At 32.7% G+C, this 72,089-nt stretch overlaps 5 protein-coding genes across 5 annotated transcripts in view; all 5 read right to left on the bottom strand.

Moving 5' to 3' along the window:
* LOC134681886 (sodium- and chloride-dependent glycine transporter 1-like) overlaps positions 1-7,702 on the bottom strand; it is a 17,932-nt gene extending 10,230 nt beyond the window's left edge. Inside the window, exons 1-7 of the mRNA XM_063541530.1 lie at positions 7,540-7,702; positions 7,089-7,220; positions 4,478-4,790; positions 3,469-3,601; positions 3,023-3,157; positions 2,136-2,239; positions 1,078-1,202 (exon numbers count right to left, since the gene is read on the bottom strand). Coding sequence (XP_063397600.1) covers positions 1,078-1,202; positions 2,136-2,239; positions 3,023-3,157; positions 3,469-3,601; positions 4,478-4,790; positions 7,089-7,220; positions 7,540-7,696 — 1,099 coding nt within the window. The 5' untranslated portion in view covers positions 7,697-7,702. The remainder of the gene's footprint in view (positions 1-1,077; positions 1,203-2,135; positions 2,240-3,022; positions 3,158-3,468; positions 3,602-4,477; positions 4,791-7,088; positions 7,221-7,539) is intronic.
* An 8,814-nt stretch (positions 7,703-16,516) lies between these two features.
* LOC134681885 (uncharacterized) lies at positions 16,517-20,658 on the bottom strand. The gene is made up of 4 exons (XM_063541529.1): positions 20,567-20,658; positions 19,328-19,426; positions 17,681-17,739; positions 16,517-16,958 (listed from the first exon to the last, which is right to left on the bottom strand). Exons 2-4 carry the CDS (start codon positions 19,412-19,414, stop codon positions 16,532-16,534), a joined length of 573 nt encoding a protein of 190 aa, XP_063397599.1. The 5' UTR covers positions 19,415-19,426; positions 20,567-20,658; the 3' UTR covers positions 16,517-16,531.
* A 2,051-nt stretch (positions 20,659-22,709) lies between these two features.
* LOC134681884 (uncharacterized) lies at positions 22,710-41,062 on the bottom strand. Its single transcript, XM_063541528.1, has 6 exons — positions 40,999-41,062; positions 27,737-27,837; positions 26,631-26,762; positions 25,889-26,024; positions 23,871-23,963; positions 22,710-22,911 (listed from the first exon to the last, which is right to left on the bottom strand). The coding sequence occupies exons 1-6, from the start codon at positions 41,003-41,005 to the stop codon at positions 22,730-22,732; spliced, it is 651 nt and encodes a 216-aa protein (XP_063397598.1). The 5' UTR covers positions 41,006-41,062; the 3' UTR covers positions 22,710-22,729.
* Positions 41,063-52,217: 11,155 nt separating this feature from the next.
* On the bottom strand, positions 52,218-65,004 carry LOC134681883 (alpha-N-acetylgalactosamine-specific lectin-like). Its single transcript, XM_063541526.1, has 7 exons — positions 64,842-65,004; positions 62,178-62,426; positions 61,503-61,523; positions 60,380-60,468; positions 54,404-54,506; positions 53,003-53,228; positions 52,218-52,253 (listed from the first exon to the last, which is right to left on the bottom strand). The coding sequence occupies exons 1-7, from the start codon at positions 64,873-64,875 to the stop codon at positions 52,226-52,228; spliced, it is 750 nt and encodes a 249-aa protein (XP_063397596.1). The 5' UTR covers positions 64,876-65,004; the 3' UTR covers positions 52,218-52,225.
* A 5,089-nt stretch (positions 65,005-70,093) lies between these two features.
* LOC134680906 (perlucin-like) overlaps positions 70,094-72,089 on the bottom strand; it is a 16,233-nt gene continuing 14,237 nt past the window's right edge. Inside the window, exons 7-8 of the mRNA XM_063540200.1 lie at positions 71,556-71,775; positions 70,094-70,172 (exon numbers count right to left, since the gene is read on the bottom strand). Coding sequence (XP_063396270.1) covers positions 70,145-70,172; positions 71,556-71,775 — 248 coding nt within the window. The 3' untranslated portion in view covers positions 70,094-70,144. The remainder of the gene's footprint in view (positions 70,173-71,555; positions 71,776-72,089) is intronic.

Below are 72,089 nucleotides of genomic sequence, written 5' to 3'. Positions count from 1 at the left end.
TTTTGTAGACAAAATTCAATTTTGTCATGACAAAAGTCAAAAAGGTATGCAAATATAAACTTATTTGCATACAAAATTGACTTTTGTTACCTGACATGGAAATTAAAACACAAAAGTCAATTGTGTGAGCCAAAATTGACTTTTGTGAGACAAAATTGACTTATGTGGGACAAAATTCAATTTTGTCAATTTTGTCTCACAAAAAACGATTTTGTGACGACAAAATTAATTTTTGTGACGACAAAATTAATTTTTGTGACAACAAAATTATTTTTTGTGACGACAAAATTCAATTTTGTGAGAGAGACAAAATTGACAAAATTGAAGTTTATCTCAATTTTTTTAGACAAAATTTGTCTCACAAAAGTCAATTCTGTGACGACAAAATTCACTTGTGTGACGACAAAATTCAATTTTGAGACGACAAAATTGACTTTTGTGAGACAAATTTCACTTTTGTGAGACAAAATTGACTTTTGTGAGACAAAATTGACTTTTGTGGGACAAAATTGACTTTTGTGAGACAAAATTGACTTTTGTGGGACAAAATTGACTTTTGTGAGACAAAATTGACTTTTGTCAGAAAAAATTGAATTTTGTCTCAATTTTGTGAGACTGTGTAACTAAAATGAATTTTGTCATGACGGTAGTGACTTTTGTTCACTGAAAGATAATTTTGTTTGACAAAATTTTAAGTTTAAGTATGTAGCAAATTTTGTTACACTGAACTAATTTTTGTTGACCAAAAGTCACTTTTGTCCGTACAAAATTGAATTTCGAGTACAAAACCACAAGAGTCCCATTCGGCGCCCCGTAAACTGCAAAATAAACGTCAGTTTGTGAATATTTTAAATGATGACCACTTTAATATTAGAATATGTAGTTTAATGTATTATGTACAATGCTCATTACAAGAAACGCAGTGCCGATATAATATAAAAAAGAAGATATGATTGTCAATGAGACAGCTCATCACATGAGACCAAATGACATAGAAATCAACAACTATAGCAGGTTTTAACGTTGAGCAAAGACCATATAGTCAGATAGTTTCTTTTCATTACAGTTATGTCATACCTGACTTTACGACATCTTCGATAGGTATAGAATATTTCTTTGCCAAATATCCTAATACAGAAAATATAACTGCACCGGCTAAGATGCTTGACCCTTCACATACAAAGGTTAGAATACATGTATCTCTGTAATATACAAATGTAAGTATACATGTATCTCTGTAATATACAAATGTAAGTATACATGTATCTCTGTTATATTCAAATGTAAGTATACATGTATCTCTGTAATATACAAATGTAAGTATACATGTATCTCTGTAATATACAAATATAAGTATACATGTATCTCTGTAATATACAAATGTAAGAATACATGTATCTCTGTAATATACAAATGTAAGTATACATGTATCTCTGTAATATACAAATGTAAGTATACATGTATCTCTGTAATATATAAATGTAAGTATACTTGTATCTCTGTTATATACAAAGTTAAAGATACATTTCCAAGTGAATAGATTTGTTTCAAAGAATAATGATTTAGAAAAATGACATAGTTTTAAAAATGCATAAAGTACTACACACATATTTTTAGGAAATTTGGTCCTCAATGCTCTTCAACTTCGTAATTTATTTGGCCTTTTTAACTTTTTTGGATTCGTGCGTCACTGGTGAGTCTTTTGTAGACGAAACGTGCGTCTGGCGTAAATACAAAATTTAGTCCTGGTAACTATGATGAGTTTATCCCCATTTGATTTGTTGGTTGTTGTTAACTGTTAATGAGCACTCCTACGTCAGTAACCCCCTCAGTTATTTTTACTGTATTTGTATTTTTATGTAATATCTGATATTAAAGGTTCTAAAGAGAATTTTAACAATTTAGAATTGCTCCTGTTGTATAGAGATTTGTCTATGAGTGACGACCATCATTTTGTTCAGCGCTTTTTCGTTGGTGTAGACCCAAACTATCCTTATTTTCACAAGGATTATGTAATGTAAAATGGTAAAATTTGAATGTAATTGCATTTGAAGAAACAAGGCAAGAATTATAATCTTCTAATTATGAACGTTTACTAAATAAAAGAACTATTTATGTGAACCAAACGTACTTACCGTAGAGTGTTATTGTGAAATTTATTAAAACTGGAAAATGCATACAGTGCACCATTACTTATGCCCAAGGAATAAAATACTTGAATTGCAGCTGCCACCCATACCTGCAAAAGAGAGGCAACAGATACCAAAGGAAGATTCAAATTCATAAGTCAAAAAAAAAAACAGACAACGCCATAGCTAAAAGATAAAAATACCAACAGAGAAACAAGTTCACACAACATAGAAAAATAAGGACTCAGCAACACGAGCCTTACCACAAAAAAAATGGGGATTATTTTCGGTGTTCCGGAGGGATATATAGGTAGATGCTGCTGCAATTAAAGTAATTAAATATAGAAAGGTAACACGTGAGCTTGATCATTATATGTTATTTGTGCGTGCTGGTATAGCATTTCGTTATTATATGATAATTTTATTGGTTGAATAAAACATCAACAACAATTTATAACTATTTTATAGTATTCACATGTTGTCGAACTTGTTAGGTCCGTATATGGCCTGTTGCAAGGCAATATTTATGTGCCTATCCAATATAAATGCACCCTCATTCTCCAGAAACAGTCCAAATTTCCTCGACCTTTGTTCCGGGCGGATTCTATTACATTCATAACATACCTACTGTGTGTATTGTTAATTTTTTTTCGTCCTTAACATGCGTGTAATGTTTGCCACTGGACGATCAACAACAATCAATCACTCATCGAACTTGGTATGCATTTGCAAGAACCCCAAACTTGTGCATGGCAATTGACAACCCTAGTCAAGTAAGATTGGAGTCGAGCGCAGGTGCGGAGTTCGAATCCAAAACAGCAGACTGACAGGCTAGGGATACAGTTGTTTGACTACTCAGACCACTCAGCCCCCTTTTAGTTAATAATACTTACTTCAAATGTGAAGGCTTTTGCAAAATTTGGTTTAAAAAAGAATATTATGCCATCTACTGAACCGTCAAGAGTAAGTCCATGAACCAAAAATATAAATAGAAGTATATATGGAAGTATTGCTGTCACGTAGACTATCTGCAAGTAGAAAAAATAAATTAAGATCATAATAAGATTAAATCCAATCAGCTCAATATCGTGGTCAGGATATTTTCGTGGTTACCTACAAAGTTAAACAATCTTAACGAACAAAATAATTTACAAAGCTTTGCTTTTTTATGCTTGTTTCTTGATCAAATATTGAATATTAAAAAAAACATTTACGATAAAGACAAAAATATATTTAGTGATTATTTGATTTTTAAACATTCTTTTGATTAAGACAGTATACATGCAATAACAACTATTCTGTAAGTTAAAAGACCAATGACATTTTTGTTTTTACAAACCTTGCCAATGCTTTTAACGCCTTTGATAACACACAGCCCGACAACTAACCAGATAAAAAAGAAACACAACATCAACTTCCAGTTCATAGTACCGAGTTCACCGATCCCAGAAGACATCTGGAGCACATTCTCCCTGCAAAATATGTAAAATGTTAATAACATAATTACTGAACAAGTAGTACGTATTTGAATAGGGGCTAGCTGAAGGACGCCTCCGGGTGCGGGAGTTTCTCGCTGCATTGAAGACCCATTGGTGGCCTTCGGCTGTTGTCTGCTCTATGGTCGGGTTATTGTCTCTTTAATTGACACATTCCTAATTTTTATTCTTAATTGTATGATAACATTTCAAAGATAATAGTAGATATTCTCCTAATGTAGCAACGCAAATCCCATCCACTTTTCTCCAATGTAACTTACATCATCAGACTTGTTACCGGGTTTGTACTTACATGAGCAACACGACAGGTGCAATTTGTGGAGCAGGATCAGGTTTTTATCGACCTTTGAGTTTGAATGTCCCCCTTGTATCATTCGCTTCCCTTCTACAATCCTAGATTACTTATGTTGATTTCAATTCAGTAGTCATGATTAACACGCTTCTAATTTCCCAATTGCATTTCAACTATATTTTACTATGGAGTTGATTTTCTGTTGGTTTTTTTCTTTAAAAAATATGCCTTTTCTATATTATATATAATATTACCGCTCAAACGCTACTTTGTCGGGAATAATTTAAGTTGATTTCAATCACTGGTAAAGTTCTATGACAAAAATATAGACCTAGTAGAAATTACTACTTTTTACTCGTTTGATTGACTGATTGTTGGTTGCTGAACGTCAAGTGATGTACTTGTTTGAAGCAGGATTAATATAAAACCGCTTTCATTCATAACGTCATCGTTACTTACAAAAAATAGGGGGTACCCAGGTTTGAACAAAACATTGAATACGTTAACAAGGTTTTACCCTGTCAACATTTATCATACAAGGTAAATGTCAGGTATTTTACCTCCAAAATTCTTCCGGTGCTGTAATCCAAGATCCATTTGTGGTACAAACAACAGTCGTGTTCACTGAACTTGTATTGTACTGCTTATAACTTAATACAGCATCAGTCTCATTTCTGGTCATGTTTTGGTATTTAGACTGGCATTTATACCCTTGATGCGAAATGCAATTGGGACTGTTCCATTCGTTATCACAGGTTGTCCAGGGAAGGGGACTAACGAATGAGTGTCCAATATAATACAATATCCAGGCGTTGATGATAGTATAAATGACACCATAAAGAAAGATAACTGTTGTCATGGAATATCCTACTCCTAAAATGAAAGATGAGGAATCTTTATCTATCAGTACAGAAGGGGGAGAATCTATCTCCGGACGTCGGGATTTGGCTTTTCAAGTTGCAGGAATATTCGATATATTTAATATTTATCCCCTCGATACACCCTTTCAATATAAACCAAAAAAATCATTTTGCTGAGAAGTTCTATGTTAAGGTGTTGCTGAAATAAAAGAGAGAAAAAAACACATTTGAACGATTGTGTTTTTGTTTCGAAGTTGTTTTGTTGTTGTACAAAGTAACATCCTTTAAATGCATTCGTATTGTTGTTGTACAAAGTAACATCCTTTAAATGCATTCGTATACCCATCGGTTAAGGATCTGCTATCCCTTTCGGGGCACCTGCATCAGGCCAGTTCCCCGTTCTTTTATGTGTTCGTGTTGGTCATGCAGTATTGTTGTCTTTGTTGTATTTTTTCATTGTTTTTGTTTTTGTTGTTGGTCTTTTATATAAATATTTTTGTCATGACGTTGTCAGTTTATTTTCGACTAATGAATATGAAGGCCGTATATTGACCAATAATGCTTTACTTTTATAAATTGTTATTTGGATGGAAAGTTGTCTCAAACCACACCATATCTTCCTATCTATGAATTTCCGTTAGATATTTTGTTACTTTCAGTAAGTGGCGCTAATAAGAAATATCAATATTTGTCATAAATAACGACATAAAGCAGTCGCCATTTTACATAATGTAGCAATTTTACCTGACCATATCGGGAAAAAGGTATTTATAGTCGGATCTTAACACGTACGTGTGATTTGTTTAAACCGGTTTTCGATCAAAATATACGAAGAAATGTCAAAATGTTTAGGACTAAATTAAATCCGTATTTCGGTAAGATTGTGCAAGCATACGGTTTTTATTGCGTCTTACACTTTGAGAAGCGAATAATCTGTAACTACTTTGTTCAAATATTCTGTAAAAACGTTAATTTTGAGCTATGAAAGTCAAGTGGCCAGAGAATTTGTCCTGAGGAAGTTTTAAAAAAGTGCAAAAAAATATTTTTACAGTGGGTTATCTTTCATTAGTCTTCACTATCTATAGATTAACAACTTTTGGTTATATTTATAATTCAGAATCATCATTGAAGGTGGAGCGCGATTGCGCAGTTAATTAATTATATGGATGTGCCATTTGTATGATGAGTGACATTCCGTGGTATTATGTGCCAATTCGAAAGAGTTATACGAGAATTGTCTCCCCTTAACATGTTCATTTTTTTATAATTATGTTAAGGTTTCTGATATAATTTTGAATAATTACAAAATGAATCAATGCAATATATTTCAGTTTTTGTTATTGATGTATCAAAACAATTGATGTACGAATATAATTTCATAAATTTGAAACGTTTAAAACTTTTACATACCAATATTAAGAACTTTTTATCATTTTTATAATAGACTATATGAATTAAAATTGCATGAAAATACAAACCTTCATGATTGATTGATTGAAATTAATGATAAAAAAGATTGATTGGGAAATGGGATAATAAAGATAAAAAAAAAACAAATTGGGAAATGAGCCAGAGTTATCTATTTGTTATCTATGTGTGATCACAGAGAGGGACTAGCAAGCAAATTTTGATTGCAGCTAATTAATTGTTAAAGCAATGTTCCACTATAAACGAATGTTATGTTATACAAATATAAGGACTTAGTTAGCTAAATCTACAAATTTTATTTGAAATTATGAATTTTTATTGCAATAGATTAATATGCTACATGATAATGATCAATATTTATTATACCCAATCGGCAATCCTCGGGTGGATCCGCTACTCTCCTTCTAAGTTAGATAAAATGAAGGTACATTTTACGGAATCGACCGAGTTGTTATGAATGGGTCGAAACCGTTAACATTGAAACAATTGTGAAATATGTTTTTGACACTCTGATTGGTCCCAATGTCACGAGAAGCCAGAGATGCTGCAACAAACGTAAGTATCCAAAACGGACATTAGATTTCACAATTAGTCGGTTAATGTTGTTCAGTCATCTATGCTTACCTTTCTGTAAGGGACAGACATTCTGAATTGGTCAATAAATGTGTGTTCGTAACATCTATGTGCTTACCTCATAGTAATGGACAAACAGTCTGAATTTGTCGATTAATGTTGTTCGTATCATCTATGCTTACCTTTCAGTAAGGGACACACATTCTGAATTGGTCAATTAATGTTGTTCGGAACATCTGAGCTTAGCTTTAAGTAATGTGCAAACTTTCTAAATTTGTCGACTAATTTAGTTCGGAACATATATGTTTACCTTTCAGTAATGGACAAACATTAAATACATTTGTACATCCTTTCCCTAAAAACTGCCCAACAGATGCTTCAAGAAAGAAAATCGGCAATGAAAATGTCACTAGACACACGATGTACGGTATTAGAAAGGCACCTGAAATTATATATTTTCAAATATCATGTAACAAATAATATATTGTACTGTTGAAAACGATAAAAACAAGTCGATATTGACCAAACATGATTCGACGAAGAAGAACAGACAAATGAAGATGACTTTATCAAAAGAGGAAAAGACAATGTATTGTTCAAAATGTTCCTCATAAACACTGTTTTTTTTAATCTTACATCTACCACGCTTTATTTTTATAACAAATTTCGTACTAACACTAATGAGTTCAGTTTTCATAATAAAGGAAGACGCTTATCACTTATTGTTTGATTGCAGGTTTGACAATGTGCTATACTCTAACCTCCTCCATTCTTCATGCACACATATGGAAATCGCCACAAGTTACCAAGTCCAACACTCCAACCCATGACTGATAAAATGTAATCCATCTTATGTGTCCATTGCCCTCGATCAATTCCTTCATCAGCAGTAACTGTTGTTGTCTTACTTAACGGCATCTTTACCATCTGTAATATGAATACAAAACAGATGTGTTCTTAAATACATTAAAACAATCAACCCAAATAACCGGAACATGCTTAGAATGAATAAGTATGTAAAAATATACATAATACTATTATACATGCGTACTAAAGTCAGGGTTAACTTTTCCCCCGCAATCAGCCTACTATTGTACAAATAACAGGTATACAAAATATATTTTTACTTAATTCGTAATTGGCCGTTTCAGAATCGAAAGGACTATGGGTAATCGCATTGTTCGTACCCCAAAATGAAAATAACGTTACTACATTGGTTGAATTTCCATTGTTTTGGACGTTTTCAACCAATCACGACGTTTCGGTGTACATTTTTGAAAATATTACCAAGAATGCATTAGATTCTGAAACGGCAAATTGAGCAAATTAGACCTGATGTTACTCCGTTTCAAAGTTAACGGCAATGTGAATATTTCTTTTTGTGTGACACTGCCTTTTGGGTCCCCATCGCGGTCTGCAGTCTTCATGTATGTCGGTTTCTTAAAATACAATCAGTATAGATCTGTTTGAAATAAAAAAAACTAAAACTTAACGTGCATGCTGTTAATTGGAGAATACAAAAATATAAAAATGACCATTGTCGAAAATATAAAATTTGGTAGTTCTTGATGCGAAACAAGAGCTACAATGTACTTTTAGTTCTTAATTATTTATGTTAATGAAATCATCATAGATACAAGAATTGAAATTTTGATTTTTTGCCAGACGCGCGTTTTGTTTAAAAAAAAAAGACTCATCAGTGACGCTCGAATAAAAAAAAAGTTATGAGGCCAAATCTATTTGTATTCTATTCATAATGTATTTTAAAAAGTAATTCCACCGGACGTTCTGGACAAACTTATCATAGATTCCAGGATTGAAATTTTGTATTTGCACCGGATGAAAGTTTCGTCTACAAAAGAGTAAAAAAGGCCGGAAAAAGTACAACAGCATCAATTAAGTCAAGGGCGAAGTAAATATAAATATATATATATAAATACTTACAAAAAATGTACCTGCTTTTAAGCCTCGTGTATGTCAAAGACTGATAAAACGAAGTCATTGAGCATAGCGAAATTGTCGTAATTAAAAAAAAATGAATAAATTTACACTTCAGTTACAGTATTTAAAAACACGACGTCAAGCATTAGTGATACTAAAAAGAAATACATTACAAAAATGTTGTCGACTAAACTTGTCTGTCATTCAATTGATTCATTCAAATTATAATAATTACCAAAAATTAAAAAATATAAAGATTTTAACTAAAAAACGTTAACTTGAACAAGTAAACATGTTTTTTCTTGTTTATTCCAGCCTTACTGACAAATATGGCATTCATATTTATAACATACTTCATAAATATTTAGATAAGACCCTAACAATACATTTTCAAAGTGGATTTATTTACCAGAACGAAAAACGATTATTTGGTAGGTTAAACAAGTGTACTGATTATTCTAACTTTAAACAGTTTGTCATGGTTAATCTTGTTTTTGTGTAAAAACGTCTATAAATTTTTTTTATTATTATTTTTCTTTACAATTTTTAAATTTAGAGTGTACAATACGTGTAGCTAATTACAAAAGCACATACACGTTTTTCACTGTAGGTGAGAGTAGACGAAAAATCAATCAACTGACCTTGTAAATAAAAGTACTGAAGTACTGAACATCGGAAGTCCGCAATTTATAATTGTAGATGGTCACTAGCACTTGTTTCAAAAGACCAAATCACATCTTTTTCCCGGAGGAAAAAATCACATGTCCATATCTGAAAGTGAGGTTTATGTACAGATATATATATTTTTTACTGAGACAAGTTCGTGTGTTGATGAATAATAAATGACAGGAAATTCAACCTCATCGTGATAACCATTAAATTGTAGTGATACAAATCAGTATAGTCTGGTTAGTTGTTATGTATTATATTATTATTTGTATATGATAACAGTTACATGTATATTATTTTCATCCATTTGTACAGTGTATTATTTTATTCTACTAGTCTAATAGTGTAGTGCAAGTGCATGGTGGACTCTGTTGTAATAATTCGTCATCTCACAGCTTTAAATTTCGAATCAGGACAACTATAAAATGTAGGACCAAAGCCTATTCTGACCACTCGGGCCAATTTAAAGACAACTCGGACCTCTGTTATAGAGAGTTCAGACTAGTTTGCAACGCTTGTCAAACAAGTGGCTCTTCGCTGTTCTTACGTTTACTGATTTGTTTGTTTGTTTGTTTGACAATGTTGTTTAATTTCGTCTTAATATTTATTGATGCGGTCCCTTTAGTTGTAGTAAATGATCATAAAATCTTTAAAATGATTGAAATGTCTTTTACCGCCAGCACCAAAGGGTAATTTTCTACTACATTTGTATTCCTAGCGTCGATCAACTTGATTAAATTTGATATTGTGGTTTGTAAAATCCCTACTTGTCAGATATCTCAACAATTTTAAATATTACCGTTATAATAAAAAAATATATATACCATGATTCGGCAAAATAAGTTGAATTTTTGTTATCGTCATGGAGAAATTAATTCTTCGTTTTTTTGTGGATTTTTTTAATGTAATTTATGTTTGTAATTTTGTCCAGTTTTTATCATGATAGTGGAATCTTTCTCTTCGACTAATGGGGTCAAATGCCTTTTTATCTCATCTGGCCCGAAAGGCCGAGTGAGCTTTTCTCATTACTTGACGAAAAATTCTTCTTTTCAGAAACTACTGGGCCAAATTTAACCCTTACTTGGCCACAATCATCATTGAGGTATCTTGTTTTAAAAATGTGTTCGGTGACCCGACCATGCCGCCTAGATGACCAACATGGCTAAAAATAGAGTATAGGGGGTACAATGTAGATTTCGGCCTATATCTCAAACCAAAGCACTTAGAGAAAATCGTACGTGAATAAAATTATTTATCAAATCAATATCTATTGGCCCTGAAATTTTCAGATGCATCGGACAACCCGTTGTTAGTTTGCTACCCCTAAATTAGTTATTTGAAGGAAATTTTGCCGTGTTTGGATATTATTTGGAAAATTATTGTAAATAGAGATAAATTGTTTACAGCAGTAATGTTCAGCAAAGTATGACCTACAAAGAAGTGAACATGACCAAAATGGTCAATTGACCCTTTAAGGAGTTATTGCCCTTTAAAAAAAGTTCAACGGGAGATACCAAGAACTTGTTGGTAAATATTCCGTATCAACTTCACAAATGATATTAGATGGTCTTGAGGTATAGATTTTGCATACCGACGTTGGTTATCATCTTAATAACGTGTTATAGTATTCTTTTATTTGTCTTTATTAATATTACTTTTACTGTTAAGTCATTTTTTTTTAGATATTCATTTGACTTGACTCTGTGCGTATTTAAAACATCATACGTTGAACGACAAAATTATTTCATTTATTAATATTACTTTTACCTATGGATCTGACATACTTTGAATGACAAAACAATTTTATTCAATAATACTACTTTTTCTGTTTAGTCTGATTTTTATTATATACATTTGACGTGAAACTGTACTTATGTATCCTGTCATACTTTAAACCACACAATTATTTTATTTATTATTAATTTATTACTTTTACTGTTAAGTCTGTTTTTTGTTATATCTACTTTACGTGACTCTGCATTTATGTATGCCGTCATACTTTGAACGACAAAAATATTTTATGTCTACCTGTGCGAATTTCAAACCAGTACTGAAAACCTTCCATCCTTTACGGGTAGACTTTACATAGATAAATAAAGTCGTATAAGATAAACAAAATATGTATTTTAAATTTGATGTATCCCTGTTTGTGCTTTTTCGTTACATTTGTTGTTTTTATAGTGATTAAGATGATAACTCAATATTGACTGCTGTCCCCCTATTTTTGACATTTTTACTCTTTGGATATGTTTGTTTTGTTCATGCATCGTTGACAATGTAATGGAATCTGATGCGACTGTCATAAAAGTGAGAGATTTAGCTAGATATACAACCAGGTTCAATCCACCATTTTCTACATTAGAAAATGCCTGTACCAAGTCAGGAATATGACAGTTGTTATCCATTTGTTTGATGTGTTTGGACTTTTGATTTTGCCTTTTGGTTTTGGCCTTTGCTTTTTGAATTTTCCTCGGAGTTCAGTATTTTTGTGTTTTTACTTTTTAAAGTCAATTTTTAACAATTTTTCGTAAATGTTTGTAATCTTTTACAAAAATCTTCTCCTCTGAAACTACTAACTTAAAGTAAACTTAAGACGACAAATTTAGCCAAACTTGTCCACAATCATCATTATGGTATATTAGTTTAAAAATTGTGTCCGATGGCCCCGACCCGTGAATCAAGATGGCATACATGGTTAAAGATAGTACATAGGGATAAATTCAGTTTTGGGCTCATATCTCTGAAAACGAGATGAAATTATATTAGGTCAAGACCTATCTGCCCTGAAATGTTCAGACCATTCAGGCAATCCGTGGTTGGGTTGCTGCCCCTGAATTTGTGATTTTTAGAAAATTTTGGAATTTTTCATTATGTTGAATATTATTATAGATAGAGATAAACTGTAACACATTAATAATGTTCAATTTGTCTAACATCTGGTCAACATCATTCTATAGGTCAACCTTATCAGAATATGCTTGATTGACATAATGGCTGTATCAAATATCATTATGTATATAATTGCTAATTATGTTTCACAAATTAAAGTTGAATGAAAAAAGTTATAATAAATAATGAGAATAATGAATTTTAACTTTTAATCGAGTAATCTATATGTTTAAGGAATAAACAGTTATTTTGTTCTGAATACAGTGTCGGTTTTCTAGTTTTTAAAACTATCAGCATTCACTTTCTGAAACAAAATAAAGGTTTGATTAACATGCAAGACGGCAAACATCTTCATGATCTTACTTGCATTTTTTGCTATTAATTTGCTATTTTTTTTTTTTTTTTGGAAAGATTATTTTTTCAAAAAAAATGAGGAACATTATTCACACGTTTTAATAATGTTGGTAGAGTAACGTAAAAAAGTAACTAATATTAAACGTTTCTACAACGTATTATTTGTAACATAACCAAACTGAAACTTCCACACAACGTTAAAACAAAACGTTCCTAGAACGTTGAATTGTAACGTTTCATTTTAACGTTCTCACAACGTTCGTGTAACGTTAAGGTCCGAAATAACCTTACAGGAACCAATCCACAACGTTCTTTGAACGTTATGTGTTTAGTGGGTATTAGGTCAAGATCTATCTGCCCTGAAATGTTCAGACCATTCAGGCAATCCGTGGTTGGGGTTGCTGCCCCTGAATTTGTGATTTTTAGAACATTTTGGAATTTTTGATTATGTTGAATATTATTATAGATAGAGATAAACTGTAACACATTAATAATGTTCAGCAAAGTAAGACCTGAAAAAAGTTGATCCCTTAAGGAGTTATTGCCCTTTAAAGTAAAGTTTTAAAAATCTTCATAATTTTTTGTAAATTTATGCAAAAACATGCAGTATTTTCCACCGTAACAACTTGGCCAAGTTAATTATAGATGGAGATAATTGTGAGGAGCAAGAATGTTCAGTAAAGTAGGATCTACAAACACAATAACAGAAACTTAAGTTTAGTTGCCTTCAACATGTTCAACGTAATAAACATGCACTACATTTTATAATAACGTAAGCATTTAAATGTATGGATCCTAAGAAATTTGTTTAAATATTCTCACAGCTTTTTTTTTAAGTACATGGTTGATGATGTCTGTGAACTCTATTTTAGATTGAATTTCAACTTTTTTGTGAAAAAATGATTTTTCTTATTTTTTAAGAAATAAGTTTGATATCATATTACATGTATCATGTAAAACTATTTTACATCATTTATACTTATCCGCTTTGCTAGTATAATCTATAATAATAATTGGTTCATGACACAACATTTATAACGAAATATCTTCATATTTTTTTAGAATAAATTATATAATGAATATTCTAAAAAAAAAATCGACAACGCGAAATTTATAAGATGTACATGTATCATTCACGTCACAAACATTTGTAAAATACCGTTTTAAATTATATAATTTGACAAGATTTAAACGCTATTGATAAAAAGACCACAAAATCTAAGTCGGTGAAGCATAAGATTCGAATACAAAAGTATAATCATAATAAAATGAAAGACTCCCAATTACCATATACCTCCCGTGTTTGTTAAGTGTGGAACTATTGATACGGAAAAAATCAAGGACGTATTACTAATATACGTCCTTGAAAAAAATAAATAAATGCTAAGTGTATTTCGTGCATTTAACCTATTTCTCCCCGTTATGGACGAAGAACATATATTCACCATAGCAGCATTGCCTTCCCTAATACAGACTCTATCAGTTCTTTTGGAATACATTTCATTCGTCATCCGATTCTTACTCTTAGTCTGACTTGACCACCGACAAACCAATCTTTTAATTCATATTCAGGGAAATATCCTAGTCACATTGTAATAACTGACGTTGTGAGTCTTTTTAGACAGAGTTCCGGTCAGGATGGTTAGCTTTCCCAGGGAAATAAAACCCTTCTTTTTGCAATGGTTTCAATCGTACCAGTTTCATCATATGATATCAAAAATAGTTGAAGTTAGTGTTTCGACTACTTAAGATGAAACCCATACATGTTTACCTACTACAAGAAGCATATGTAACCGTCTAATTTATTGGCCTTCTTTGAATGATTGGCAGAAATTACAAGATGGGTGGCCAAAACTTCTGTTTGCAATAAGCCTAGACTTTAGACGAACAGTTTGTACATGGCCAATAACGGACTAACAAGAACAGTAGTTTTCAGGAAACAGACAAAGTAACATCAAAAATGTGGTACACCCCTTTTAAAAACGGGTTATTTGAGTGTCCGTTATTACAAGATGGGTGGCCAAAACTTCTGTTTGCAGTAAGCTTAAGGCGTTGGACGAACAGTTTGTGCATGGCCAATAACGGACTAACAAGAACAGTAGGTTTTCAGGAAACAGACAAAGTAACATAAAAAATGTGGTACACACCTTTTAAACACGGGTTATTTGAGGGTCCGTGTAACACTTATCAATTCAAAATATTAAAAAGTTTTCAAATTTTACATTTTTCGATTTTTAAACAAAATTTCAATTTTTTTTTTTTTAGAATTTTGATATTTTGAAATTTTGATTAAAAAATCAAAAAATGTAAAATTTGAAAACTTTTTAATGTTTTGAATTGATAAGTGTTACACGGACCATTTGAGTGTGTATCACATTTGTTATGACATTTCTTCACAGACAGAAAAACTACAAAATGTATTCTTTAAATATTATTTTTAAATCTATTTTTGCGAGGAAATAGTCATCATGGTCATTGTTGAACATGTTTCAATTGTTTATCTGTCTTAGTGCCTCAAAATATTATGGATATGAAAAATATTATCGCCTACATGAATCATTATATTACATTTTAATATGTTTTTACAAAATCAACAATCAGATTAGACCTAAAACTACATGTAGATGTGTCAAAGCGACACGAATGGTCCCGTCCCAAAAAGTTGAAAAATCTGCAATTTCAATAACACATGTGGACACAAACATAATGGTAGTTTCACATATCAAAAATAAGGTCAAAATCTAGAGGTGTATAGAAATAAATTTGTATAACTGATTTTCAATAATTCATCTAAGTCCAAAGTCTATAGTTTTAGCAAAAATTAGCGGAGCGGAACGATACTTAAACTTGATCTGTAAATCGTCATGGTAATTAGTTATCAAAATTACCAGGATTATAATTTTATACGCCAGACGCGCGTTTCGTCTACATAAGACTCATCAGTGACGCTCAGATCAAAATAGTTAAAAAGCCAAATAAATACAAAGTCGAAGAGCATTGAGGATCCAAAATTCCAAAAAGTTGTGCCAAATACGGCTAAGGTAATCTACTCCTGGGGTAAGAAAATCCTTAGTTTTCGAAAAATTCAAAGTGTAGTAAACAGAAAATTTACAAAAAATGACCATATAATTGATATTCATGTCAACACCGAAGTGCTGACTACTGGGCTGGTGATACCCTCGGGGACGAAACGTCCACCAGCAGTGGCATCGACCCAGTGGTGTAAATAGTTATCAAAATTACCAGGATTCACATACCAAAAATCAGCCCAATATCTGAAGGCGTTTGGAAAAAAAGTCAGTATAACTGTGATTTTTAACATTTTCTCAAAGTCCAAAGCTGGTAATTTCGGCAAAAATTAGTGGAGCGGAACGAAACTTCAACTTGATCTGTAACTTATCATGGTGAACGTATAAACCAAAAATCAGCCCAATATGAGAAGACGTTTAGAAAAAAAAATCCATATAACTGTGATTTTCAACAATTTCTCAAAGTCCAAAGCCAGTCATTTCGGCAAAAATTAGTGGAGCGTAATGAAACTTAAACTTGATCTGTAACTCATCATGGTGAGCCCACAAACCAAAAATCAGCCCAATATCTGAAGGAGTTTAGAAAAATAATGGCTTGTTGCGGAATGACGGAATTTTGGAATTTCGGACAAAGGTAAAACTGATTGGCACCGACAACTTCGTTGCGGAGCCATAACAATAATGACCCGAGGTATTTTATAGGTGTGTGTTTCCTAGTTGTTTGAAAACATGTGTGAGAAAGGCTGCATTTTTGAATTTCTAAGATTCAATATAATTTGTTGGTATTATTGATAGAGTAAGCTTAAGGGAAACGAATATATTGTATAAAGTTGTTGAATACAAATCATTTCCGACTTAAAATTTCAAATGTTCAATGAATCACTTTTAAGTCATCGTCAGTGATTTGTGTCAATCTAGAATTTCTTGATGGTTCTTGTTGATTCCGTCGGTTGTTGACTAAATCCCGGAAATTGCCGAACATGTCTGCCATAGAATCGGCTACTCTCGAAAAATGCTTATGACTGTTTTCTAGAAAATCTCTATTGTTTTCGATAGTTTCCATTGCTTTTTTCAATGCGTGTTCTGCTACTCTGGAAAGTCCATTTTGACCATTCTCAATTATGTCCTGTCCTCTCTGAACCACCTGACTTGTTATATTATTTATTCTTTCGCCTGTCTCATCAATTCGTTCACGTGGGACGCCTAGGTCTTCTAAATGGTCTGCAGCGAGATTTAGGTGTTCCCGTGCATGAACCCCTATGGTATCAGCCACATCTCCAGCGGTATCAACGGCATCACTAAAACACAATATTAAATACAATATCTAGTACAAGGTTTGTGCATGCAAGACCTTATATATAGTAAATGTCAACATGGTCAAATAAATACAAAAAGATGTGGTATGAGTTCCAATGAGACAACTCTCCATCCAAGTCACAATTTTTAATAGTAAACCATTATAGGTCAAAGTACGGTCTTCAACATGGAGCTTACTACAAATCTATATTAGAGTTATTTCCCTTTTATGTCTTTAATTTTTTGTATCGTTGTGCTGCTGTCTAATTTACGTATACTCACAAGGTGACGTTTCAAATATTAAATACAGACATCCTTTAACCAGACAAACAGGCCTGTACTGTCTATTTGTCGGAGGGAAAAGTTCCTACGATAATATACTAACACATACTTTCAGTTACTTGAAATACCAACAAATACTAAACTTTAGATAAATTACGATAAAAAGTAGACATCGAGTTACAAAGTATCGCTCTATAAAATCCAAAAGTAATCTTTTTATTATACTTTTTAAAATTGTATATCTTTTCTCTATTTTATGGATGAAACATACATTTTTATTTATATTCATTGTTTTTTTTATGGTTTTGTTTACCCTTAAAGAGGTCAACGTTTATTCAAGTGAGGATCGCAAGGGTGAATGGCCATTATAAAAAGTACGATATTTTCGCATTTAACCTAGTAGACGATTGTATGTTTAGGAAAATAATTGTATATGTCTTACCTAATGTGATCTCTGGCATTGTTATACAATTCTCTTGCCCTCGAAAACCAATCCCATCTCTAAAATAACATAAATAAAAACATAAGGATATATTTCCTCACTGTGATTTTGAGATCAAACACAGCATTAAGGTAGCACAATACAAAGATTTTTTTTTACTTCCAATCACTAACCTTTGAAATGCTGTAATTTTCTTATGAATGCATAGAAAATAATAAAAGAGGTACATTGTATATATAGATAGATAAAAGATTAATCTTTTAAATGGATGCAATATTTTTATGATGTAATCATTTAATTTATGTAATCAATTATTATGTTATAAGTTGCAAAATATGGGTAAGTTCACTTAAATGAATTTAGCTCTATCATCTCTTTAACAATACTCAAAATTTTAACGAACTCTTAATCAACACATCATGGGCTTCAAAAGGGTGTCTCAGATTGTCTCTACAGGATTCCATTCTCTCGTAAATCTCTAATTAGTTTGAAACATCCGAACCACATAAAAGAAGATAATGTTTAATTAGGTGTAAAATTTGTTCTATACATTCTATCTGAAATCTGAGACACCCTTTTGTAGATAACGGCCATAGGAACAATATGTTGTAAAATCAGCCCTCTATGGATACCTATGCAGAAGCTAATTTCATTTGAAAATGGAAATTTGCTGATTTTTTGTAAGACACAGTTAGCATTATAATTGGTTACATAATTGTTGCATAATACTAACATTGCATTAATTTGAAAGAGTTATCTGTTAGCTATCCAAAACTACCACTTTTGCAAATTTTCAAGCATTAATAAGAAAGTTACAGCATTTTAAAACTTGGGACTTGGAGTTATAAAACCTTTGTATTGTGCTACCTTAAAAGCTGCGTTTTGAGTTATTAATAAGCATGTTTTAGTTTTGTGTCACAAATGCATATCTCTTATCTTTTCTTTTATAGTATCGTCTTCCGCATCGATAAAGTTTTCATTTTGTAACCTTGCAGAATTTGCGTAGTTTTATTTATTTAGGCACATATATGTTATAGTTACTGAATGTATTGACCAATAGAAGAGTTCCGAAAGTTTCCGTACCTGGAAAAGTGAAATAACACCACACTATATATGAACAAACTTAACAAAATACAGGTTAAAAGGTCCCAGTTACTGAATATAAACGTGATAAAAAAGATGATGTGGTAAGATTGATAATGAGACAACTGCTCACAAGAGACCAAAATGACACAGTCAGTAACAACTATAGGTCACCGTACGGCCTTCATCAATGAACAAAGCCCATACCGCATTGAAAGCTTGCTCAAACGAATCATAAATCCTAGACTAAAATATCAGTCAATGCACTTCCAATATCAAATGGATTCATTGTAAAAACGTCAATAACAGTCTAGTGAAAAATGTGATTTGCCACCAATAGATATATGTTAAACACTCATACACACCACGTCAATAAAATCGCCTAAATGTGGAAATAAATGGGGAACAGAATGATGGATGTCTTCTTCCTGATATTATAAACTTTCCCATTTATTTCCGAAAATCATCTGGTAATGTGGTTAACATAATTTGATTTTCTAAAGATAAAACAACTGCGTGTACAAATGTATGCATAAAAAAGACATGTTTATACACATATCTTACTTTTTGTCTGTGGGCAGTTGGTACTGCAAATGTAAGATCCAGAGCTATAACTAGACAGATGATACTTGATACTATTGATATCTTCATGATTGTGGTTCCCTGAATAAATATAATTTAAATATTTTTATAACTATATATTCTTGTATAAGCTGTATTTTACGATTAGGAACTCGCCAGAAATATCATCATAATAGGGTTTTTTGTGTAACTGTTCATTTCTTCCTAACAAAAGCCCACCACAAACAATCAAAAACAAGTCTAAGGAGGGTTGGCCGGTTTTCTACTGCATGTAAAAAGATCTGACCCTATCCTATATTATATTTGTTTTTGCGACTGTCTATTTGTACCGCCCTCAACCCGTTCGACACCCTGAAAGAACCTATATTTTGGATTTCAAAATTACTTTTTTTGTCCTGAAGTACCTGAAATATTTTAAACTGGACGTTACAAACAATGTATTGACTTAACGGGAAAATCTTTAAGCATTTCAAAGAATTCGAAGTATTGTATATTGGTTATAGTAGTTGACAAAATCAAATCTAGTCTAGTTCTCTGCAACATACGGATATCTGAGTCATATCGTACCTAACCAGATCAATAACAAGGGACCAGACTGAAGTCAATTTATGTATAAAACTGTGCTCAAAGTCATCTTTTTGAGTTACATGTATGAGGATGACTGATTGTGCAAGCATTCTGCTTGTATCGTCGCTCGTACATACTTTTCTTAGCTTCCAAAATATTTCATACTTTAAATATAAAGCAATTATTGAATGATCTAGCCAACAGTAGCTTCTTGATATGCGTCTTACACATAGTAACGTATATCCTTTGCTTTTGTAAGCGGAAATATGGCTGGAATCCCCTTTTTGTATGACTTGCATGTGTTTGAAACCCCCTTTCCCACTTTTGCGCCTGATATGTACCAACATAATTATAATATCCAACACTTTTACCAAAATAAATTAAATGCAAGAAATATGAAATATAATAAAATACTATTAATGATATAAATATTAATGATACATGTGATACCGGGCTAATAATTGTGTACACACGACACTTGTTTTACAGACGTTCCAATTACAGTAAACTGTTACAAAGTCAAATTATCTCGATGATGAAATACATTACAAGAACATTATTCATTTGCATTAAATGTATTCTTTATAATTGAAACAAAACTTTCCTAAATTTTTTACTTACATATCGTAATTGTAATTTCAATATCACACTTACCAGCACAATTTAACGCTTAATGATGTAGATATTTGGAAGATCACTAATCATACACGATGCTTTGTCAAATGCCCCATGGTATGTATTTACTTTAATACTTGTGATTCAACGCCTTCATCATAAAGTGAAGATTTCCGTTTAAGAACGACAAAACCTCTTCACACAAGATGTTCTGAAATTTCACTTCATTTCATTTCACCTTAAATATTTTAAGCGTCTCCGGAAATTCAGTGTCATGTAGAGTAAATAAGACATGACTTGTGTCTGTTATAGATAGAGTTGGCGGAATGGACAGAGTCAAATAATTATCAGAAATCACTAGTAGATGTACATGTACATGTAATGGTAGACTTTGAGAGACACTTGGTATTATTTTCCTTTTGAAAGGGGATTACCGTAAAATCCACCAAGATTCTTAAAACTGTATACAACTTGTTGGAAAGTTTACTACAACTTTCGTCTAATTCAGTCTTAAAATAATTGTTTTCGTTCATGATCGGATCGTTGGTTGTCTTGATTTATATATTTTACATTTTTCATGTCAGTTACGTTAACTTTCTATATCTCACTATACGCGATAAGTTTGCTTTGTAATAGATATCTTACCAGTGACCTATTATTGCTTACATTGTCAGTTGGTCACTTGTGGATAGTTTTCCCTTTAGACATCATACCACATATTCTTATTTTTAACAAATTATAGCCGTTTAGCTTAAAATATTTCATAAATTCATATCAAGTCTTGGGAATATTGGCGTGATAGTAAATGTTCATGCTATTATTCAAATATTGAACTATAACAATGCTTGATTTTATGAAGAAAATACATGACATATATGGAATGAAAGGGCATTCCTAAGAAGGCATTAACCAAATATGCACACACCGTTGATGTTGCTGTAATACTAAAGTCTAAAGCAATGAGTAATGAATTAAAATTAGATTTTGTTTATATGTGTCCTTGGTTTTTCTATTGTTTAAGACTTTTTGTTTACCTGTTTTTAGTTATTTGTGTTTGGTTTGCTGTCTATTATTGAAGACTATTATGTTGACCTTGTTTGGTTATTGGGTTGTCATTGGTTTGCAGATGTTTATTCATGAAGACTTAATGTTGACCTTGTTTGGTTATTGGTTTGTTATTGGTTTGCAGCTGTCAATTCATGAAGACTTTATGTTGACATGGTTTGGTTATTTGTTTCATTGGTTTAACTTTGCTGTTTGATTGTGATATTGTTTTTCATCTTTTATTATTCATAGCTAACAACAAGATTGAAACGAGTCTAATTATTGACTGTTAAGGTTCCCAATATCTTCTATTAATAACCGCAACAAGGGAAATACAAACATATGAAAAATGAAGATGTGGTATGATTGCCAATGAGACAACTATCCACAAAAGACCTAAATGACACAGACATTAACAACTTTAGGTCAACGTACGGCCTTCAACAATGAGCAAAGCCCATACCGCATAGTCAGCTATAAAAGGCCCCGATAAGAAAATGTAAAACAATTCAAACGAGAAAACTAACGGCCTTATTTATGTAAAAAAAATGAACGAAAAACAAATATGTAACACATAAACAAACGGCAACCACTAAATTACAGGCTCCTGACATGCACATACATAAATAATGTGACGGGATTAAACATGTTAGCGGGATCCCAACCCTCCCCCTAACCTGGGACAGTGGTATAACAGTACAACACAAGAACGAACTATAAAAATCAGTTAAAAAGGCTAAACTCATCAGATGGACAAAAATACAAGTGGACGTGGCCGAGTACTTATACATCCCGGCACAAAAAGACACAATGAACAGATCTGAGAGTACTCCCAGTTATCGGACAGCTAGTTCAAAGCCACTAACAATTAATAAAAAAAGCATGCATCTAAGACTATAAATTGGATAGAGAGTTGTCTCATTGGCACTCATACCTACATCTTCCTATATCTATATATTATGTGTGTCTTTGGCGAAACTTGCGATTAGCCTTGTAGTCAATTTATTTCTTGTATATCTCTGATCTCTGTCCGCCAACAACTACATATACAGTACCTGTAATTGGTGACCCATCAAGGTTTATTATTGAGAAGAAAGTATGTATGCCGAATAATGAATGAATGTGGAGTTTATATGAAAAAGACAGTATATTTATTATTTATAGAAGTTTGAAGACGTATGTGACACCTATTGCATCTTCAAAATAATTTGGGAATTGTGACTCCAATTTCTTTTCCCATTTCCCACTGTTTTCGAAATCTTTTATCAAAGACTGCATTGATTCGGAATATCCTGGCACATCATGATAGAGTTGTTTCATTGTCAAAACAATATTTCCACCTGCAAAACAAAAAATATTTAAAACAAACTTTTAAAGTATAAAACTACACCAAATTAACATCTTTTTTTCTTTTTTTCGCAAGTTAAGAAAATTTTGATCTGCAGGAACAAAAGGATGAATTGAAATGGAAATTTTGCTATATTTATTGATGATCTAAATTAATATATAATAATTAAGAGGCACAAGTTACCAAAGGGAGAAACAAACCTCATCGGTTGACGTGAGACTTAGAATCATTAAAAAAACCACGAAAAACGACGAAAAGACACGCAACAGTCTATACAGCCTTACATAAAAACTAAAAATGGACAGTATTAACCTCTAAAAATACCGTGATTGGTTTAAGATGTTTATGAATGTTAAGCTGTCCTGATTTATTGATGGTCTAAATATCATTACTTTCGAACAGATCAATGTGCTATTTCCGAGTTCTTCGTTGTTAATGAAAATATGATTCATATTGACGGTATCAACTGATACAAATAGATCCCTTGTTACAAAGTCAATAACGACATTAACAAGAGAGTCGAAAGATATCAAACTCATAGATAAAAAATAAACTGACAACGCAATATCTGAAAAACAATTACCAGGTTTTTGTTTAACAGCCAACGAAACACAACATAGAAAAAAAATAAAACTAAGTAAAACGAACCGAAACAAAAACGGGAGTTGATCTCATGTTTTCCAGAACGGGTTATAGATCCTTTCCACATGTGTCATCCGTCATGTTTGTCAAATTATTAAAAACCCGGTAAATAGTCTTATTCGGTAAATATAGCGCTAAAGACTATTGCGGTTTGCAATTATATGATTGTTCGCGAATGTGTGCTTTGTACGCAAACGAACATGAACATTGCACACTCGTCATTAACAAGCCTAAAATATTTCAAACTAGATGTTATTATGAAACAAACTATCAATATTGCATACAATATTCTATAATATAACTGTTTACCTTTTTTCGTGAAACGCAGAAAATCATGAAGCGAGTCAACCGGAATGTGGCCGGGAGCCATACATCCACATGTGCAAACACAATCATATAAACCTGCAAATATTAAAAATTGTATGAGTATCATTATTGCTGGTGATTTGTAAAAGATTAAACAGTAATGCACATAAACTGGACAACGTTAACATTAATGTCACAAAATCCCCTTTTTTTTTATCGCGAAATCAAAAGTATTGAAGTAAACTAAAAGTTAATACTTAAGTTCCTATAGCTTTGGCAATAATGATATTATATTGAAACGTTTAAAGTCTAAAATTGATGCCATACAGCTTGTCGCTTAAAAAAATAAATATAGGGTCTTGATGGTGGAGGGTGGGTCATTTGTTTCTATATTGCCTTTTTAGCTCACCTGACCTGAAAGGTCAAGTGAGCTTTTCTCATCAAACCAAACTTGGCCACAATCATCATTGAGGTATCTATCTTTAAAAATGTGTCCAGTGACCCGGCCAATTAACCAAGATGGCTGTCATGGCAAAACATATAACATAGGGGTAAAATGTAGATTTTGGCTTATATCTCTGAAACAAAACCATTTAGAGCAAATCAGACATGGGGTAAAATTGTAAATCAGGTCAAGATATATCTGCCTTGAAATTTTCAGATTAATCGGACAACCCGTCATTGGGTTGCTGCCCAAGAATTGGTAATTTTAAGTAAAATTTGACATTATTGGTTATTATCTTGAATTCTATTATAGATAGAGATAAACTGTAAACATGGTACACAGCAATAATGTTCAGCAAAGTAAGATCTCCAAATAAGTCAACATTACAAAATTGTTAGTCGACCCCGTAAGGAGTTATTGCCCTTTGAAGTAAATTTTAACTAAACTTGGCCACAATCATCATTGGGATATGTAGTTTAAAAACTGTGTTCGATGACCCCGCCTGTCAACCAAGATGGCCGACATGGCTAAAAATAGAACATAGGGTAAAATGCAGTTTTTGGCTTATATCTATCTCTGAAACTAAAGCATTTAGAGCAAATATGGTAGTAGTTAAACTGTTAATTAAAATAAGATCTATCAGCCCACAAATTTTCAGACAAATCCAAAAATCCGTTGTTGGGTTGCTGCCCCTGTATTGGTTATTTTAAAGAAATTTTGCCGTTTTTGGTTATCTTAAATATTATAATATATAGAGATAAACTGTAAACAAAAATAATGTTCAGCAAAGTAAGATCTACAAATAATTCAACATGACCAAAATTGACAGTCGACCCCGTACGGATGTATTGCCCTTTATAGTCAATTTTAACACTTTTTATACAATTTTGTAATCTTTTACAAAATCTTCTCCTCTGATACTACTGGGCCAAAGTTAACCAAACTTGGCCGAAATCATCACTGGGGTATTTGAATTTTGAAAATGTGTCAGGTGACTTGGCCAACCAAGCAAGATGGCCGCCATGGCTAAATTGAACATAGGGGTTAAATGTAGATTGTGGCGTGTATCTCTGAAACCAAAGCATTTAGAGCAAATTTGACAGGGGTAAAAACGTTCAACACAAGCTCTGAAGAGCCTCTAGTTATTAGGTACAAATTCTCTATTCTATAAAGTTTTTTACACAATATCATTTTGAAAAGTTTATGTTAAGTCCCACCACCACCATTATACTCTTTTTCTTTTTGTAGTATTGCCTTATTATGTCCTACTCCGTTAACCTCACCCAGACCCTCTTAAAGGAGAAAACACTATACGTCTATGATCGCGTTTGGTTACGATGACGTATGTCTGGCAATAACGACACTCTACTGTTATGATCCATGAGGGTGGCGATGGGGTTAAAAAAAACCATAATAATGAACCAATACTTCAGAAAATAGGCACCAAAACAGAGAAAAATAGACCAAAAAAATTGACAATAATGGGATGCAAGAATATAAAGAACAAAGAAAATAACCAATAACTATGAAGAATACAAAAAATGAACGGCCCCATCCAAACCATTATACATCATACCATTTGCATCGATCAATGTATCTTTCTTAAGATAGTGATTGTGGTAGTTTCTGTAAAGGTTCTTATTCCTTGCGCATGCTAACATTCCATCTGCTGGTTCAAGTGCATCAATTTTGCTGAATCCAAATTTACGGAGCTAAAGATGAAACAAATTTCAATATTTATTGAAAATTATGTTGTGTTATAAGGTACTTAATTAATGATCAAGAACTTTTAAAATCAAAAGTTTTGTTGGAATAAATTTTATTTAATTCTGCACAAAAATAGTGTTTAACCGACTACTGTCTTTGTTTAAAGTATTCTTTTATAAGAGTCAGTTGTAATAATCACTTACTTTTAATTCGTTTTTATTATAATATAATAGAAAAAAACGGAGATGTAGTATGATAGTCAACTATCTGAGTCCAAAGAATATCATTGATTGTTGGTGTTTTAAGAGCCATTTTGGATTATTTCGTGGCGGTCAGTTTTTATTGGTGGATAAAACTGGAGTGCCCGAAGAAAACTACCGACCTTCTATAAGAAAACTGAAAATCCTAGTCATTTAAGATTGAAGTCGAGTGCACCCGCACGGTCGGTTTTCACTAACTCAGTGTTGACTGGCTAGTGCTTACACTAGTAGAACTATTGAGACCACATGGCCACCGAGTCCAAAGGAAGAAGATGATAACTTTTCGTTGCAATACATTGTAGTTTAATAAGTATTTTGTTTTTGTTTATCTTTATCTTATCACAAAATTACCTGTTCTCCAACCAACCCTGTTCCAGCACCTATATCCAACAATTGAATCGTGTCCCTCTCAGATTTGTCATATAAAGAGGCTATAGTCTTTGCTGTAACTTCTGGTCCAATGTACGCTTGTGCTGAAACCGACTGTTCATCGGAAAAACATATTCAAGTACTTTGTTACAAAAGTATTTTTTTTTCCAAATATAAATACTCTAACGTTTATTATAATTAAAATATACACAGTGTCAGATAATCTATTGCCATATATATAACTGTATGCATTGTTGTTACAGCTGATTCAGAACACACATTTTACTTAATAATGAAACTTTCCTATAGAATTTAGTAACACATTATTCTGTTAGCACCAAATGCACCGGACTGACGCAGAAACTTTTTGAATTCGTCCAAATGAAGTTTCAAAGAGCTTAACATATTATAAAGAGATTATGATTTTCCCCTAATTTGTGAAGACCTAACGATGACCTATAGTAATGTAAATTGACTACGGACTGAAATGTAGCCTTGTAACGGGTCAACTACGTCCCCGGAAAGAGTTGTTGCATGCCTTCGTAACGTGCATAGAGCCTCATGCTTCCTCTAAATGAGGTTTATGGTTAGCGTCAACATTCTGACCGAATGTGGCTGCGTACTTTTACATCCCGCACATAGTTTTACTGCCGAACGGAAGACTAAGAGTAAAACTTGTATCCCCACGTCAATTGAACTTTGTTTGATAGTTGTTTAATTGACATCGTAACTTGTAAAGAAGGGACATTATAAAACAATGCTGAAGCATTGAGGTTTGGAGTTACTAGTTATTAATGTAATGACCTTGGTTGCTGTAGCAATTCCGGTAATCATTTAAGGGATCACTTAATATTGACCTCAGAATAACGAATTCTAAGAATTTCCTTGTCCAATTTGGCATATAGATAAACAGTTCCTATTTAAATGAACGTGTGAGAAAAGTTGCAAGCTGATGCCTCAAGTTTAACTACTTTGAACAAAAGAACGGACGTACAACCTCCTTCTCCCTACTATCGTAGACAGAATACAATACTGACTCGAGTTTGATGTTATTTTTATCTATACATATATTTATATACATACACTACCTGATCATATCCGTTCTGTCCCCATTCATCATAGATTTTGACTGCTGTGTCTGATGTCACTTTTCCTACCAAAATTTCCTTCAATCTCTCATTAAAATGATCTAAAACAAAAGAGAAAATTTATAAAACTTTTTCTGTTATATTTACATGTAGCACTGACAAAGGTAACGGCATTTCCAATACGAAGTGTATTCATTTGAGCAAACGCTTACAAGCCAAGTAATATACCTGTTTAAACTAAACCTTATCGCTATTTGTCCGCCATAACTGGATATCACACAGGTTCCCGTAAAATTTTGACGTCATAAAACAAAATATTGGACGCCACAATGGAAAAGTGATTGTTGTATGCGTCAAAAGTTCAAGCGGCCGCGTCAGCCGGGATTAGCGATAAGGTGATATGATGTTGTAATGAAAAAGGGATGAAAGATACCAGAGGGACAGGCAAACTCATACATTGAAAATAAACTGACAACGCCATGGCTAAAAATAAAAGAAGACAAACAGACAAATAAAAGTACAGAATATAAGGTTTTATTATTGGCATTTCATAACCCCTCCTGCCCCCTCTTCAAATGAAGTGCCATTGCCGATAAAAACGTCCTTAAATGACCATACCTAACTGCCATCGAAGACCCCGCCGCTGTTTTGATAGACTAATATCATTATTAACCCTTTTCTAAACATGATTTGTGAACTAAATTGGTTATCAGGGTTTCAAACATGTAAAGGGGATTTTTAATTAATGCTGTATCTTAATTACAGAACATCTGAGAATTGTGGAAAAAGCACACAAACATGAATGATTTAGCATGCATTATTTGCACGTGCATTAAATGCTGACAACCGTCGTATTATACTGTAACTGACCCGATTTAGTTTATTAAGAAAAGTAGAAATAAGCGATATAATTGGTGTTTCGATAGACTTGTATCATTATTTATTTAACTCTTTTTCTCAACATTGAGAAATAAATTGGTTAATAGGATTACTCTTGAACTTCATACTTTATGAGGGGATTTTAAGTTAATGCTCTACCTCAAACAAAGCATCTCATGATTGTGGGAAAAAAACCACAAACAACCTCGATTTTTACCAAGCAATATTTGTACGTGCATCAAATGCGTACAACCGTCATATTAAACTTCATTCGACCCGATTTAGTTTTTGAAGAAAGTTAGTAATAAGCGATACGACTCTTTTTTCGATAGACTTATATCACAGTTGACATTTCTAACCATGATTTGTGATTTAAATTGGTTTTAAGGGTTACTCTTGAACTCCATACATAAATATAAATGCTAAACGATATGATTGGTGAAACTTCTGCATTTTATTTTATTTCAATTCCGGACATGTGTTCACATCAATCGACATTTTTCTGGCGAAAAGTTGTATTCCCTTTCATGTTTGGCATTTTTGCAATGATTTATATTTGAAATGATTTTAACGCGTGATTTCTTTTTTACTTTAGAATTTGTAAAGCTGTGGATTTTTTATGTTGTATGGTATATTGTTATTTAGTCGTGTTTATAAGATTTCACTGAGAAATTATCAATCAGTGAAGATTGCGTTTGGCTGATATGTGTGTTCGATTTATTGATTATTCAACAAAAAGGAGGAAAATCAAAGAGTATGTACCCTTTTGTTGATTCAGTGCTAGTAACAATTTGGGAATTTGATAGAAAATCCACAGTCTTTCCTCCGTGTACTCTAATATTTGGCAATTCGCTTTTAAATGGAAAGAGGATTGTTGTAAGCAGTGCTAGCAATGTTTTCCCGAAATAAAACAAGCTTATGAAATAACAAATATTGTTATACACAAATTTAATTATGGAGCATTTAAAAACACTTTCTAAGGGTGCGCTCGACATGCTAAAAATATTTGTCACTGCACGTGAAGCAACAAAAACAAACATTCGCATTGATTCGTAATTTTTTTTTTGAATTTCGGTTATTAAAACTAAAAGTTAAATTACAATACCGAACTCCGAGGAAAGTTCTACACGGAAATTCCTTAAGCAAATGACAAAATAAAAGACAACTGTCATATTCCTAGTCCTATAACATATGACCTCGGGGGCATTATTCACTATTTCTATTTGCTGTTCTGATATTTTCTTTTTACTATCAATGTGCCACCCGAGGTCATATCGCTATAGGCAAAATTCGCGTAGCAAAAAAAAATTCTCAAATAAACATGTGTACCTTGTTTTTAAGTGTGTCCAATCATACTAAGAAGCAAAATATCACATTATATTGCTTTAAATACGACGAAAATGTGTCATAATATAACAATTCAACATTTTTCAACATTCATCAACATCAGGTTCAAACTTTCAAAAACGGCTAATACAAAAACGGATTCCTTCGTGAAACGAAACGAAATTTTATTCTTCTGTGTGTAAACCTCCTTTGAACAGGAGCACATGGTGATAAACCCTCACTACAAGATAACGTATAGACATAACAGAAGTTATTTTGTTATATGATAAATTTACATGAAGATTTTCTTTGTATCTAAAATAAAAACTAGATAGAATATAAAAAAAAACCTGTAAATGATCGGTATACTCAAAGCCATTCAATTAACGGTCTCCCTGTACAGCTGAACTATCTCAGTCATTTTCTTCTAAGTCAGGAATGATTTTATATTTAGTTTACAGTTTGATACCATTGCATTGGCTCAATTGAATAATTTTATAATTATGGTTTATGCTTGGTTTTTAAATAAAAATTGAAGTGAAACACCGATGATAGTATCATTATTTAATGTACAGTCTAGTTTGAACCGAACAACTCCTTGGACGAGCTAAGCAATCTGCATTCACCCATTAGTCGGATTGACAGTATTGAAATTTATTATACAATTCAGTTTTAACCAGGCAAGTCTCTATGTACAACTCCATGGGTGAGCAAAGAAATCTTCATTCACCTATTAGTTGTAAATGCAACAAGAAACTTTTAACTTAGTTTGTCATCAACACATTCTTGGTTAAGGAAAGTCTGTACATTGCAAAATTATCTCTTTTGGCATGGACACTGTTTAATGCGCACAGAACAAGATCTACAGGAAGAACAATCACAATGTTCCAAGTCGCATCCACTGCATATATTACTTTCCGACAGACTTGCAACTATTTTCTTGTCTGAAATAAGTGACAGTACTTGCGTACGGACACACATGCTATCTTTGTTCTGTACGATTATCTCTAGCGGTATTTTTCAAAGACATGTAGTGAACATGTCGTAAATGAGACTTAGCTCTTGTCGGCCATCTCTCGCACAACGGCCTGCCTCTTGTTACTAAAAGAGTACAGATTTAGGGCATCAAATATGTACATGTACTAACAAGTCTACGTGCCGTATGTTTAGACCCATACCAAAAATAACTATAGCAATCACACATCGGGTCCTTCTTTCTTTCAGTTTGAAATTCTTTTAAAATTCTATCTTTTGAGTCTTGGTGTGTACTTTTATGGAACATTTCTATGAATGTATAATGTGGGTTATATGCCTTTACTCCAAGACAGAGCAAAAACAAATTATATTTAATTTGAATTTTTCATTTTTTTGGCATTAAGTTTTAATTGTTTGACCGGACTTTAACAAACATCTATTTTTGGTTATCTTTATTTGAATAATTGTAGACATCAAACATGTATAATTAAATACCTGCTACTTCGTGTATGATATGCAAGAAATATTTCAGACTTTACCATGTTTTATAATTGAGCAAATCAATCTATTCGCGAGAATACGTGTCTATCCTGTCCTAAGTCAGGAATCTGATGTACAGTAGTTGTCGTTTGTTTATGTAATATATACGTGTTTCTCGTTTCTCGTTTTGTTTATATAGATTAGACCGTTGGTTTTCCCGTTTGAATGGTTTTACACTAGTAATTTTGGGGCCCTTTATAGCTTGTTGTTCGGTGTGAGCCAAGGCTCCGTGTTGAAGGCCGTACTTTAACCTATAATGGTTTAATTTTTAAATTGTTATTTGGATGGAGAGTTGTCTCATTGGCACTCACACCACATCTTCCTATATCTATGATATCAACATGGTCATCCGCGGGAAATTACTTGTGACATTCTTTTTACACAAAATGCATCAACACGCAGTGCGTAAGCAATAAGACATGTTTGGTGGCTATAAGTAGGAGCACCAAATTTGTAGAAGATATAAAAAAGAAGATGTGGTATTATGCCAATGAAACAACTATCCACAAAACACAAACATCAAAAATTATAGGTAACCGTACGGCCTTTAACAATGAGCAAAGCCCATACCGCATAGTCAGCTATAAAAGGCCCCGATAAGACACTGTTAAACAATTCAGACGAGAAAACTAACTGCCTCATTTATGTAAAAAAAAAATAACGAAATACAAATATGTAACACATAAACAAACGACAACCACTGAATTACAGGCTCCTGACTTGGTACAGGCACATTCATAAATAATGTGGCGTGGTTAAACATGTTAGAGGGATTTCAACCCTCTTCCTAATCTGGGACATTGGGATAACAGGACAACATAAGAACGAACTATAAAAATCAGTTGAAAAAGGCTTAACTCATCAGATAGACAAAAAATACAAGTGGACGTGGCCGGGTACTTATACATCCCGACACATAGAACAGATCTGAGAGTACTCGCAGTTATCTGACAGCTAGTTCAAAGCCACTAACAACTAATTAAATAATCATGCATCTAAGACTAAACAATCAATCCGTACACATCCAACATCCTATTGATTTAGTGTAAAGACGTCATAAACAGCCAGAGAAAAACATGAACTTGTGCAAACTTGTAGGTCGTATTGCAAGTCGTAAGACGGAAAAGCCAGAGGTAATGGTTTGGCTTGGAAAGGAGAGACGAAATATACTAAAGGGACAGTCAAACTCATTAATCTAAAATAAACTGACAACGCCATGGCTAAAAATGAAAAAGACAAACACACAAACAACAGTACACATGACACATCATAAAAAACTAAAGAATAAGCAACACGAACCCCACCAAAACCTAGGGTGATCTCAGGTGCCTCGGAAGGGTAAGCATATCCTGTTCCACATGTGGCATCCGTTGTGTTGCTTATATGATAACAAATCCTGTAAATGGTCAAATTCGGTAGGTCACATCATTAAAGGGAAGGAGATTGTAGTTACGACATAAGGAACATATCCGGTATCATTTGTGCAACAGTCTGGAATGTTGCTACTTAGAAATGGAAAGTTCACAATTTGAAAGCAGAAATCATCTCTTTTGTCGTAAAGTTTTGTTTTCAACCGACCCTCATTGTCAATTTCTAATCTGTTGAAAAACACGTCCTCCGAACGTAACAAATATGTTATCAATTAAGAAATCAAGCATCTTGTCGATAATGTCAGTATCAGAGATTTTTTTTTTGAATCAGAGTGGTCCTTTACAAAGTAGGATTCATCCCTCCCTAAGACAAGATACTTGTATCTACGTTGGCCATTCATTTTATGAAACAAAGCAATACCAACTCTTTCAATTTGGAACTTGGGAGTTCACTAAAGAGGTGAGCTCAACGATATTTTTCGATCAATTCGTCTGAAACTAAAGATGGCGTAAATAAATAGTATCTATAAAGGCAAAAATATAAAAGGTTATTTTTTTTATCGTGTCCAATCTTTTCTACCAGACACTGGAATTAATACCAAGGACATGCTATTCAATTAATGTTTGCAGACGAGGACATCTAGCTTCAGAAAATAATTGAAATTTTCAGGAGCGGGTCCACGCAAGGGAGTAAAAGGGCGTACCCCCCCCTTTCCACAAAAATAACCCGTATCATTATTTGCTTTATTAAATAATTAAACACATACTCTGAATTCTTTTTATACTAATTCCCTTTCCGATGGGGACTTGGACACCTTTTTTATACAACAAAAACGGTAAGTAAATCCATACATGAAATGGTTGTTTTGTGTGAAACTTCTCCAATTGCCATTTTACTTGTACATGTACCTGGTGGATACTTGCTAGATAAATATGACACCGAGACGGGTATGTTCCGACGTACAGGGTTGCATTTTTAGCTCATTTGTCTAAATCGGGGTATGTTTTTTCTCCTTGTATTTGAAAGGGTCAGGTTTGACTATCTAAAACGGGGTATTATAAATACAATGTTACACCATTATTTCAGATAAAGGCGAATGTTTGATACAATTAAAATGTTTAAACTCGTTGCAATTGTTTGCACCTGTCCTAAGTCAGGAGTCTGATGTTCAGTAGTTGTAGTTTGTTGATGTGGTTCATAAGTTTTTCTCGTTTTTATATAGATTAGACCGCGTCGGTTTTCCCGTTTGAGTGGTTTTACACTAGTTATGTTTGAGCCATGTATATCTTGCTGATCGGTGTCAGCCAAGACTCCGTGTTGAAGACAGTCACTTTTTTTTTTTTTTTTTCCATCTATAATGGTTTACTTTTATAAATTGTGACTTGGCTGGAGAGTTGTCTCATTGACATTCAAACCCTTTTATATATATACTAAATGCAAAACAACGTTCAGAAATGCCCATATAACAAATTTTATATCATATTTGGGTACTATTCAAGAGACTGACAAAAATTAGTTGAAATTTCTAAGGTATACATAATAATTATAAAACGCAAGAAAAACATTTTTATTTTTATTTTTCAACATTTCCCTTTATCAAGGTTCTGAAACAAAATTCTGGAAAAAGGGGGGGGGGGGATAGGGGGTTTTGATTTTATTAAAACACAATGGTTCTCTTAGGGAAAATGTGGGAGTTTTTGCGATTGAGATTTAAAAAAAAACTTTTCACAATGCATGATCGTGTGGTGTGACAAATTAACTCCCTTCTTTCAAGGATAGATTATCGTTTCATAAAACGCTGATAAGAATTTCCTTTTTGTCTTTTTGAAACAAACTTTATTCTATTATGTATCTTAAAGCTATAAACTACGTTTAAACAACATTGAAACCGATCGTCGTTAAACGATGCCATAAGTTCGTTTTTTTTTATTTGGATTTTATATTTTGAAAATTAATCAAATCTGGGCGCCATATTTAAACTGGTGTTATTGAGCTCCGACTCGAGAATAAAATTTTCTTAAAGTGATGGATTAACTATTTCTTTAGCACAAGTAAGTAATTTTTTTAATAGTTTTTGTGCTCAAGTTATTTAAAATGATATTTGGCCCGTTAAATATTTGACCTAGAAAGAAGATTGAAGCAATTTTGTTCCGACCTGAAATCATGTCGGAAAGTGCTAAAGGAATTTAACGTATCTCGATATGACTTCGCATTCAAAAAAAATAAAAAATGAAAATATCAGTATAAAAACGTTAAAAATTGAATAAGAATGCGAAGTCATATGTTATAGGACTATCATATTCCATACTTGGTCCATGCATGTTCGGCATGTTCATAAATGGGGCATTTAAAATAATGTTTAAAGTGAAAGTAGTGATTTGGCAAAAATGAACGTAGGATAGAGATCGATTAGAGGGAGGCAGGACCTTTTTCCTGACGTCGGATCGGTGATTTTAAGCTAGGGATTTGGCAATTGATTCTTACGGGATCCGGGAATATATTTTTCTATTTCGGGATATGAATTTCTTTAAATTCTGCATCTCGGCATTTCATGATTTTTAACCCCGGGATTTCGGGATCAGGACTTCTTCAACCATCTCTCAAATTAGCCTTAGTCGGTCTTAGTCATTTAAACAAGATTCATATCTTACCATTGGCATGTTAATAAGGCTCTAAAAAGAAAAGGCACTGATGGATTGTCCTAGATAGATAATTTATAATGGTCTATATATAAGCAGTTACATTTATTTCATGTTTAAAGCGGTGTAAATTTTTATAATTTAATTTGAATTTTACCAAAAAATGCATTGTAGTAAAGGAGAAGAATAATCGTAGTCTGAGGCCGGAAACATGAAATTAATTAAATTTAACAGAAAGGAAACATATATCGGACTTTAGAAAAAATGAGAGGGCTTTTGGTACCTTTTATGAAATTCTCCATACATATAATAATAATATCTTTTACAAAAAAATCATCCTACAACTGTTCACAAGCTGTATATGTCCGCGGTTTCGCGGGTGTGTTCTAGTAGCTGTTTAGTAATAATGATTAGAAAAATAAGTTTTATCTAATAAGGTAAAATAGTTCAACGTGGCTACGTACTTATACATCCATCCCATATGAATGGAGCCCTGTAATTAAAACTTGTATTTAAAAAGCCATAGCTCCTGGAAACAAGTGATGACAGGACAATGAGTTACTAATTATATGTTTTTTTCATGTATGACCTCTGGGGTAACTGTCCTTTACTTTCTTATCCAAAATCTTTCCCGAGTGACTGTCGTCTTTCGACCATATCTCGTTGTGGTTTATGATTAATTTTGTGATTGTAAGGTTTTTGAGATCAGCTTGGGCGTGCCCAGGTGATCTCAAATGAGAACTTACGGGTAAGTCGGGCTTGCAAGTGTAGTCACTTCGATGACCATTCATGCGTTTGTTGAATGGCTGCTCTGTTTCGCCTACATACTGCATGCCACATCGACACTGAAGGAGGTATACAACATTCTGGGTTTTGCAAGTTACATTGCAAAATATAGTGTACACATACCAAGTCGAGTGACAAGTAAATGTTTGAGTATTTAATATTTGCTGACAAGTCAGACAACGTCTGTTATCACATGACTTGCACCATCCTGCAATTGAACAGCTTTTATTTGAGGAGACATCAGCTCTTACAAATATATCTTTCAGACTTGCTGGTCTCCGAAAACCTAAGACAGGAGGATTGGGGAAGGTCTTTGATAGTTAAGGGTGTTTGGCAATAATTTGCCAATTGGCACGAATCAAACGTGAAAGGTTAGTAAAGGCTGGATTGTATGTAAGAACAAACGGGACTATTTTGCCGCGCCTCTTCCGTTTGTACTGTAACAGGTCATTGCGGCTGTTATTGTTAGCGCGCGCAAACCTCTTGTCCAATTTCTTATAGCCTCGTTTTGTAAAAAATCCGCGAAGTTCCTGTTACCGTTTCGTGACAGCCTCCTCAGAGGAGCAAATCCGCTTTACTTTGATAGCTTGACTGTACGGGATACTTTTTTGTACAGTGTTTGGGTTGCAACTTTGGGGAGAAAGGTACAAATGTACTGATGTGTTTCTGTGTGTTTACAGTAGAGGTCAATTGATATGACACCGTCCTTTATAGATGTGGTTGTGTTTAAGAAAGATATACACATGGAAAAAAGTATTGCAACACCTTGATTTTTTTAAACTTGAAAAATCAGCCTCTTTTTTTGGATGAAATATAATAAAATATGTGTATAATATTAGTGAAACATAGTTTATGATAACATTGGTATTGAAACGAAGAAAAAATGTTTGAAAACAAAATGATTTATATAACCACAATTTTAATAACAAAATGAAGTGTTTTTTGTACAAAAAAATGCATTTTAAAACTTTTACTGTAGTCGAACTTTACAATGTCAGACATTTACAATGTCAGACATTTCAAAATTAATCTTCAGATGACTGTTCACATCATGGTTGATCGTTATACGCCAAAGAATTAGTACTTTGTGCGCAGCCTCCATTCAAACGGATAACCGCATCTTAACGTCTACTGATTCCTGCCATAAATCGACTAATTTGTTGGTAAGGTACCAGCAACCATTTCTGATGAAGGGCATTGTTTATTTCATGATGCGTTTGGACTGGGGTGTCCTTTCGCGCACTTTCCGCCCAATAGTGTCCCATATATCCTCGATATGGTTCAGATCCGGGCTGCGATCGGGCCAAGGAAGATGAACCGAAGTCCGCTTGAACATTGGATTTTCCTCCACGATACTAATTTCCAACTTTGGCGAGCTCTGCACTACATTGGATACGGAAAACTGTGTGTCTGTTCGTTAGAAAATGTCTCTGAAATGGTCTTATCGCACGATAACCAGTAGTGATGAGTTGATCTCGAACAGTTCTTGTTAAAAGGCTCCTGTATGGCCACCACTCTCTTTTTAGGATTGTCTTGTATGCAATGGGTTTCCTTCTGACCAAGATTCATTATGCTGGAATTTCTCAGGCAAATGGTATAGGGGGTCTTCATTATCTCGGAAGTTCTTTAACAGCGTTTATTGCCTGATTTTATTCTCAAAACGACTTATAGTGGAATGGTGATGACCAACAATACGTGCAGTTGTTAAAGCGGCATCCCTGCTTCTCTTATGCTGATAATCTGCCATCTTGCTGCAGTTAAGAGTTGTCAAGGACCCATTACAAGGTGTCAATCACATAACTTTAAAAACTTGGTTATTTAAAGTGTTGAAAACAATGAGGATAAAAGTAGCTGCATGTGCAGATAAAAAACTTATCGAGTCGATATTTATTGATTAAACTCAGGTGATACTTAAATTATGTTTAACTATTTTACCAAATTATATCACAAAAAAAATAAAGATGTTTTTTTAATTTTAATTTAAATTTGGTGTTGCAACACTTTTGTCCATGTGTATATTTTAGTGTCGGAAATTTCATATGTAAATTTATTTGACTGATGGCCGTTGTTTGCATGTTTGATGAAATCAACCAGTTTTTGTTGGGAATTCAATCTATTTCATGTCAACATCATCAATGAAACGGAACCAAGACAGAGGTTTTGGATAAACATGCTGAAATAATTTGTTTTTCTAATTTGCCAATGAAAATATTAGCGTAAGACGGTGCCATTTTCGTCCCCATCGCTGTCCCGTTTATTTGAAGGTAATGATCATCATTAAAGGTGAAGTTGTTGCGTTTCAGGACCAGAGTAAGCAGCTGGACTAAACATTCAGTAGGTGGTTCTAAAATGTTGCGCGAGTCCCATATTTCCCTACAATATTGTATGCCGTCATCGTGAGGTATGTTGGTATACACTGAGGTGACCTCTAAAGTGACAGGGAGAGATTCCGGAGAAAGAGGGTTCATGGATTCCATTTTACGAAGATAATCTGCAGTGTCTTGAATGTGGGAAGACAGATTTTCTACATGAGATCTTAAATGAAAATCGACGAATTCCGAGATTTTCTCAGTCGAATGGCTGTTTGTGGATATAATGGGTCTACCAGGGTTGTTAACCTTGTGTATTTTGGAAGAAGATACAATCAACCGGGCTTGGCATTCTCTGGTTTTAAATAACCAATTATTTTCTCATCTATGTGACCGTCATCGTACATAGTTTTTAACGCAGTGATAATTTTGGAACTAAACTCGGAAGTAGGGTCATAGTCTAGCTATTTATAAAATCTCTCATCAGAGAACTGACGCACTGCTTCCGCGATGAAGTTAGCTTTGTCCATTATCACAACGCAACTGCCTTTGTCTGCTGGTTTTATCACAATATCATCTCGGTTTCTCAGCGATTAATTTGTATGGCTTTTTCTCGTCAGGAGAGGTGTTTTAAAATGACGAGTACTTGTTGCTAGCTAGATGAACAACATCCGATTTGATTTTGTCGATAACATCTTCCAGTGTAGCAGATTTACTAGGTTTTGGAATCCATGAACTCTTCCTTTTAAAATGCGGAATTCTGATTTCTTCCTCCGAGTCCGGAGTGTCGGAGTCTTCCTCATTTTCCATCTCTTTATCCTTGTTACAAAAAATATTCTTTGATTCTGAGGGTTCTGGCAAAGTTATCAAGGTCATTTTTCAGTTTCATATTATCTATGTTACTGGGAGTAGGGCAAAAATTCAAACCCTTTGACAAGACTTTAGTTTCATCCTCAGATAAAGGCTGTGGATAAATTGACAACCGTGTTGTTGGGATTGGTCGGAACTCGAACTTTTCGATTTTTCTTTGAAATCTACGATTTTCTTTGGATTTTTTATAGGGTCTGATTAAAGGGTGGTTAATTTAATAATCTGTTTGACGTGGAGCTTATGTGATTCAATACGTTTGATATCACCAAGACGTACTTGAATTTCGTCAAGTTCAGGATCAGACAATTGTTCACGAGATCGGCAGGGCAAATTATCACGTAGTTTATATAAATAATTTTTTTGATGAATTGCCTCTTGACGTAACAGATCCATTAGACTAAAAGAACTGTTGTATAGAATGTGATTCCATCTATCGAAAAACCTGTTTGACTTTTCTCCTGTTGTAAGTGGGGAGGCTTTTTAAACTAATCCTTTCGGAATAATTCCTTGATCAATGTAGGTTTCTAAATTTGAAATGTGATGTTCTGTTTTGATAATTTTGATAGAGAAGATCTAAATTTCTTAAAATAAAATTGCAAATGCATGATGGAATATGCAGTAAGGTTTGACTGCTAACTTATATATTTATTAGTACTGTATGTACATAATTCAATCTGACTCCTCTGGTGAGGATGATTCATAGGATGAAGACTCCTGTAATATTTTTTTTCTTTTTTACCAAATAGTTCAATTCTTCGTTTTTCATTTCTTCGTTTTCTTTTATTAATTCTCTAGTCGATTTTCCCTTTCTTCGTTTTCTTTTATTAATTCTCTAGTCGATTTTCCCTTTCTGATTTCTTTGTTTTCTTTTTCTTGGGTTTCTTCTGCTCACATTTTTGGCTTCTTCGTTAGTCCAGTGCAGCCAAACATCGTCCGCATCCTCGACATCAACTAACATGGACGAGGTAGAAGGTCTTGGCATTGGCGTCGATATTCACGGCCTCACGGTGGATTAGGCTGGATCTGGAAGATCATCACTAGATAAATTCTTCTCTGATTAGATGATTGGCTCAGATGAAATGCTTTTGTACATTTTTTCTGCAGTTACAACTTCAAGGTGTCAGATTGGCTGGAACACGTAGTATAAGTGGATTTTAAGTGAAATCACGAGAAAGCGATACATTGACTCCGGATGTCCTAAATCTTTTAACTGTTATTACATTGTCTTACCGTAGATTTAATTAGTTAAGAGGTAATATATGGCTCTATATGAAACGTTAATATAAACATCCACATTGTCATTTTTTTATTTTTTTTAGAAGTAGTTATACTTTATTGGTATTTTGACATTTGTTAGTGGATACATCAAATACCGGTACCTTATCCCGGCCTCGTTAACCGTTAGTAGCATATAATTAATTTAATTAGTATTTGTTAGTTTCTTTAACTGTAATATATACATTTATAAATCATCGTAAATTATAATATATCCACATTGTTATGTTAAAATCATTGAATCATAAAATATACACAAACAGATACATACACAATCAGACATAATTCTTACCTGCCATGTTGTTATCAAAACATTTAACCCAACATTGTCAATGCACATTAGTTTCATAAAAAAAAGTTTTCATCTGTACATCAGTTTTCGATTACCTGTACATGAGAATTATTTACACGCAAGATTTGTTACCCTATTAATAGTGAACCATGACACAAACATTATTTAGTAATACATCACAAAGGGCCAAACTTACTGTAGCAAGATATTGCCTTTGGAAAATTGGTCAGGAAAGTGAGTTCAACTAGGAAGAATATTTTATGATCCCTAGCATTTTGAATATACATTAGTTATTAGAATAGTAACAGTGATGATCTTAATTCACACATAGATTAAATTTTCAAACAACATTTCTTTCAATATTTGATAATTACAACTTTGGTCATTTAATTTAGCACATTTATTGTCATTGTTTTGTAATCTTTTTTTTGTTTTTGTTTGTTTGAACGGACATCTCATTTTTGTTCTTTATATAATTATTGACAGATGGCGGCAAACATTCTCTTGTTCTATTGAAGGACACCTATGGGTGCAGGAGTTTCGCGCTACATCGAATACCTATTGGTGGCCTTCGGCTATTGTCTGCTCTATGGTCGGGTTGTTGTCGCTTTGACACATTTCCAATTCCATTCTCAATTTTATCTTGTAATACTTCCAACGGACTTTTATACTTATCAATGGCCGAAATCAAAGACCCCAACGTAATTTTTCAGTGGAATCTTCGCTTTATTTTTTTTTATAATTCTTGGGAACGTACAAGTCATTTCCTTCTTTATATATTTATTAATTGGTGGCGACTGTAATGCCTTGCTAACATTCTCTTGTTATGTTTCCAACAGACGCTTATACGTAACTTTCAAGGTCCGAGATTGGTAACCATTTCTGGACTTTAGGATGAAATCAATAAAACCTGCTTTAAAGAGTGTAGTGCAACATTTTGACAGTCTTGAATAGTTCCTTAATTTTCAAAGATAAACTTCATGTTTCTTCCTGTACACTGGCTGTACACTGAATTAATTAAACCCATTTGAAGCTTTATAGTGAAGACTTGCAGTAAAACCTACAATAACGTAGAATTAAAGAAAACACTTTTCAAAGAATTTACCAAGCATCTAGTGTTGTGTGGATCCCTTTTCTTTGTAATGCGTTTTACTTCAATATTTCTGTTGTTAAGCCCACGTTGTACATTCTTGCACAACCACCCGGTATATTGTAATAACTTATATCTTGTTTTATCAACCGAAATACCATACTGACTTGCGTAAGCTCTTTGTGCTCATCGAGTGCAAGAAATCAATAGACTAAGAGCTTGCAGTTGTAGAACATGTAGAAAACAAATGCTAAGACCAGTTGCCGTTTCATTATCTAAAACACTGCTGTCCCACATACTTTTATCGTCCGATTTCAATAAAAGGTCTCCTCTTTCAACATTGATTCCAATATGATTATTCGTAAGTTCATCCATTCTATTGTCAAGACATTTTGTATGATAAGAGTTTGCCTTTCCAAAGTTAGTTCTGATGAGATGATCATATAAGTACATAAATATATAAATGAAATTCCCCACACGAAAACTAACGGTAAAGTATTTTTTTGTTGTTTCGTTATACTTTACACACATACCTTTCTCTAGTCCAAGCATCTTAGATATGTAGAGTCCAATTATTGTAATTGTTAGCTTTCAAAGTGGTGGCTTTTAGACTTTTCGTGTAAAGCTCAATCTGATATTGGAGCCCGAAATCTGCTTGTGGCAACAGCCTCGCACACGAAAGGCTCGGTTTCATATTTCCCTTAGTCCTGGTTAGGGAGAATGATAAGATCGTAGTCGGACACTTCTTTGTGCAATTCCAAATCATTAATTCCCACATATTTTTCATTATAAGGCTTGTTACATGAGTTACGGAATATTATACAAACTTTTTTTAGTAGAGAAAATCACTGACTTGTTTTCAACTTTGTGCTATTTGTCATGTTTACAATAAAAAAATCCGAGAAATATTAGAATGTTTCCTAAATCAGAAAATAGGTTGGAACAATTTTATCTTTTGTCTTCACAAAACTATGTTAGTGCTATTTCATTCCATCTATTCAAATGACTATTACGTTTTCATTTATTTTGACATAATTTTGCCTAAAAATCTGTCCTATACGTTTGTGATGCTTCTTCATGTGTGCTCTTCTTTTGGCTCATCGGGTTGTTCCTCGATATCGTCTATATGATTGGATGGTATTTTATATCCTTTTCCTGTTTAGTACGGAGAAAACTTCTTCAATGTGTTTCTGAGCCGATGCACGAGGTTACAGGATTTCTTTATAATGCTTCTCTATTGGTTTTTCTATTACTCCAACCGTTTCAGAAATATAAACATTGCTCTTACATGTTGAACTTCACCTCACATAACACGTACCATAACAGTTTGAAGTCAACAAAAAGCTGAAAAATAAATTATTGTTTGGCATAACGGCTTCGAACTTCGTTAACATACTTTGCAATGAATGTGTTTATATTTTTATCACTACTTTGCACAAGTTTACTTACATCCTGTATCAAAGAAAAGAAGAGAAAAAAATGCATAGGATAACAGATTTACATTGTAATGCACTTCTGTTTTCAAAAATTACTTTTCGTCTTTTATTTCTGAAACAATTAGACAAGATTATTAAGTTATTTAAACAAACCGAAAGTGGGTTTACAATATAATGTTTACGTTTATTCGTTACATGTAAACAGGTCTCGCTTTATGATGACCTTAATTTATGAACCTAAACAAAAATACTTAGAGTGAATGACGTTCCCATATTTTTTTTCATTTTTCACGTGAGAAAAATAACCAGTCAGGGGCATTACTTAAACAAGTAACAATTAAAATTACCTATACAAGTAATGTTGAAAACGAGGCTAATTTAAATATAACTTATATAAGTTATTTTTCTGAATATCATTTTTATAAGTGTCCAAGAATACAGATTTTACTAGCTTTAAATAATTTTCACAGTTATCTGGTTATTTTTCCCTTGATATATAAAAACTAATTCTTCAGAAACACTAATTAACTTTCCGACGCACTTATCTTTTATACCGACGCTTCTGGGTCAAAGATTGGTCTCTTGGGACTATTAAATTATCATTTTCCTCTAAAATCTTGAAGGTAGACTGATATAAAGAGATAGATACTTGTGAATTAATTAAGACCTGAAGTTATTTATAATTTGTAACCTAAATCAATTACATAGGTGCCTTAGATAAGTGTAATTGCTATATTTTTCAAAAATGTTTAAAATAACTTATTCAAGTGATATTTTTGTCATTATTTTCAAAGTATGCCTTTATCTCTATACTCCTCTCAAATCTGATAAATTCTTTATTTTAAGATATAAAATGTTGTTTAAAATCATGAAAACTTCATTTGGTCTTGTATAAGTAATTAAAAAAAATAACTTGTTTAAGTAACGCCCCTGACTGATAACTGTTCCTACTACTGATATTGTAAGTGATAAGGACAAGAGCAATTATCCTTTTCAAAAAGGTATGTAAATTGGAACTAGGTTTTACTAAAGAGAACGCAACATATATATCATGCTTTTCTTTGTAACTGGTGTTTGTTTGTGCTGTATAACTATGCACTCTTTCTTATTAATTTTTGTCATTGAGTTATTAGATTTCCATATTATGGATTTCAACAGGTTACAAAGTGACAAATCTTGTAATGTGGTCTGACATTCTCCTTTTGTTTTTCTCATATTTTTCTATATTATAGTAAGCCTTTGCTCTTTCAGACAGTTTTTCTACATCCTTGAAGTAAGTCTGTGTATATTGATTTTCAGTTGCAATTATGTTTTGCATTACTATTAGGAATTTGCATTAGTTCTTCACTGCTTCCTGTTACGTAACCGCATGTTAATTTCCTCAAAATACAAAATCCAAAATCTAATATCGTATAATTATAACCCAAAAAAATGTAATGTGTTTAAACAATTGAATAGACATGTGTGGCATGCGTATACTTTATGCAAAAACGTTTTATTTATACCATTATTTCTCGCTATAATTGTTTAGTGATTTTACGTAAATATTGACTCGGTTATTTGTTTTAATATTATAATGATTACTAAATGAGTTCAGAATTATCAACTAAAATAAAATTGTTATAAAACTCGTACTGTCTTGGCTAACTGGGTCGTGGTTCGAACTGCGTGTGCAAATATAGTGAAGTGATCCGTGATGACTAATATTGTCGATAGTTTCCATTCGGTGGTTTAAGGGAAAGGAAATCCATACACATTAAGTCTCATATCGATATCGTTGACATGCTTTAAACGTTGATTGGTAAGTGAATTCCTACGGACACATCTTCCACATTCCTCTATTCATTTCTGTATAATTTGCATTGGTGCAATTAATAATGCCAGTAAAAAATATCCTTGCCCAGTGATGTTGTTTGATATCTTCCAGGATGTCCCATGTCACTGTGTATGGCTTTCAACAGATGGTACATGTTCTAATGGTGGTATCAGTTGACATATTTCTCATTTACAACCGTAACTCGATGAAGAAGTATGTCATACAGTAATCGATAATTAAACTGCTCTACATGTGGTTCGGTCCAATGTCTTTCCTGGTAGGCTTGCTATTTCCTCTTATATTATCCACAAAATGTTATATGTCAGGATACTGCTCGTGAACGTTCCTCCAGTCTTCTTAGATCAAGATCTCTCAGTAATAGACCTAATTTCAACGTAAGACTGTCGATGTAATATTCTTGCATGACTACATTACAGAGGTCTTGGAGTGAATCACTTTATCACGGTAACTGAATAAGTGCGTCTGCATCTGCGTTGATTTTTCCAGGTTTTTACTTGATGTCAAAGGTAAATGCTGTAAATCATGCTAGCCAACGGTATCCTGTAGCGTCTAACTTCGCATATTTCAATACATAGATGACAAAGTAAAACAGTAACTGAGTATAAAGCCTCCAGTGGACATCATACTATTAATATCCAAATTTATACCTTCATGCTGAAAAAAAATCAAAGGAAGACTTTAAAAGAGTGAAGAGATTTTCCTTCACACATATGCTTGTTATTTGAATAACCAATGAGAATGACAAATAAAACACGACCAATACTGGACATGAATAGAATGATTAGAAATGTAAAAGGTTCATGCTTCAATATCTTTTTAATAGTATACTATTGTAATGTGTAAATAAGTATACAGATCCAATAAATAGGTTCCAATGGCTATTTATTATCAAAACAGTAATTTCATACAGGTCAAAGTACAAAATAGAATACATTTGTTAGTAAAAAAAGTTAGCATTTGATGTTGGAATAATAGTCATTTAGTTTTTTTCCTGAGTTGATTGAAACTTATGCAGAGAGTATAAGTGTTGTTTATTCAGATGGAATGGTTTCTTCCATGAAATGGGGCAGTTGATTCCATTGTGAGGTCAGAGGTCATGCCTAATTTGGTCTGACTGATATCAGGGATTAGGTTCGCAGGTTACAATTGCAGGCTGCCAGCTTCTCACTTTTGATTTGGCTGTTGAATACAAAGGACGTTTACTCTATAGGAATAATTTTTCAATTTCACCCACCATCCACCCCACTCTACCACCTTCAACATTTCACTGAATGCGGGAACAGTTCTCAGCAACCCAGTGGTGTTTATTATGTGTAAATAAGTATACAGATCAAATAAATAGGTTCAAATGGATATTTATTATCAAAACAGTAATTTCATACAGGTCAAAGTACAAAATAGAATACATGTGTTAGTAAAAAAGTTAGCATGTGATGTTGGAATAATTGCCATTTTGTTTATTTTCTAAGTTGACGCATAATTAATCAAATATATGAAGATTTGAATATGTTCCACATTGACCTCGGGCTTTAAATAGTCATAAAACATACCAGTATTGTCTAACATAACGTTCCCATTTTTTTCATTCATTGTCCACGTGATAAAATTAACTGTTCTTTCTACTGTTTTTGTTAGGTCATAAGGATAAGAGCAATTATCATTTTCAAAAAGGTATGTAAGTTGGAAGTCAGATTTACTAAAAAAAGTGCTATAAAAAATGCAACTGGTATACCATGCATAAATGAGAGGGTTAGCGCTATAAAACCAGGTTAAACCATCATTTTCTACATTTGAAAACGCATGTACCAAGTCAGGAAAATGACAGTTATTTGATTTTGCCATGTGATTATGGACTTTCCGATTAGAATTTCCTCTCAGTTCAGTATTTTGGTGATTTTACTTTTTTCTTTCTAACAGGTGTTTGTTTGTGCTAAATCTGCACTCCGAGTCATTTATGTTTTTCATTGAGATGTAGGATTTCAATATGAGGTATAAGAGCAGGATACAAAGTAACAAGTCTTGTTATTTGGTCTGACATCATTTTTTTTATTTTCTCATAATTTGCTTTTGAATTAGTAAAGTAAGCCTTTGCTCTGTCAGACATTTTTTCTAGATACTTAAAGTAAGTCTGATTAAAAGTATTGCCAGTTGCTTTTTTTTTTTTGCATTAGTCTTTTTGAATACATATTTGTTCTTTACTGCTACTTTAACCTCACTGCATGGTAATTTTCTCATTTTTTTTAGAAATAAAAAATTAAATATCGAATAATTAGAACAAACAAATAGTAATGCCGGTAAATAATTGAAAAGTTGTATGTGGCATGCGTATGCTTTATGTACAAAGTTTTCATGGATACCATTATTTATCGCTATATTTGTCTAAATTTTACGTATACATATTGATTCGGTAATTTGTTTGAATATTACCATGATTACAAATAGTTATCAAAGGTACAAGGATAATAATTTAGTACGCCAGACGCGCGTTTCGTCTACATCCGAGTCACCAGGGACGCTCATAACAAAACATTAATATAGCCAAACAAGTACTAAATAAGTTCAAAATTAATAACTAATTTAAACATTTTGTGTAAAATAAAATTGTAATAAAACGTTAACGCATCCACAACTGTCTTGGCTAGCTGGTTCGTGTTTGGAACTGCCTAAGCAAATCTAATGAAGTGATCTGTGATGAATTATAGTGTTGATAGCCTCCCTTAGATGGTTCGAGGGAAAGGAAGTCCATGCACATTAACTGCAATAGCGATATCGTTGAAATATTTGACAGTGGTCCACGCTTGTTGGTAAGTGACTTTCTACGGACACATTTTCCACATTCCTTTATTCATGTGTGTATATTCTGCAATGGTGCAATTTATAATGCCAGTACAAATTATCCTTGCACAGGGATGTTGTTTGATATCTCCCAGGATGTGCCATGTCACTGTGTATGGCTTCCAACAGATGGTACATGTTCTAATGGTAGCATCAGTTGACATGTTCCCTCTTCATTTACAACGGTAACACGATGAAGAAATCCGTCCAACAGCAAACGACGATTAAACTGCTTATCGTGTGTGTTCGGTCAAATGTTTTTTTCTGGTAGTCTATGTTTGCCGAAATTTGTAAAGTTCTAAAGATTCACGTTCAAATTTAGAAGTTGCTTTTTCATTTGCGGCGACATGTTTTAATTTAATGAGGTCATTTTCAATCTGTCTCTTTTCTCCTAATGTTGAGTATGTTAGCTTGTTATTTTTTGGGATTTTTGTCAGGTTTTCGGAATCCTCCGGTTTTTATGCCTTATACAATTTTACCCATTTACCCATTAACCCTCAATTTACTTGTGCATAATTATAAGCCATCTATTAAATCTTTGTTATTTTCTAATAGTTTTTTAGAACTTATTAATGATAAAGCTATGAAAAATCATATTAGAATATATTTTCCCGCCAAAATTAAAATTTTCTTATCCCGAAAACAAGCACATTGACCTATATTTATATATATTTTTACTTTTTGGGTTCCTTTATTAAACCTCTATCAATACATACTATTGTTATGAAAAGCTTGTTATTTTGAAACTGAGTAGCGAACTTCTTTTATACAGTTCCAAAAATACCATGAATGTCAAACGGAATGTGAATACAGAGTAACGAAGAGACATTCAGAAACTTATGTTGAACGATACCATTCGAGTATTGTATAAATTCCTTCCCACTTAGGAAAAGAAATTCAGATGAACAGGATTGAATTATAGTTCATATATAGTAGAAAGGAGAACATCTCTAGTATTAATAAAAATATTGATGAATATGCATATGCTTGTCAGTGAACAAAAAAATATATATCGGTTCTCAATTTAAAAAGCAGAACAGTTTTTCATATTCTTACATGAAATATTATTTAGCAAAATTTATTTGGAAGATAAATATGAAGTTTGGTTGGAAAGGCTACTAATGTTGTAACAAGAAAGAATGTTCTAGACATGTATATCAGGAAACCATACTTGTGCATTTGTTTAAAACCACTGTGCTGTTTCCATCAATACGGTTCGCAGTCTCAATGCATTGATAAATATCAATCAGATGGTTCTGTATCTCCGGTTAAATATCATATGGTGCAACGAGGCTAAAAAGTTCCGAAGACATTTTCCAGGCGATAAGATACTATAAATTTCGCCAGCAATCCATTTATGGGAAGGAAATTCAAAGTAAGCTATTGTCTGATTGAGTAACTACAAAAGATCTTTTACCAAATCCATCTATACACGTGGAAAAAAGTATGGCAACACTACCATTGAAAACAATGTAAAATGATATGATTGTAGAATGAATATAATTAGGGTTCTGCTAAACACTTTTGATCATTTTATGCTTTGAAATTGAATTCATGGTGTTAACTTACTTTTCATTTAATATTATTGCTACATGGTTATGACATAACAGCTGCACTGAAATAGTTTTTTCTCACTTTTCACAAAAAAAACACAAATTTTGCAGGACTAATTTTTTCCAATACATTGGTTCTTCAACAAATACAGATTTTTATGCATAAAATGATAGAACTTTTTGAATGTAAGTTGATAACACAAATTCAGTTTTAAACCATAAACGGATCAAAAGTACTTCAATTTACATTGTTTTCAATGAAAGTGTTGCAATACTTTTTTTTCAGGTGTATACAAGTTCCAAAATTTGAGAAATGACTCTCTCTAATTTTTGCGCTATTTTCACATTCCATGATTGGTCAAAATTTTATTGTAACGTTAAATTTTCTTGGTTTCTTGAGTTTTCCTTTTGTAACGTCATGAAAAAAAGCGACCATGCCTCATGAGGTCATATATAAAAGTACACAACTTTTTTCAGATCTTTGAAAAGACAGGATAAAAATCATTGGTGAAACAGATTTTACCACTATAACTCGTGTGTTACGATATTTCTCCACCCTCGACAATTCAATTTTAACTATTTTAAAAGCTTGGCAAGCCTCGCGCGCTTTAAATATAAATTTTAACTGTCTCGAATGGAGAAATATCGTTACACACTTGTTGCAGTTGATGAATCTATATGCCAAAATTTGAGAAATGACTGCCATATGTCGCACCAAAATTAAAAGTATGTGCTAAGAAAGCCTTGAATGGTAGAACCAACGACGATTTGACAATTAATCCTTATTCTTTACATTTCTTTGACGAATCATCTGTCACACAAAATAATTCGAAACTGGAAATGGGCATGCAACTTAGAGGGAAAGGCTAAAAATAGGCTTCCAATGCCACCCACACGGCAAACCTCTTTAATGGCCCTTTGTAATTGATTATTTCAATGTTTTAGATGGACCTTCAAATGAATTTTATCTCTATGCCTTTTGTCATATGCTTTACCGAAACTAGATCGATTTGGAAACCGTCACGTAGAATTATATCAACCTTCATATCACCCAGACTTGAATACTTGCAGTATGTTCTAAAGAAATGAAAGACTTTGTCAAGCCAAACGATTTACGCGCGTGAATTGACTGAGATGGCTATATGTGACGGTCTAGAACAAATTACTCCTTCACAGTCTATTTTGTGGATGTGGTTATTTGTAAAAACACTTGCTTAGTACATCATATATATCCTCATAATTGATTTAATTAAAATTGTTCATGTTTTTTTTTTGTGTTATGCAAAATTTGAGGGGGAGGTTAACAGATCTATTGAAAGTATATTATTGAAAGAGAACCTTTTTCGACGGATTTGTATGGTTCGTTTTATGTTGTACGTTTACACCACTGTCCAATGTTAGGGGCGCCCCGCTTACATGGGTAACCCCGCCACATTATGTATGTATGTGCCTGCCACAAGTCAGTGGTCTGTAATTCAGTGATTGTCTTTTATTTATGTCTTACATATTTGTTATTCGTTCATTTTTTGTATATAAATTGGATCGTTAGATTTCTCGTTTGAATTGTTTTACAATTTCGAAGCCTTTTATATCTGACTATGCGGTATAGGCTCTGGTCATTGTTGAAGGCCATACGGTGAACTAAAGTTGTTAATTGTTGTGTTATTTGGTTTCTTGTCGGGAGTTATCTCATTGTCAATCATACCACATCTTCTTCATTATATTCAATATCATGCCGTGCCTAGTAAAACAAATAGAATTAAGCTTTTGGGTATTTATGACTTAATGACTTAGCTACTCGATGACGAATGAATATGATCAAGCTAAATAATTACCTGGTATTCAGAGCGTTACTATATAGTGTCCTGAAGAATTCATTGGGATACAACAGACACTAATAAAAAATCAAGTAGTAGAAAAGATAGTCGAGCAGACTATTAACAAGACTAGTACTGATATTTGTCAAGGTTATTGCAGTGATGACGAGGTTTTGGGTTATTTCGATGTGTCAACGTTGTTTATTAAACTCTAGATTTCAAATATCGTTATATAACTACAGTACACCATATTCACAAAACAACTTAAAAAAAAATGTCCTTGACAGTGACTTTTTATGAAACATTTTATTGAGAAATGTTTGGAAGTTATCTTTTCAAGTCGACATATTGCTATTCACTCGCAATAACAAATCTGTAACATGTGTAATGGACATCGGTATAATCGGTATATGAGTATATACCCAAATGGTCATGACTATACGGATATGGTCCAAATACTCATATGGTCCGGAACAGTTATATAGCAAGTACATATTTCTGATAGATTCATTGATTCTCAGTATCAATGTCTCTCTCCTTTTTCTTTTTTTTATTGTGGGAATATATCTGTAAATGACGTTACTGCCTTAAGTAAATCAAAGTTTAAAGCAATGTTAATATCTTTATTTTTGGTAAAGACTTATCAGCCATGTTGGATCCTACTCTCCACATCCTGAAGGTCCAACACTGAAAATATACATGAAATATGTGCTTCAATTTGTATACACATGGTAGGCTAGTCCATGCATTATATGTTGTCTTGTTTATTTTATTTTTTGTGCTGATATGTCGCAGCAACTAGTGTAATATCGATATATGTTCGACGTTTCCTCAACTTTTTAATGGTGTTAGATACATACCTGACGAGCTCATTTAATAATGACATGGTGTTATTAGTTATGTCCTATCGTTTGGGTTTTAAGGCTTTTATATTAAAAAAATACGATGCAATATAATTGCCATCAAGACAATTATTTGACAAATTCCAAATCAAGTTGATTGTGAAACAAATTTTATCATCATGTAATAGGACACAAAGTGCCATCAACAGTCGTCAAATTCGAACTATATAGTTAGTTATTACAAGTCTAGGACTGACAAAATATGAACTGTCATAAATATATCAACACACTGATATATAACAAAAACCATAAAAGAAAAACAGATATGGAAGACAGCAACCTACGGCAACTGTGTTTATTAGTCTTTTGACTTGCAACAGGTACACATAATATGTGAAGTCGTAAGTATGCATTAGATAAACTCCTGTTCCAGGACCGTTATATAACAGCATATCATTAAAATAACTAATAGAAATTTGTTCAGTTAACGAAAGAGTTGAAACATTAGCATACTATGAAAAAGTATAGGTTTACATTTTACTCAGTATTTGGTATGTAGCAAACTAGTGTCACAGACATATGTTATTGAATTACCTTTTTTCACACACAAAGAAGTGCTTCGTTGAGCATGCCCTATCGTTCCAATGAAGTTTACCATCATTGTACATGTGAGTTGATAGACAGTGTTCATAATAACGCCCATTAGGCTCGCCAGGTCCCCAGTCAGTAAAATCCAAGTAGGTGGAACTAGTGTTCCAGATGAATTGTCTTTTGGCTTTTAAAGCATTTGCACCAAGCCAAATCTCTCCAGCCAAACCAGCTGAAGTAAATATTATGATTAAATAAGACTTGATCTACAGTAAATATTATGATTAAATAAGACTTGATCTACAGTAAATATTATGATTAAATAAGACTTGATCTACAATGTATGCTCAAATGGGTCCACTTATTTTTTTAGATGATTGCCTTTACTTCGTTTACACAAAGACTTGTTGCAAAAACATGTTTACATATAAAGTAATGAAAATGCATTTACGAACAAAAAATCATCATTATCCTTTTGCAGGATGAATTTAAATTTACTTTAAGTGTGTGCCGATTTTATAAGAAATAAAGGTATTTTTTTCAAATCGATCGTTATAAATTATTGAAGGAAATGATATCAATGAATACAGCAAACAAGCGTTAAAAAATTAAATTTTTCGAGAATTTTAAACTGTTTATCTGGTACATGTACACTCGAATCAAATTGTATCTGCACGCGTACAATATCATTCAACTCTTGATGCTATTTGGTTTTCAATATGTGTTTGGTAGCGTTGTTGAGTGTATTATTGCAGCTAAATTATTATTTGTCTCATCAATAGACTATTTTCATATTACCGACTTTTGACCCCGGTTTATATTATTTTTCGAGAGGTTACATACGAAAACCTGGTACTTGGTCAATTGAGAGCACCGTTTAGAAGTAACATCAAACATTTATATTAATCGATACATTCTTGGGGGAAAAATAAACTCATAATAAGTACCAGGACTAAATTTAGTATATACGGCGCCGCGCGTTTCGTCTACAAAAGACCCATCAGTGACGCTCGAATCCAAAAAAGTTAAAAAGGCCAAATAAAGTACGAAGTTGAAGAGCATTGAGGACCAAAATTCCTGAACGTTTTGTCAAATACAGCTAAGGTGATATATGCCTGAGGTAGAAAAGCCTTAGTATTTCAAAAAATTCAAAAAATTGTAAACAGTAAATTTATAAATAAAATCAAATCAATGACAATATATACTGCTTCATATTTTCTTTACACGACAAACTCATAAGAAAAGAGTAAAATTTGCCCTCAAATTACACCGATTTAATGTTTGATGTTTCTTCTTAACGTTGCTCTAAATTGACAGAGTACCAGGATGTTGTAGGTAATTATAACCTGTCGAAAAAGAATATAAACCGGAGTCAAAAGTCTAATATGAAAATAATATATTGCCTACTTGTATCTATGTTTGGCTTGGGAAGGATATTCATCAGGAAGCTGTTTTCTCTGGCAGTTTTAATTTCAGCTAAATACGCATTTTGGTTATCTTGGCAGAGGTTCTAAAAAATAGGAAATATCAATTTGAAGGACATTTTATCAACTTAATTGTAGCCTCTTTTTATTCATTTCATTACCTCAAAGAAATACATCGATACACATGGCTGCATTTGCATAACTATTTATATTCCGAGTTCCACAGAAAAACGTCCTCGATTCTATATTTATAGATTATCGGTGATCATCTCAACGAGTGTGATTTTCTCGCTTGTTTACAGACTTTGAAACGAATCAACATAATGTTTGGAGATAAAATAATCATAATAAACTTTATCCCCGGCTAAGTATATATCTAGGATTTTGATTGGTTAACGCACATCGTTACCCATATCCCCGGACGTTGCTAACCATTATAACGGGGAACTTCACGCAAGTTTTCCTTAGTTCCATGATAATCCTTGTGAAATATTAAATTCTGTAGATTATCCATGCTGTTTGTAATAAAATATTTAATTCATTAACGAGTTTGTCCTATTTTGACGATTATTTACACTCATTTCATTAAATGCATCACTGGACTGCCACATCTCAAGGAATGAGACTTCTAACTTAGATATGCAAATGACCCACTTTGACCATGTTGACGTCACACCATCTATGACGTAACTCTCACAACATTGAGCGCCAAATTTGACTAAATCCAGTTTCTCTGTCTCCGTATTAAGAACGTCTTATATTTGATTACCTGCAGGGTTCTACCACAGGAAGAACCCTTCAACCCGTAAAAAATATGTAAAATTTCTAAATTTCAATAAAACTTTTTAAGATAGTGAAACACTTTGTACCCAAATTTCCATAAAACTCGCCCGATTTGGACCAAGACCGGGGATAAATTCGTTATCCGTAGATATGGATATTTTAACACTCTTCAGTACCCTGTGCACCCTTCGGCTACGCCTCATAGTGTACTGGGGTACCTCAGGGTGTTAAAATATCCCTATCATATACTTGTATCAAATAATTCTTAAATTTTACAGTTCAATAACATTTTAAAATATTAAAAGGCTATGAAAGAATTACCAGGTTTATTAACCAGATTCCTACAAATTTCCTAAGCGGGCTGATAAAGGCACCTTTATTAACGGCTTCCGGAATGTTATCGCATGCCTTTCCGTTATTGTCCGTGGGGTTTATCACATGCAACTTCAGGTATTTCCGTATTTCCGGAAAGTTGTTTGTAAACATGGCAGACGACACGGACACTGCTGCTTTTGTTCAATCGTTGAAAAACGATAATACAGTTAGAAAAACTGCTAGTGACATGAGACTTTTCAACAAATGGTTGAGATGCAATAACGAGATGAGGTTAGCGGGAGAAATTGCTGTTACGGAATTGGATAAATGTTTGGCTCGTTTCTTCATGACAGTTAAAAAAGACGACGAGTCAAACTATGAACCCCAATCTGTCAGATTAATGCAGAGCAGCATTTCAAGATCTCTAACAGAGAAATGTGCAATAAATATGAAATTTTCATCACTCTAGAGATGTGATGTCTGTCAAACTGAAACAGCTTAAATCCATGGGAATGGGAGCCAAAAAAAGGAAAGCAAACCCCTTCACAGCTGAAGAAGTGAATATACTGTACGAAAAAGAACTACTTGGTGCAGGTAACAATTATTTGCATAATTATTATTTATGTTATTGATATTTTAAGTAGCTTTGTCTTGTTATTTGACTCTATGTGACGTCACCATTTTCTCTAAAAAAAATGAACACATTGAAATGATCATGATGTTACTAAAAAAATGATTTGACTATAACTTGAATTATATTCCCCTGATTTTGTACAGTCGTAAGAATCTATATTATTTTAACCTCATTGTATACACAAGTCTAAATCAAATATTTTTTACTCAACAAATTCCTTAAATTTATTTGCAGGAATCCTCAATCTCTAGTAAGAACGGTATGGATGAATAACACTCTTCATTTTAGTTTGCGATCCCGGGAAAAGCACACAGCTTTGAGATGGGGAGACATTCAAATGCAGGCAACTACTGATGGTCAACAGTATCTAGAACATACTGAAAGGATAACCAAAACAAGAAATGGTACTAACTTGGATGCACGTGCCTTTCAAGCCAAGATGTTTGCTGACACATGTAATGTTTCAGGAAAAGTTTTATAAGGGACAAGATTCAAAATAATTATTTTATTTTTTAATTGAATTACAGAAAAAGTCAATTTAAAAGCGCAAAACATAGTATGTATGTAGTGTAAATATGTATTAAACAAGATATCAAGATATTGCCATCACAAAACTAGAGGCTCTAAAGAGCCTGTGTCGCTCACCTTGGTCTATGTGCATATTAAACAAAGGACACAAATGGATTCATGACAAAATTGTATTTTGGCGATGGTGATGTGTTTGAAGTTCTTACTTTACTGAACGATTTTGCTTCTTACAATAATATCTATAATGAACTTTGCCCGTTAGTAACAGAGAACTATATTTGGTAAAAATTTACATAAATTTACCAAATTAATGAAAATTGTTAAAAATTGACCATAAAGGGCAATAACTCCTTAAGAGCGGTCAATTGACCATTTAGGTCATGTTGACTTATTTGTAGATCTTACTTAGCTGAACATTATTGCTGTTTACAGTTTATCGCTATCTATAATAGTATTCAAGATAACCAAAAACGGCAAAATTCCTTTAAAAAATTCCAATTGGAGGGCAGCAACCCAACAACCAGTTGTCCAATTCATCTGAAAAATTCAGGGCAGATAGATATTGACTTGATTAACAATTTAACTTCTTGTCAGATTTGCTCTAAATGCTTTGCTTTCATAGTTATAAGCCAAAAACTGCATTTTACCCTATGTTCTATTTTTAGCCATGGTGGCCATCTTGGTAAAATGGCCAGGTCATCGGACACATTTTTCAAACTAGATACCCCAAAGATGATTGTGGCCTAGTAGTTTCAGTGGAGATTTTTGTAAAAGATTACTTACATTTATGAAAAATGGTTAAAAATTGACTATAAAGGGCATTAACTCCTAAAGGTGTCAACTGACCATTTCGGTCATGTTGACTTATTTGTAAAACTATCTTTGCTGAACATTATTGATGTTTACAGTTTATCTCTATCTATAATAATATTCAAGATAATAACCAAAAACAGCAAAATTTCCTCAAAATTACCAATTCAGGGGCAGCAACCCAACAACGGGTTGCCTGATACAACTGAAAATTTCAGGGCAGATAGATCTTGACCTGATAAACATTTTTATCCATGTCAGATTTCCTCAAAATGCTTTGGTTTTTGAGTTATAAGCCAATAACTGCATTTTACCCCTATGTTCTATTTTTAGCCGTGGCGGCCATCTTGGTTGGTTGACCAGGTCACGCCACACATTATTTAAACTAGATACCCCAAAGATGATTGTGGCCAAGTTTGGATTAATTTGGCCCAGTAGTTTCAGAGGAGAAGATTTTTGTAAAAGATTACTTTAATTTACGAAAAATGGTTAAAAATTGACTATAAAGGGCAATAACTCCTAAACGGGTCAACTGACTATTTTGGTCATGTTGACTTATTTGTAGATCTTACTTTGCTGAACATTATTGCTGTTTACAGTTTATCTCTATCTATAATAATATTCAAGATAATAACCAAAAACAGCAAAATTTCCTCAAAATTACCAATTCAGGGGCAGCAACCCAACAACCGATTGACTGATTCATCTGAAAATTTCAGGGCAGATAGATCTTGACCTGATAAACATTTTTAACCCATGCAGATTCGCTCTAAATGCTTTGGTTTTGAGTTATAAGCCAAAAACTGCATTTTACCCCTATGTTCTATTTTTAGCCGTGGCGGCCATCTTGGTTGGTTGACCGGGTCACGCCACTCATTTTTTAAACTAAATACCTTAATGATGATTGTGGCCAAGTTTGGTTTGATTTAGCCCAGTAGTTTCAGAGGAGAAGATTTTTGTAAAAGATTACTTTAATTTACGAAAAATTGTTAAAAATTGACTATAAAGGGCAATAACTCCTAAACGGGTCAACTGACCATTTTGGTCATGTTGACTTATTTGTAGATCTTTCTTTGCTGAACATTATTGCTGTTTACAGTTTATCTCTATCTATAATAATATTCAAGATAATAACCAAAAACAGCAAAATTTCCTCAAAATTACCAATTCAGGGGCAGCAAACCAACAACCGATTGACCGATTCATCTGAAAATTTCACGGCACATAGATCTTGACCTGATAAACATTTTTACCCCATGTCAAATTTGCTCTTAATGCTTTGGTTTTTGAGTTATAAGCCAAAAACTGCATTTTACCCCTATGTTCTATTTTTAGCCGTGGCGGCCATCTTGGTTGGTTGATCGGGTCACGCCACACATTTTTTAAACTAGATACCCCAATGATGATTGTGGCCAAGTTTGGTTTGATTTGGCCCAGTAGTTTCAGAGGAGAAGATTTTTGTAAAAGCGGACGACGGACGACGGACGCCGGACGCCGGACGCAAAGTGATGAGAAAAGCTCACTTGGCCCTTTGGGCCAGGTGAGCTAATAACAGCCAGATATTACAAGTGTAGCTTTATATATATTATATTGTAAATATGTGTATAATAATGACATTTTAGCAATCAATATTGAACTGGTTTATCTTCTTTCAGGTAATCCTAGATCCTATACAGACATATAAACAGTTTCTTAGAAGAAGACCAGAAGATATGGTTGCAGATGATTGTCCCTTTTATTTGTGATTTTCCAGGCAAATTAAGGATGACGGTGTCTGGTTTTCAAGACAAGCTTAATGAAAGAACATTTTAAGTCCTTATGTTAAAAAATGTGAAGACGGTGGAACTCAGGTTAGAAAAACTAATCATAGTGTTAGAAAAACTACTATAACTGCCTTGGTACATGAGGACATACCAGGTACACACTTAATGCAGCTGAGTGGACATACAACTGTTTAATCCATAAACTCCTATAGCTTAGCATCAATTGAACAAAAGAAGGAAATGTCTAATATTTTGAGTAAAATTGGTACAGGGAAAATAACTTTGGATAAAAACCCAAGGCCTTTGGATGATAACAACAATGATAAACCATCTGATGATGATGCAGAACTTTTGTCTGCTTCCCAAGAAGCCGAACTTTCTTTTGTATTGAAAAACATTTCAAATTTCGAATCTTATTCTTAACCAGTCTCAGCAACAACAACTACAGAAATAAATGAATTGACAGAAACAGTACATGAAAATCACAAAGGAATAGCCATGCATACGTTCGCAGGTGCAACTATTACAGGAAATGTGACAATTTTTTTTTCCAACTAAGAACATTAATATCATGAATATACAAGTCATGTAATTGTTTTCATACACGTGTGTCATCCTGATGCTTGTTATATCGTTTAATAACAACAATTAAAGTTCAGAAATTTGTATTTGGTTAATTATAAATTATCAAAGAAAAACAAAATTTAAATGGTTATTGTCTGTATTTCTTCTGTGGAAGTATATGATAAAAAAAATAATTACATTTCATTTTTCATATCATACCCTTAAGCTTTATCGGCCCTCGGTCATGATATCATCCCTCGAGCCTGCGGATCTTGGGCTGATATCATGATCGGGGGCCGATAAAGGGTATGATATGAAAAATGCCATGTAATAATCTATACATATCTACGGATATGAACGTAGATAACTTATAATGTATTGATTCATATTCGTATTGGTATTTAATATGAAATTAAAAAAAGAAACAAGAAATTTAAAAACAAGGATGAAGTAGAAGAGCAGATTAAACAATTCAAGGCAACAAACTGAAAAACAAACAGATTTTAAGGACAATACAGATACAATATCATTTTGATCAAAACCAATTACAGTAAAGGTATACCTTAGCCTCATCCCAAGTTTGTAGTGTATACTGGATTATATAGCAAGAATCTTCATATTTTTGCCAGCCATGTTTCCAATTTTGATATCCTGCAGTATTTATAAATAAAATTAGGTAAATGCATTTAAAGATATAATACATAATATGAAAATAAACTTTCAAATTGATGCAATAATAATATTAACGTTACGACTTTAATGTTTATATTACGTTATTTTTTATATCATCGTAATTGTTTTCCCAATAACAATAATAAGCAAACTCTATAATAAACATTCATTATAAAATATTATATGAGGTATAGTAGACAAAATCAGAATATAGATGTTGCAACGTAGATGTTTGACATTATGTAGATACTTATTTAACTTATTTGTTTTTAGAGTGATAAAGTTTTCGCATGTTCATTGTATTGTTTTGGGATTTTTTTCAGCCCGGAATCCTCTGGTTTTATTCATTTGAATTCCTCAAAAAATATTTGACCATGGTCCCTCATTTTTCTTTTATAAATTGTAAGTATAAGCCATCTGTAAAAGTCCTATGAAATCTTTGTTATTTTTTAATTGTTTTTGAGAATTTTAACTTATCAATTATTAAGCTATGAAAAATCAAGAGATAATATTTTCCCGCCAAAATGTCAATGGCTAATATCTCGAAAACATTGACCTTTATTTTTTTATTTTTTTTTTGCTTTTTTGGTTCCTTTATTGAACACCTTTCAATATATACTAGTGTTATGAAAAGGTTTTTTTTTAAAACTGACATGCTAACCTTTTATGTCTGTGAGTGTTTGTTCACATATTATTTTTCAATATGATGGAATTTTACGAATTGTCACCCGAAGTAAGAATTTTGCTAATCCCAACCCGGTATAATCCACCTTGTTCTTCTTACGAAATTGCTTGTATAAAGATATAAACAAGACAGTTGTGTTCCATTCGTTTCATGTGTTTTGAGATTTTGAGTTTGCCTTTTGATATGGTTCTATTCGTTTTAATTTGAACTTGGAGCTCTTTTCTAAAAAAAATGTTTTTGCCATAACTTATTCGGTAAAGATATTTATGGGTCAGTTTTCCTCTATTTATAGCAAGAAAAAGGTTGTCATTTTGTCAACTTTACTTACCTGGGAAATTGGCCCCTTCATCTGCCAAAAAAATATACAAGCTTAATAAGCACTATCGGTATTTTATTTCTGACATTCAATACAATTATCTAGAAAACATTTATATTGTAGGAAATGACCATATTTATAAAGTAAATGAAAGCTAGGCATTGGTAGTTTACCACTGTTCTAAAGTCATAAATCCGATTGATACACTTAAAACGACGAAAACACATCCAATTAAAGTGTAAAACTAGGATTTACTGCACATGTGCTTGACCAGATTTCATTGATGTACAAATATATGAATAAATCCGGACATAAACGGGAAGAGGATCGACATTTTTGTCTCTTACCAATATGTTTTTATCTTATGAAATCACGTTTTCCCTGTATCTTTTATCCGATAAAGTAATTTCAATCGAACATAGCGTTATATTAAAATGATTACATATCATGAACAAAGAACAAAAGTTGTAAAAAAATAAAATTTGATTTCAAGATATATTTCAATTATAATCATAGTTTTGAGTTGATCACCAACAGATATCAATATCCCTCCTTTAAACACAACCAAACTCATTAGTGTTTGATTACAATGCTCTGTTATGATATACATGTATATATTTTTGTTTTTCATAAGCTGTATTGCTTCTGGTTTGAAATAAACTACTAACTGTAAACATTTCTACATACCACAAAAAGGAATACCGCAATATCCCCATTGTTCTGCATCAGGTTCATGATCATATGTATAACACCAAGGTCCATATCGGTCATTATCAGGATTTCGACAATAGTTATGTGAATCTCCAAGCAGCTGTTTTGTGTTTTCAGTCATATTGAGAGCTACTCTTGTCCATTCCCTGCAGGAAAATCCACTGCGTGTTGAATTTACGGTTCCAGTATAATCTAAACCCTCAATAGTTGTCAGACATTCTTTAGCTTTAATGAAGAATCAAAATCAGAACGCGGTAAATTGTTCTATTTCACATTTTTTCCAGTAGACCAATAGCTACACATTAAGACATGCTATACGCATAATTTCCTTAAGTGAGTTCATAGAAGCCATAAATGTAAAGTATATAGATTATCGATCATTTGAGGACTAAAACAATGTTAAAATGTTGATTACGAAAAAATACATAATGTACATCGTTAAAACAATTACAGTATCATGTCATAACGTTTCTACAGAATCCTTCATGTTCCCCTTCTTTTCTCCAGATCAACGTTGACAGTTTGAACCACAATTACAGGTTATTTTCTGTGACATTTGGTCTCTTGTTGAAAGTTGTCTCATTGGCAATCATACCACATCTTCTTTTTGATATGTATTATACGTTTTAATTGTGTTTAGCATTCCCATGCCAGTTGCAGTTAGATCAAAACGTGTCAAGGTTTATATGATGTCAGTGAAAGCTGTACGCAGATGGATTTAGGGAGTTTGCCTCTCAATTTCAAAATAATAAACTTTTTAAAACACTAGTTTATATTGATAGGGGATAATTTAAGGACTCTAAAGAGCAAAACAAATATATATGTCAATGTGCTTGTTTTCGAGATATTAGTTATTGAAATTTTGGCAGGAACATGTTCTCTCTTGACTTGTCATAGCTTTATCATAGACAAGATAAAGTTCTCAAAAACAATAAAAAAAAAATAATATGACAAGCGAACATCCTTAAATGATTCTGGTATTCTCATAACATGCATAAGTGCAAAAAAAAAAAAACAGAATACATTTTTTTCATACGATAACGAATATTGATAGTATCATGTTGTGACGAATATTAACACCTAATAACTGAATACTAAAGGATACGATACACGTACACACATAGGGTACTGTTAGTAACATAAAAAGTTATAAAAAATCAACAAGCAAAGAGACAATGAATGTAAATATAACAACTAAAGATCAATCTATGAACAACTGCTTGGTATGCTATTTTAGGTTAAAGTTGCTAAAATTAAATATCACTGTGTTTTTATTAATAGTTATATTTAAAATCATACCTACTACATTTAAAGTCAAAACACTAAGAAACCATATTTCACAGAAGAGTGTATATCTTGTCAAAAAAGACATCATGTTCTACAAAACAGCGAAATAGTTTGTCATTATTTTAAAATCTGCATCAATCAGGGAGCAGACTGATTGAAATCGAATCATTGACTTTATAGTGAAAAAAATATTTCATATTTATCGATTTGAATATTATCTCTGTCTTCACGCAATATAGGTTGCATTTCTGGTAATATTTACAATGTAATTTCTTACAGGAACTCATTTTACGGTTTAAACTGTACCACTCTTACTGTGAAGTTTCGAAAACAAATTACATCCTTGAATGGAAATTAAATCACATTTTCACTACTTATTATTCAAAGGTCAAAATAATAGGCTTTGCGGCATATTTTCAACATTTATGAGCCCCGGTTTTATAAGAGTTTAAAGTTGTATTAACAAATTTTTACTACCCCTACCTTCACTTTTGTTTTCTCGTTGAATTCAATGCAGTCGCTATATGTTTTAATTTATGCTGGATATATTTCCAAGTTATATCTGTACGAGTTTAAACATATATTTTATATATCTGGGAACCAGTACGTTATTAAATGAATTTATCTATTGGTATTATTAAAGGCATAGTTTGTGAAACTGCTGTATTTACAAAAAAATAAAATTAAAATCACAAAAATACTAAACTTAGAAGAAAATCAATTCGGAAAATCCATAATCACATGGCAAAATCAAATAACAAAACGCATCAAAACGAATGGACAAGAACTGTCATATTCCTGACTTGGTACAGGCATTTTCAAATGTAGAAAATGGTGGATTAAACCGGGTTCTATAGCGCTAACCCTCTCACTTTTATGACAGTCTCATCAAATTCCGTTATATTTACATTGATGCGTTAAATAAACAACATTGCTGTATTTACAAAATGCAACCTATAAGCGCAAATATAAGTTAATCTTTTTAAATCATGGTTCGAAGATCGGAAAACTCCAACTAATAAGGTGTCGATCTAACCGAAAATTCATTACTTATAGTTCTTTTGAATATTTTTCGATAAAAAGGCTACATAATATTCATAACCAAATTCATTGTAATAAGCTTATTGATTAAACCGGATTAATGAAGAAATGAGAAAGATTATAAAACGGAGGGAAGAAAAACAGTACTGTATACATACTTCTCCAATGTAATTTATAAAATAAAAATAAAACACTATGTTTTTGGAGAGTAGAAAATTAATACTGTATAATTAGCTCTCAGATGTAATTTATAAAATAAAAAATAAAACACTATGCATTTGGAGAGTAAAAAAATCAGTAGTCTGTGCTTACCTCTGAAAGCTTTGTTGCTGTTTGAAAATACCATTAGTGGGGATGTTTGATATATGTTCTGCGTATCGAATCAGCACTGTTTGAAAAGGTTAGCAATCAATTGTAATTGTGATAAACGTGGTGGCGTGATATTTGTCACAATAGTTCTTATCCTTTCACCAAAAAAACAAACAAACTATAATACAATAATTATCTTAATATAATTAAATATTATATTACATATTGATAAAATCGTATAACTAAGTGTACCAAGTAAATGTTCAATTGCAAGATTCTGAAATTACAATTGCTTTTATAGTCTCTACACATTCTGTAAATGACATTACATTTAAAAATTTCTGTCAAATTATAAATAAACATGTACAGCAACAGTAAATTTGAGATATAATCATACTTTCACTATCCTAACAGGTTACCAAAACAAAATAAATGTATAGTTATCTAACTAGTACAGTTTTCCTTCCGGTGGATAAATAGTATAATTTTAATAGTATTATCTAAAAGTTTAGTAATATCATGCACTTCATACAATGATTCAACGTTCAATTTCTTTAAGCTATTTATCCTTAAACAGAAATAAAATTAACATTCATTTCTTAAATGAATTTGGCCACCCAAAAATCCCCAGATGTAATGACATTTATTAGTTATTTCATAATAGAAAAATTATGCTGACACACGGTTAATATGACCAAATACAGTTGCGGATCCAGAACTTTTCATAAGGGGGGCCCTTTGACTGACCTAAGAGGGGCCCGCTCCAGTCATGCTTCAGTGATTCCCTATATAATTAATCAAATTTTTCCCACCAAAGGGGGGCCAGACCTCCAGGCCCCACCCCTGGATCCGCCTATGTAATAGTTCAAACATGGGATAGTTCATGCAGTTATCGTAATCGGGACAAACTATAACAATACATCAACATGTTAATCTTTGTTGATCTTAATGTTAAGGGGTAGATCCACGAAAGTCTTTTACTGATGTATTTTAATCAGATTGCAATGCCATATTATATACATGATATAAAGATATGAAAATTGTTAACGTGATATACTGTTCATTGTGTTGGTTAATATTATCGTGTTTGGTTTATTCATACATGTATTGATTGCGGTAATTTCTCGCTACATTGAAGACCTGTTGGTGACCTTCTGTTGTTGTTTTTTATTTGGTCGGGTTGTTGTCTCTTTGACACATTCCCCATTTCCATTCTCAATTTTATTGAATATTCGTTCTGAAAGTTTTTCTTTTATGTATGAAATTACTTTAAAATTACTCTTAGCAAAATATGCACTACCCAAATGAGCGAGAACTTTTCTACGTGCATCTGTAGCTGTCATATGGATAAACGGAAATACGTATTTCTTTCCTACAAAATACACAGAATTATAGATTTCATTGACACAGCATTGACCAACTCATCAATAAGTTCACATATGTATTCTGAAAGAAAAAAATAGATAGCAATATACCTAATTCGCAGTGATAATATAAGGTAATAATTCATTATAGAAAAGATGGTGTTGTATGATGCCAAAAAGACAACTCTCTACACAAAAAACATTATAACAGAACTAAACAACTATAGGTCAACGTACGGCCTTCTACAATGAACAAAGCCTAAAAATCATAGTCCGTTGTAAAAGGCATCGAAAAGACACATTCAAACTAACGGCCTTATAATGCGATTGTTGATTCTTTAGTATCACTCCAAGATTGATGAATCCAATGAACAGCATCACGAACATTGATTTATGTTGTCAAAGAAGTGTTATCAGTACAATTGTCGATCTTTGTAATGGCATGTTTTATTATATGATTCCTGTTCTTGGCTTTACATGCAGGAATAATCACAAGAATTAGTGGCTGCAGTTCAGACGTAATAGTCAGTAGGGAAATTTTAATCATGACATTATTAAGTGTAACTGAATGAGATGCAAAGTTGTTTTGTCAAGAAACAATAATATATTCCTCTTGTTAGATTTCATTGTCTTTATAATCTGCTATATCCATTCGGTAAAAATGTAAGTGGTCATCCACGCTTTTTAACTGGATTGTCAAATGATAAACACATTGTTAACGTTAATATTTTTAAAACATCTGGGGTGTTTGTCTTGCCAATCACCAACGGCGGTAACTTTTCTCCTGTCCTTCTGCGTGCTAGCATCACTCTAATTCTTTCCGTAACTTATTTTCCATCTTTGCATGCTACCCCTTTTTGGCCAAGTGTTTTTTCCGGTAATGCATGTAATAACAAACCCGTTTTAATCTGCGTTAAACACATTTTCAGGTGTGTAATTTCCGAAATATTTTCCAGTTAGATTTGAAATAATCCATTACACTTTGATCGACATCGGCACTTTCACCAGAAAATTTAAAAGTCATTTAGCTCTCCGTATTTACTTCCAGTATCATGTCGTTTTCTTGCAAATGGTGTGTTGTCCTCGTCAATCATTTTGTATTCATCACTTTCCTTTAAAATGTCTGAAACAGTTGTTTTGCCAATTCCAAACTGTATTATAGATCTTTTTACGTTGGCTTAGGTTTTTTCCCCTTTTTATTCCGTTATAAGATCGTACTTTAATTTCAATGTAAGTTCTCAGCGAGCCTTTCGGCGACGGTTTATTTAGGTTGTTATCAGATCTTTTTTTTTCTCTTTTTAGGGGTACAAAGGTCTCCATTCTTGTTTGAACTAAATTATTTTAATGACTACTTAATATTGTTTATAAAAACAGTTCACAGTTCAAAGCCTCACTAGTTTAATACCCATAACATGAGGACCATTTCGTGTAAACAAATTTGTGTTGATTGACATACATATAAAATATAGGGACACCGTTAATTTAAGCTCACACTCTGCCTTCGAAAGAAGCATGCATTTATGTTACAGTTCTTTTTTCTGTTGAACTAATAGGAGACAAAAATGTTATTTCGAAATAAAAAGTGAACTTATTAACAGAAAAAACTTATATTTAATATTTTTCTTGTTTAATACGTACAGCTTATTTGAAAAAAAATATTAAAAAATAGAGGGCACCGATGAGTTAAAAAAAGATATTTAAGAAATTTTAATGCATCACCAAAGGGAGATAATTTGAGATTTTTGTATTATATAGATATATGAAAAGCCACCTGGAACCAAAAGGAATTGATTAATTTTGGTTGATTTTTGTACTATATCATCAAGTAACAACTAATAGACTAAGTGTAATAAATAAAACTTGTCATAAAAAAATGTTATTTTTTTGTCTTAATTATTTGTTTCCTCAAGCTTCTTTATTTCTAAAAGTTGTTGTATATTTTGAACATTATTCACTTGTAATAATTTGCACTTTATATAAGTTTACATCAAATTTAAATAAAAAAGCACATTATATCTAAGTTAATATATAATATGACATGGTACGTGTACTTCTTGGATATGTATAATTTCAACAGTTTGAAGTAGGTTTTTTTCAGTGTATTGAGGTTATTTTTTTTTCTCGGATAAAGTTAATATTACTTTCTTAACTTTTCCTGGAGGTCTGATGGGTGTGCTGCATATTTACGTAAAATAAGACTGGAGTTAAGCACATCTGTGACTGTAGTTTGTCATGTAGAAGCCAAATCAAAATACACCGTAAGTTATGTCTATGATGTGTGTTTACCTTTTTTTTTATTCTAGCGCAACTGATGGGTCTTTTGTATACGAAACGCGCGCCTAGCGCAACAACTACATTTCAATCCTGGTATCTACAATGAGTTTATTTATCCCTTGTTCTATCTTGTTGGCACAGATTCTTTTAAAAACTGTGTGTAGTGACAGAGTCAGCACAGTCATTTATCTGCAAATACCCCATCTCAGTACTATCAACTCTTGTCACTGCCATAGTCTGTTTCATGTACATTTTGATGACCTCCAAACAGTCTTATATCTTATAAATGCCGCATTATGTCTTTATTACATTATCAAGTGCTTTCGTTTACTTATAAATGTTTTCTGCTTATATACCTTATATTGACTATATCTATTGGTTAACACTAGATATTCAAAGGGCTTAATTTTTGGTTCATAATTCATCGTGCACTGTGTTACAAGCTTGAATAAAATTGATAAGGAAAGATGTTGACCGTACGCGTCTTATGACAGTTACATTTGATGTTGTCCGCGAGTGGCGTTAGAGACAGTGCAGAAGAGTATGCAAAAATGTTACAGAGGCATGTGTTTGAATCCCGCAGTGGTTATAACAAGAACAGAAGACAACTTTTCGGGAATACAAAATAAACAAAGTGCTATTTTATTTCGCCACGAATATTAAGACAATTAACATAAAAGGCAATTTTGCAACTGCATGTTTAGTATGACTAATAGTATATCTACAATATATTTGATGTTTGATTTGCAATAAAACAAAGGTCATCATCAAATGCTGTGTTATATGCTTCCTATTTTACATGTTTTATGTCTTTTCATGAGACAGACTGCTGACTATGCGCATGCGGTATTGGCTTTGCTGATTGTTGAAGTCCGTACTATCGATATATGCCCGACTTTTCCATAATGTTTTAATTAAGTTGATCTATTATATAAATCAAAGATGTTTTTTAAATTATTATCTAAAATTTTGGTTTAAACTTCAAATACTCTAAATAAATAAATTACTAGTATATGATGTTTCATAAATGCCAATAAGACAACTATCTGGCAAATTCCAAATGCAAAATGCCACAAAAGCATGCGATAAAATTACGCAGAAGGAATAACAAAAATGTGCTACACTGATCACAATATACAAAGGTACTTTGACTTAGTTGTTAAATCAGTTTATAAATTTAGATTAATGCATTTATCCCCATCGATATAAAATTTATTATGTGGATTAAAAGTCGCATGCTGTAAACAGAAAGACGCTACGTACAGTGACACTCAAATGAAAACAGAAGGAGAAGGCAATAATGAAATAATTGAAAACATTTAAAGGTCGGTACGAATACGGCTATGGCTATACTAATAGACACCATTCTTTTAGGAATGATTGTATTTATGGTACAAGTGTTGGGCCCGCTGTTGTCAGTTATGTCTTTAATTTAAAAAATAAAATGATTTTGAATGATTGTCGACAAGACACAGTTGTAGCCTTGGTAATATAGGATTTAAAGAGTTAGAGTTATACCATTGTATCTTCCCTCTCTTTTTATTATTGGCAGCTATCTCCGAGAAAATATTCAGTCTGGTTTACGGAGGCGCAGTGATAAGTAAATAAATGTTGAAATAAGTTTTAATAACTTTATTTTTGATAAAGACATGTCAGCAGTATTGGATCCTATTCTCCGCATCCTGAAGGTCCAGCACTGAAAATATACATGAAATACATATATGAGTAATACATTTGTTTACACATGTTAACCTTGACTCTGAGTTCTATACACTGTAAGTTGTCTTGTTCGTTTTCCTCAAAATAGTTTGTTGTGTATCTTACTTTTATTTAGCTGATGTGCTTTTTAAGCCATGTCATTGTTAGTTTTCGATCTATACGTTTGACTCTACATCTGGTCTCATTCCCAACTTTTATAAGGTTTGCTGTGTAATATGCTTCCTATTGTTAAGTCTTTTCAGGAGACATATTTAAGCACATTGTACTAAAATATTTAACTCAAGTATTTTAATGGGTTTTAATTGACACTATTATGGCTTGAGTTTCAAAAAAATATTAAGAACTTTAAACTTCATAAACAGTCGCAGCCCAATCTTGAGTGTAGTTCCCTCCTCCAGCGCATAATAATCTTTCTTATATGAGAACATGTTTTTGCTCTCATTTGTTGACATTTCCTAGTTTTGCCGTGCACATGTAGCAGACACTATTTAAAAATCGATATATGGCCGACGTTTTCTTAATTCGGTAATGTAGCTAGTTCTGAAGTTGATCTATTGAATCAATAAATGTTGTTTTTAAATTATTTACTAGAATTGTGGTTTAAGATTAAAAGACTTTAAATAAATATCACGATGTTGTAAAATTGCCAATGAGACAACTACTAGTATCTGGCAAATTCCAGATGAATTTGGTTTAAAATACTATAGGAAACAATTAGACTTCAACAGTTTACAAATTTAAACTCAATAGTCAGTTATAAAAGGTTCCTGTATGACAAAATGTAAAATTTAAATGGATAAACCAACGAAATGATTTATTACAAAACCATAAATGACCAACAAATATGACAGACATCAATCCACGAAAACAGTGTAAAATAGTCTTCTGACTTCTAACAGACACATACATAATATGTCACCGTTAGGATGCTAGAGTTCGCTCAAACATCATAGGTTCCACGACAGTAATGTAACAGCATTTAATCATGATAATAAAACAAAAACTATACACATTGTGTTTAGTTGAGGAATGAATTCGAACATTATCTTACTTGGTTTCTACAATCAAACCTGCTTAAAAGACCAAATGCATTAAGCAAAATCATGCGTTGTAATTAGTTATCAAAGGTACCATGATTATAATGTAAGAAATTTTTGTTTTAGATCCCTCTGTAGTACATTTTATATTGATAACACCTGAGTCAAAAGACCACCTGTCTTAAGATTCAACATTTCTTTGTTTCCCTTAAATGGTCTCTCAAAAAACAGGTTACAGTGTATATAAATGAGAATTATTTTATTTTTATTGCGATGTTCATGTTTCTTTCATGCAGTATCACCGAGATAAGTTAATGAATTACCTTTTTTCACAGACGAAGAAGTGCTTTGTTAAACATTCCCTATCATTCCAATGAAGTTTCCCATCATTGTACATGTGCGTTGACATACAATGCTCATAAGAACGACCATTCGGCTCTCCGGGTCCCCAATCAGTAAAATCCAAGTCGGTGAGGCTAGTTTTCCAGATGTATCGTCGTTTAGCGTTCAAAGTATTTGCACCAAGCCAAACCTCTAGATCAGCTAAAGAAAATATGCAAGAATAAATAAAAGTCCACGTTAGTTATTTTCAAACTGGTTATTAATTGAGAGAACTACATTCACTGCACATTAAAAAAGTTATTCTCGAGGGCATCAACGTGATTGCCAATAAAGAAATGAAAATGCATTAACAAACATAACATCAAAAAGTAAAATCACAAAAATACTGAACTCAGAGGAAAATCTAATCGGAATGTCCATAATCAACAATCCCTTTTCGCAGGTCAATTCAATAGGATACTTGTACTTCGAGTGTAGATTTTATTAGGAAATCATGTTTTGTTCTTCGAATCGAT

The sequence above is a fragment of the Mytilus trossulus genome, chromosome 8 (genome assembly GCF_036588685.1).
Source record: "Mytilus trossulus isolate FHL-02 chromosome 8, PNRI_Mtr1.1.1.hap1, whole genome shotgun sequence".
Lineage (NCBI taxonomy): Eukaryota > Metazoa > Mollusca > Bivalvia > Mytilida > Mytilidae > Mytilus > Mytilus trossulus.
The sequence above is the reverse complement of the archived record's forward strand: the minus strand, read 5'-3'. Positions and strand labels throughout refer to the sequence as shown.

Excerpts from the sequence above, each read along its gene's own strand:
- LOC134681885 (XM_063541529.1), bottom strand. The coding sequence starts at position 19,414 with ATGAAGATATCAATAGTATCAAGTATCATCTGTCTAGTTATAGCTCTG. Across the intron at positions 17,740-19,327 it reads CAACTGCCCACAGACAAAAA|AGATGGGATTGGTTTTCGAG; the intron begins GTAAGATATGTG and ends ATGTTATTTTAG. Across the intron at positions 16,959-17,680 it reads AATGCCAGAGATCACATTAG|TGATGCCGTTGATACCGCTG; the intron begins GTAAGACATATA and ends ATTGTGTTTTAG.
- LOC134681884 (XM_063541528.1), bottom strand. Across the intron at positions 23,964-25,888 it reads TACATTGATCGATGCAAATG|GTTTATATGATTGTGTTTGC; the intron begins GTATGATGTATA and ends TAATATTTGCAG. Across the intron at positions 22,912-23,870 it reads TCTGCGTTTCACGAAAAAAG|GTGGAAATATTGTTTTGACA; the intron begins GTAAACAGTTAT and ends TTTGTTTTGCAG.
- LOC134681883 (XM_063541526.1), bottom strand. The coding sequence starts at position 64,875 with ATGGTATTTTCAAACAGCAACAAAGCTTTCAGAG. Across the intron at positions 62,427-64,841 it reads CAGCAACAAAGCTTTCAGAG|CTAAAGAATGTCTGACAACT; the intron begins GTAAGCACAGAC and ends TCTTCATTAAAG. Across the intron at positions 54,507-60,379 it reads AAACTTGGGATGAGGCTAAG|AACCTCTGCCAAGATAACCA; the intron begins GTATACCTTTAC and ends CCTATTTTTTAG.